Source organism: Cupressus sempervirens, chromosome 4 (genome assembly GCF_028749045.1).
Source record: "Cupressus sempervirens isolate cs-2001-9-10 chromosome 4, ASM2874904v1, whole genome shotgun sequence".
NCBI classification, from domain to species: domain Eukaryota; kingdom Viridiplantae; phylum Streptophyta; class Pinopsida; order Cupressales; family Cupressaceae; genus Cupressus; species Cupressus sempervirens.
The window spans coordinates 611,836,693-611,908,781 of NC_143121.1; the positions used below are offsets into that span (position 1 = coordinate 611,836,693).

Consider the following 72,089-nt stretch of genomic DNA (forward strand, 5'->3'; position numbering starts at 1 on the left):
TTGCATGGTGAGATCGGAATGCCTATGTAATGTGAAACCAAAAATTTAACGTTGCTTTCTGCGATGATGAGACAGATTGAAGAGGGGTCCAATGTCGGATTGATGTCTTCTCAATGTTCACAAAGGTCTCAGTGTTGAATGTCTGTAAGTCTTAAGCTGTGTAGTAGAATGGAGCAACTTGGCTCAATAGGCATTTAGAGATCATAGAGATAGTACAGATCATGAAGATAGTATACCGCAAATGTTTAAAGCCAAATCTTGAGAGTGGCAAAACATATTGAAAGCATTATAAAACAAGAGCTACAGAGCAGCCTAAGGGCAAGGGTTCAAAAGGAAAAGAAAAAAGAGAAAACTAGTCTAGCATGTGAGAAATATTTTGATCTGGCATATTGAGTTCAAGTCCAAGAAATATTATTCAAAGTAAATTTTGCAAACATAATTCTAATGAATACGTTAATAGAAGCCCAATAAGTATAAAAAAATTGATATTAATTTAAAATGGTTTTATCTATTTAGTTTTTGTGACAAACTCAAGATACTAGAACCACGGTTGGTCCTTGTAAATGAAGGGCACTACATATAACATGAATTCTACGGAGACAAGTGGATCATTTGACAATTTTCCAACCAAATGTCATTTCAGACATCTTAGGCAATACAACAACAAATATTTGTAAGCAAAGTGTGGTATATTTAAACATTGCAACCTACTATTGGACAAAATGTTGTAAATACATTTACTTTCACCTATGCTGGTAGGATACATACACACAGGCTGAATTTATTTAAAGCTGAAACATAAAAGTCTAAAACTAGTCCACAACTCTTACCTACAAGATCCATGTTTGTGCCAAGCTATGATTTTAGAGTAGGATATGCATAGCTATGAGAGCAATGGTGATTTCTATCAATGTTGTACTTAATAGAAAACCTTGTACACACATGCAAAATGTGAAACCCCATGAGTATATGGAATATTTAATAGAATGCCTTGAAGAAATGTATGTGAAATATTTGACACAATGACTCAACAAACGTCTTCATATTCTTTAATTCTAACTTATATTTGAGGCTAAATGATCCATGTGATAGTTTGTATCGTCATCCTGCAATGCCACATAGAATCAAAGTTCTTAACCACATAAATACTAGAGCAAAGGTGGAAAAAGAAAATAAACAACAATAGAGTAATAAAGCAATACTTTACAAATTTATTGGGATTCACTTGGATTCTTGGAGGAGAGTTTGTAATAGCACTTTCCAATTTACTGATTAGATTGTCAATAACTGCAATGTCATCAATTGTGTCAATAAATGCAATGTCATCAATTGAAAAAGCTTTTCGTGTTTGTGGCTTTTTTATCTGTCACCATTTTTTCACTCTAGCTTGGCTTGAATGTTGCCTGAAATCTACCTAATCTATTAGACAGGCTAGAACTTTTCGATTACAAGTTCAATGAGGAATTAGGATTTCAAAATATGTAGTATGTAAAACAAATGTTGCAGTAAGGAGTGTAGAAAAAATGAAATATATATTAGAAAAATCGAAGAGCTGCTACAATAGATTGAAAGAAGGGAGCATTTTGTTGACTTTTCTTGATTGAAATATGTTACAATTCTTCTCTATATATAGAGCTCTCAAGACTTCTAGATGTAGCTAATAATTATCCTAACTACCTTCCACAATGTGTCAAGTGGGAAGATAATAAGGAAATAGTCTACTCAAATACCATTGACAACACTGATTGTTTATTTAAATATTAGTAATAGAAATGTTACAAACTAATAGCCAAGTATTAGTTCAGTTGTAACAAATTGGTTACATGGACATTGACTTCTTCCAACACCCTCCCTTAATTTCTACCACTAAAGATATTGTGTGGGAGAAATTTTTACAAGAATAAAATTAAACATCAACTTCTTTTAGACATAACAAGGTTGGAAATTTGAGAAATTTGACTATAGATAATGATCTGGTAAAGATATCTACAACTTCATCTTCAATGCCATAGAAGTGTAACTCAATTACTTCACTCTCCATGAGGTCTCAAACAAAGTGATGGTGAACTTCAAATATGTTTGGATCTTGCATGGTAGACAAGATTCTTTGCAAGCTTGCTAGCACTTTGGTTGTCATAGAATATGGTAGTTGGATGAGCTTGTTGATGACATGCGTCTTCAAGTAGTCTTCTAATCCATATAGCTTCTTGAGATGCCTTTCATGCTGCAATATATTTAGCTTATGTTGATGATAGTGTCACTATTGATTGCTTCTTGCTACTCCAAGAGATTGTTCTAGATCCGAGGTGGAAGATATATCCTGAAGTTGATTTGCTTTCATCAATATCATCTAGATAATCAAAATCTATATAGCCTACTAAAGTAAGGTCTCCTCCATGTTGGTACTCAATGCCAAATTTTTAAGTACTTTTGATGTACTTCAAGATCCTCTTAGTAGCCTTCCAATGTTCAACGTGTGGGTTTTCCATGTACCTAGATACAACACCAACTGCATATGCAATGTTTGGTCTAGTTATTGTGAGGTACAAACTACTACCAACAAGTTGCCTATATAGTTTTTCATCCACTTTCTTTTGATCTGAATGAGCACTTAATTTTAAACCTATTTCACATGGCATATTAGATGGCTTACAATCACTCATATTAAGAAATTTCAATAAATCAATAGCATATTTGGATTGGGAAAGAAAGATCCTACTATCTTCTTGCCAAACATGCATGTCCAAGAAATAGCGCATCAATCCAAGATTAGTTATCTCAAAAAATTTCTTAAGTTGTGTCTTGGTGTCATCAATACATTCGCTAGAATCTCCTATAATGATTAGATCATCCACATATAAAATAATGATAACAATTTCATCTTCAATATGCTTGACGTATACATCTAGGTCAGCTTTACTCTTTTAAAACCCATTCATTACAAAGAATTTATTTATTTTTGAGTACCATGCCCTTGGAGCCTATTTAAGGCCATAAAGAGATTTCCTCATTCTATACACTAGATGTTCTTCACCATCTTTAACAAATCCTAGTGGTTGTTGCATATAAAATTCTTCTTCTAAGTAACCATATAAAAATGCACTTTTTAAATCCAATTGAAACATTTTTCATCCACAGTTTGCAGCTAAAGCTATAATAGTTTGAATGGAAGTCATTTTAGCAATAGGGGCAAATGTCTCAGTATAGTTAATACCTTCTTCTTGTGAGTAGCCATGGGCCACTAAGCTTTCCTTGCATCTTACAATTGCTCCATCTGATGTGAACTTTATTTTGTAGGTCCATTTGCAACTGACCACATTGTTTCCTTCTGGAAGTGTTGCTAATTTTCAAGTTCCATTCTTCATCCAGGAGATGTACTTCTCTTGCATAGCCTCTTCCCGTTCATCTTTTCCTTTTGCTTCCTTAAATGTGCCTAGTGTTTCAACCTACATCACCTTAGCCATAAAAGCATAGTTAGAAACAATCTTGGGGCCTTCTTGATAGACCTCTCAAAAGCTTTGAGTTTTTCTTTTATTCCTTGTGTCTTCATCATCACTGCTACTTGAATCTACATCCTGCACTTCTTTTCCTTTTTTAGGAGATATCATATTTATCTCTGAAACATTAGTATCAATATGCTCATATTTTTCAAGCAAAAAAGGAAACTAAGAAAATGTAGAGGAATTAGCATTCTCAAAGTCTTCATCAAACAAAAAATTTCTTTTGATTTGAATTTCCTTTGTATTAGGATTATATAGCCTATATCGTTTTGATTCTTCAATATATCCCACCATTATGTACTTTTTACTTTTCCTTTCTAATTTATGTCTCTTTTCATTAGGAATGTGAACTTAAGCAGTGTAATCAAAAATACAAAAATGAGACACAGTAGGCTTTCTTCCACTCCAAGCCTCTTCACAGGTTATGTTCATGACAACCTTTGTAGGAATTCCATTTAGAATATAAATTGTTGTATGAATTGCTTCAGCCTAAAGATGTACCTATATTTTTCTAGAAAGGAGTACACACCTAGCCATTTCCATTATAGTCCTATTTTTTCTTTCTGCTAGCCCATTTTGTTGTGCCTAGTAGGGAATAGTGGATTCTTTATTTATGCCATTTTGTTCACAAAATCCCAAAAATTCTTTATTCATGTATTTAGAACATCTATCTATTCTTATCATTCTTAGAAATTTCCCACTTTTCTTTTCAGTTAGAACTTTAAACTCCTTAAATTTATGAAACACTTCATCCTTTTGTATAAAGTATAACCAAATTCTTCTTGAATAGTCATCTGTAAATGTGAGAACATACCTTGCACCTCTAAGTGTGGGTTTTTTGAAAAGACCAATCACATCATTGTGGACTATGTGTAAAGGCATTTTGGCCCTCCAAGATTTTCCTTGTGGGAAACTTTCTATATGTTGCTTGCGCATTGCACATCCTTCACATACTACTTTTGTTGGAGAGATTCTTGGTAGACCATGCAACATCTTCAACTTCTTCATAAGTTTGAGACTTTGATAGTTTACATGCCCTATATGCTCATGCCACAACTTTCTCACATCATCATACTTTGCAATAGCACATACATCTTTATTTCAAATAAATTCTTGAAATTTATAAAGCCCATTTTCCATTCTACCAATTGCAATCATTTCTTAATTTTTATTCACATCCTTGAGTAAGCATTTATCATTGTAAAATTCAACTTTGTATCCTTGATTTGCAATTTTAAAGATAGAGAGAACATTTTTTGATAGTTGAGGGACAAGCTTCACATTTTTAAACATTCCATTATTTACTTGAACATTTCCACTTCCTTGAACTTCTAGAGAACTATTATGTCCAAGATATATATTTTCGCAATTTTTTTCACTTAATAACTCAAACTGCTACTTATTATGTGACATATGTTGTGTGCAACTAGAATCACTTATCCATTCATCCTTTAAAGAACTATTTTCTTTAGGTGCTACATAGAAGGCATTCCTCTTAGAATCAAATGATTTTTTAGACTTGTTCTTTTCTAAATCATTAATCATTTTGTAACATTCATTAGCTTTGTGTCCTTCCTTACTACAGTAATGACATTTCCACTTACTTCTATTTGGATTCCTATATAAATTATTATTATCTCCATACTTCCAATTCTTTCCATTAGATCTATTATCTTGTGTCCTTTGATGATATTGTTTTCCTTTCATTACAAATGCTTGAGATTCACAATCAACAATAGAAGATTTTCTTTCTTTCATTTGACATTTTTCTTCTTGAATTAACTTAGCACACAACTCAAGAGATTTAATGCCTTTTAATTTATTAGTAGTATCAAGTCCCCTTATAAGAGATCGATAAGATCTTGGAAGACTTTGTAAAATTATTTGCACAAAATCCTTATCATCTATGCTCTTTCCAAGAGAAGACAATTCATTTTTCTTTCCCTTTAATTTGCTTAAATGAGTCACTACTTCCTATGAGCCTTTTAATTTTAGATAATATAGCTCTATCATGAGAGATATAATCCATACATCACCTAAATTTTGATACAAACTTTTCAGGATCTTCCATACTTGCACTCAACTTCATCCATTTCAAAATTCTAGAAAAACTTCTTCTGTAAGTGTTAACTATATCAAATTTGTTGCCTTCTTGTCTCTCCTATCCCAACCATCAGGTTCTTTTCTAGAACTTTCTAGTCTCTACTCACTACCATTAGCAATATCATAACAATTTTGTAGAGTGAGAGACATTTCAATTTGTGAAACCTAATCATAGTAATTGTTTCCATTCAATTTAATTGAGCATAGAGGAGCACCAAGAGAATCTATTAATCAACTTCTCTTCTTTTTTAAAAAAATAGATCTTTCAGTACGTTAGAGTTAACAAGAACATGAAATTCTCACTAAATGTGTGTAGAGAATAGATTTAGTATTCCTGAACCAATTTTCAGCCTACAACAAAGAAGATTAGAGATTTGCTCCAAAAAAAAAAGCCTAAAAATTGGTTCAGCTCTGATACCATGTAGAAAAAATGAAATAAATATTAGAACAATCAAAAAGCTACTATAGCAGATTGAAAGAAGGAAGCATTTTATTGACTTTGCTTGATTGAAACATGTTACAATTCTTCTCTATATATAGAGCTCTCAAGACTTCTATATTGGCAGAGACTTCAAGATGCAGCTAATAATTATCCTAACTACCTTCCACAATGTGTCAAGTGGGAAGATGATAAGGAAATAGTCTACTCAATTACCATTGATAGCACTAATTATTTATTTAAACACTAGTAATGGAAAGTAACAAACTGACAGCCAAGTATGAGTTTCGTTGTAACAAATTGGTTACGTGGATATTGACTTCTTCCAACAAGTTGAACTATAGAGTTTTTGGAAACTACTTTTGAGAAGACCAAAATCATGCACCACTACATGTCATTGCATCCTTGAGAAAGATTGTGATCTTTTAAATAAATTGTTTCTTATGTTACAAATCTCATTTATCTCTCATTTATTTCTACTTACAATTTTATACAGATGTTAATTATATCATGTCCCTGGTCTTGACTATTTCGTGTTGGCTAATTAAATTAATTAATTTTTTTAAAAGAGGGGTAAATTCTTTGACCTAGAGTAATGAACCAGTGAGGCCACAAATGGAAAACTTCATCCCCATTATATTCGAACATTGATGGCAAGGTTAACAACACAACAAATTAACCATCACAACATGCCACTATTGGTAATTAAATTAATTAAATTAAGATTAAACATTAAAACCATTATTTTTCTTAAGCACCAAATTTTAGAAATGAAAATAAATAAACCCAAACCCCTGGTCCCAAATGGTCCCCCTTAGGATCACAGGTCCTAGAGCCCCTACCCCTCAGCCCTCTCCCAATGGGTCCCCAGTGAATCCTTCCCCTAAGGGGGCAAAAGGAAGACACAATAAAGGTAAGGAGAAAATGCATATAGAGTCAAAGGATGAGGGGAGAGGGGGAAGGAGAAGATCAAGGAGGTTGTCTAAGTCTAAGGCTAAGAGGAAGTTGAGGGAGTTAGCCTTGTATGAGGAGGACTTAGATTCCAAGGAATTGGGCTGCCCCAAAAGAAGAATATATGAAAAAAATATTAACTTTGGATTGGAAGGTATGAAGGAGGTCGAAGAGGAGATTTCTAACTCATCCAGGTCAAACTTGGGTAATGGAAAAGAGAATAAGGAGGTTTCATGTGTCTCAGTGACAGTTGTGCCTCGGTGTGTGGACCTAAAAAAATATCAATTCTCTAAAATGATGGATAGGATGCCTTCTCCAATTATGATCTCCTCCCTGGTTAAGGCAAGTTCCATAAATGCTACAAACCTCCTGGTTGTGCAGGATACTCACGTTGGTATGGATGGCCATCAGGGAAAGTCACATAAGGCTAGTAATGAGGTTCAGGAGAGAACCCAGGCATTGGAGGAGAGAATGAGACTATTAACCAAGTTAACTATTAAAGTAACTCATGCTATAGCGACCACTCTATTCCTATTGAAGGATGGTGAAGGAGACCTATCCAAGGAGGACTCCAAGTTTCTTTTTGACTTCTTGGTAGAAGACTGGGTGAATGTCCTTCTAGGGAAGAAGGAGGCCAAGAAATCATAAGGGCTCCCCTCTTCCTTTATTTATTGCATGTTGTTAATAGGAGGCCAAGGAGGATTGCAGCAAACAAGGGAATAGAAAGTCCTATAAATGCCTTTATTGTGAGGTTATTGAGATTCATAAGTATCTTGTTACCTTATTTAAGGTTTGGTAGATCTATGTATCTCTTTTTAAACTTATATCAAGAATGGCTTCCGGAAGTTTTCAACCTTCAATTCCAATGTTTTCTAGAAAGAATTATGAGAATTGGGCTTTCAAAATGTAGCTTATATTTGATTCTTATGAGATATTAGATGTAATTTTAAATGGTTATATTGAGCCTATAGATGAGTTTGCTTTAAATGGTAATCAAAAGAAAAAGCTAGATGAAAATAGGCAAAAGAATAAAAAGGTTTTGCAACTTATTGGACAAGCATTAGATGACTCAATTCTTGGAAAAATTAAGCCAACTATTACAACCAAGCAAGCTTGGGATATTCTTTTGACTGCATATCAGGGTATAAGTAAGGTAAAGATTTTGAAATTGCAAGCACTTAGAAGAGAATTTGAGAATTTACAAATGAAGGATTTTGATTTTGTAGAGAAGTTTTCAAATTGTGTTATGAATGTTGTTAATCAAGTAAATATGAATGGTGATGAACTTACTATTCAAAAGGTTATAGATAATATTTTAAGAAGTCTTCCTATTAAATTTGATAATGTTATGGTTGCAATTGAAGAATCTAAGGATTTAATAACATTATCTATAAATGAGCTATTTGGATCTTTATATAATCATGAAGAAAGGTTGAAAAAGCATAATAACTCATCACTGGAGAATGCATTTAAAATAGAAATGACATTTGGCAGAGGTAGAGGAAGAAGAAATGCTAGATTTAGAGGAAGAGGGAGAGGCAGAAATAATTTTCACAAAGAAGAAAGGAGTCTAGATTCAGGAGGAAGAAGAAATACATATTCCTTTTCAAGGGGAAGCTATAACAACCAAACATCACAAAGGTATGATAAATCAAATATTCAATGTTATTACTACAAGAAGTTTGGATATTTTACAAATGAGTGTTAGAAAAAAAAGCTGATATGAGTAAGCAAAATGTAAATTTTTCTGAGAGTAATTTTGAGATATTGTTTATTACTTGCAATGTAGCTCAAGAGGGCACAAATGATTTTTTGTTTTTAGATAGTGGTTGCTAAAATTACATGATAGGTGATAAAGAGTTTTTTGAAAGTTCGGATAGATCAATTAAATTACAAGTGAAGTTGGGAATAATGAGATAGCCGAAGTGAGTGGAAAAAGGCACAATCAATGTTATAATAAAGCATGGTAAGAAATTTATTTCTGATGTATACTGTGTGCCTTGTTTGAAACATAATCTTATGAGTGTGGGGCAGATTAGTCAAAAATGTTATAGAGTTATTTTTGAGAAAAAATTGTGCACTATATTTGATATGCCTCCTAGTAACATGGTGATTGCAAGGGTGGAAATGAAAAATAATAGGATGTTTCCACTTTGGATGAAGAGCAATATAACTGATGAAGTTACAACAAGTTTCAAAGCATTGGGTCAAGATCAAACATGGATATGACACTTGAGGTATGGTCATCTAAATCTCAAAGGATTATCTTTATTGCAAAGAAAGAAAATGGTAAGAGGTTTACCCCCAATTGAAGCATCATTAAGTCCATGTGAAAGTTCAATTTTGGCCAAACATTATAGAGAGTTTTTTCCAAAAGGGATGTCATCTAGAGCAAGGCTACCTTTATAAATTGTGCATTCAATTATATTTGGTCCAATGAAAATGCCATCATTATGGGGGAGCGCTTATTTATTAACATTTATGGATGACTTTAGTAGAAAGACATGGGTTTACTTTCTTAAAAACAATTCTGAAACTTTTGAAAAATTTAAAGAATTTAGGGTTTTTGTTGAGAAACAAAGTGGTTTACCTATCAAGGTATTGAGATGTAATAGAGGAGGAGAGTATAAGTCAAATAAGTTTTTAGACTATTGCAGGGATCATGGCATCAAAAAGAAATTTACTACTAGTTACACACCACAACAAAATGGTGTTGCAGAGAGAAAGAACAAGATAATAATGGAGATGGCAAGCAACATGTTGAAAGGTAAGAATCTTCCTAATGAGTTTTGGGCTGAGGCAGTTTCTTGTGTTGTTTATATTTTAAATAGGAGTCCAACAAAGATTGTGAGGGACATGGTTCAACAACAAGCATGGAGTGGTAAGATTCATAGTGTTTCTCATCTCAAAGTGTTTAGTTTTATTGCATATGCACATGTTCCTAAAGAAACTAGAAGTAAATTAGATGATAAGAGTGAGAAATGCATTTTTGTTGGCTATGATGGGCAATCTAAGGCATATAGGTTGTTTAACCCTATCACCAAAAAAGTCATTGTGAGTAGGGATGTTGTATTTAAAGAGGATGAATCTTGGGATGGAAATACAAATACAAATGTTATAGGTGCTGCAACAATACCATATGATGAGAAGGACAAAAAGGATCATGAAGATCAAGATGATCAACCAAGTGACCAAGAAAAGAGGATGAATCTTGGGATGGGAATATAGATACAAATGTTACATGTGCTACAACAATACCATATGATGAGAAGGATAAAAAGAATCACGGAGATCAAGATGATTAACCAAGTGACCAAGAAGGAACTCCATCACAAATTCCATAAGGAGATCACTTAGAAAATGAAGTTGAGCATGGAGAATCTTTGAATTCACAAGTAAGTAATAATTCAAACTCTATATTTCCACAATTGAGATCAAGGATTACGAGCAAGAAAATTACAAGTTTGAATGAGATTTATGATCAAGGAAGTAAAATGGATTTGCAATCAAATTTTTCTTTATTTTCTCAATATCCTATATATTTTGAAGATGAAATTAAGGAAGAACAATGGATTAATGCAATGAATTATGAAATAGAATCAATTGAGAGAAATGATACATGGGAATTAGTTGGTTTACCTAAGAACAAAAATGACATTGGTGTAAAATGGGTTTATAAGACTCAGTTTAAAGCTAACGGAGATGTAGGCAAATATAAGGCAAGGTAAGTTGCTAAGGGATTTCCACAAGAATATGGGGTTGACTATAATGAGACATTTGCACCTATAGCAAGACTTGATATTGTGAGAAGAGTTTTAGCTATTGCAGCTCAAAACAAATGGATGTCAAAGTAGCTTTTTAAATGGATATTTCAAAAAAGAAGTCTATGTACAACAACCACCAAGATATAAAATAAGAGGACATGAAGACAAATTTTATAAGTTGAAGAAGGCACTCTAGGGATTGAAGCTAGCTCCAAGAGCCTGGTATAGCATAATAGATTCATACATGATGGAGAATAGATTCAAGAGAAGCACCAACAAACCTACATTATATGCTAACATAAATGAACAAGGTTATATTTTGATTGTTTGTTTATATGTTGATGATTTGATCTTCATAGGTAATTTATATATTAACTTGTTTAAATCAGCAATGAAAAGAGAATTTGAAATGACAGATCTAGGATTGATGAAATATTTTCTTGGCATTGAAGTTACTCAAAATGATAAAGGAATTTTCATTTGCCAAAGTAAATATGCAAAAGATATTTTGAAAAGATTTAGATTGATAAATTGCAGTCCAGTTTCTACACTTGTGGTAGTAGACACCAAACTAAATAGAGAAGATAGTGAGAAAGGTTTTGACTCAACTATATTTAGAAGATTGGTTGGTAGTTTGATGTATCTCACTACTACTCAACTAGATATTATGTACAAAGTGAGCTTAATCTCTAGATTCATTGAATAACCTAAGAACTCACATTGGTAGGAAGGAAAAAGGATTACAGGAACTATGAATCATGGCATTTTGTATTCTACTTTAGATGATTTTCAATTAATAGGATATATAGATAGTGATTTTGTAGGGAATACTAAGGATAGAAGGAGCATATCTGGATATGCTTTTCGTTTAAGAACAGGTGTTGTAGCTTGGGCATCAAAGAAGCAACATGTAGTAACTCTCTCATCAGCTAAAGCAAAGTATATAGTAGGAACAACAACAACATGTCAAGCAATATGGATGTGAAGGATTTTGAGAGACTTAATACAAGCTCAAGATGGACCTACTAGAATCTATTGTGATAACAAATTTTCTATTGCACCATCAATGAACCATGTTTTTCACAAGAGGAAAAAACACACTGACATAAGCTATCACTTCATTAGAGAGCTGGTTAATAATAGAGAAATTAATCTACACCATTGTAGATCAGAAGAGCAACTTGTGGATATCTTCACCAAGGCTTTAGCATAGGAACAATTTTTGATCTTCAGGGAAGCATTGGGAATTGTAAATATTCACGATGTAGATAGTAGAAATTAGGGGGGTGTTAGAAATATTAATTTCTACTCCAATCATATCTATCATTAGATCATTCTAGAAGCTTAGGTTTAGGTTTAGGTTTAGATTGTGCCGGTTGTAGTAGTTTCCAAAACTCTATAGATAATTGTCTTGTCAAAAAATGTAAGGTATTTCTAGAATATTGTAAACTTGTCTATAAAAAAGAGTGTTATGTATCCATTTAGACGATCAAGAAAATTAATCAAACGCAATTAATGTTTATTGTCCTACATCACATTGTGTTTTGAATTTTATTTTTGTGTGCCTTTGCCCACCCATCAACTTCTAGTATAGTGTATATACTTGGGAAGGTACATTTAGAAACATAATGAAATGGAGAGGACATATAAAGTAAAAGAAAATTGCAACTGTCATGGTCTTTCATTGCATCCCCTTAATCTATTCATCTAGCTCAAGATCTCATGTTCATGAATGCCATGACTGTATGGATAAAATGGATTTTTTTCATAACAATGCATTTACATATCAAGATGTTAAAACCTTGCATTCTCACAAAATTGGTTTGGATAAATCTATCTTGTGCACATTTATGACTTTATTGAAATTAAATGGACATTTCCTTTCCCTTCATTTTCAAGGGTAAATGAGTGAGCACACACATTCTTAGAAGCAGATCATTTAGATAGATCAATAATCACATTTTCTTTACATTTTTTCTTGAAATTTATGTTGATTAAATCATGTATAAGTTGGGGTTATTGAGCCAATTCTCATTCAAGTTCAAGGGTGGCCAATGGCTCTATAGAAAAAAAATTTGATTGGGCTTCCTAAAATTAGTTAGACTAAACATGCCAATTTTTTTGTTAGGTAGTTAAAATAAGTATTTTAAAAAAATTGCATGTGAATTCTTATCTATACATTGGAGTATGAGTACATCTAAATTTAGAAATAAGTTTTATTTTTCTAAATTTCATACAATACTTTTATCATTAACTATATTGAATGTTGCTTTTGAATTCAATATACGACCTTAAAATCTCTAAATTATTAGAAACAAATGCTAATATTTTTTTCCAATAAATGTTGTAGCCCACAGAGTCTATCAACACTTTAATTTAGATGGTGTCATGCGAAAAAAATCTAGAAATAGATACCAAATTTAGGATGCCTAAGATCATAGAGCAGCAAGTTGGACTTTTTGGACAAATGATATAAGTGGAGAAAAATAGGATTTAGTGAAATTAGATTGTCACTCTCTAATGTCTCAATAAGAATATGCTTACGATAGTAAACAAGTTTTAGATTAACTTCTTATTTGAAATGTGAATTACATTGTCTAACAAACTAGCATTGATTCTCACCTTAGTGGGAAGACTAAGAATTTATTGAAGTACAAGAATATGAAAAGGATTACCTTTGTAAAGTAGTCAAGAAAAGAATAGTTGCCTTGTAGAATTACACAAAAAGCATATAGATTAATATATCTTACTAACACATAGAAAAGAACTTCAAAAATGCAAGATAATTGCAAGATAATAGAATATTTAAATTTTATAAAAGACTTAGATGTGTTGTAGAACATGCTTATAGGTTTTGGTAAGGAAGCAAAGGTGTGTAGAATCACTTCCTATGCTAATCTTTGACAGGACGATTATGCAAATTCAACTAACTATTACAGAGATCTCAATAGATGCATAATAACATAATCAAAATAATAATGAACACATAACATAGTAATTACTGTGGGGAAACCCTTTCGAGAGAAAAAACCCACCCTCCAAAACCTACACAATGTATTACCAAACCAAGATGATTACAATACACTTGCAATGCAAGTTCTTACAGGAGCGCATCACCACAACTCGAACTCAAAGAGACTTCTTCTAGCACCAACCTTGCAGATTGAACTCAATTGCACAAACACCTCCCCAAGCCCTCCTTTTATAGTGATTTTACAACCTAGAAGCTTCTTGTGGTTTTACAAAAGCATGGGCAAAACAACCATCCCACATGTTACCCATTTTTTATATCAACATTTCCAATACGGAAAAACAACCATAATAAAATAGTAATTCTGTCCACAATTTTATCTCTTAGCTTAGACCTCCATAAAAGTTACAAAATGAGTCATCAAGGCTCTAAAAATGACCTATCTATATTCTACTATGGACAAGACTCATTTTGGTATTTTTTACACTCTTTCCAAGGTATAAACTAGTGGAAAAATTCGACAAACAAATTTTAGAATTTTCTAGAAAAGATTGCAAGGTTGAGACACATGTTCTGAACATTCTCCCACTTGTTGAACACCTTGCAAGAGTCCGAGGATCCAAAATATCATGGACAAATTAAGTGGGCATGTCCCTATTGAATTGGGAAATTGCACTTGCCTTCTTTGTTTCAATCTCTCTAATAACTTCTTTAGTTGTGTCATCCCATCAATCTTGTAGAACTTGCAGCTTGCTTAATTTATTTTAGATTAGGTCAAATAATATCTATGGTCTCATTCTTATAGAGCTTGGGGAGCTACCAAATCGATATGAAAAATACATTCTAAGGGCTTTGAGTCAATTCTATATGTAATTTTAGGGTTTATTTTCCTTAAGGGTATGGTTTGAGGTCTAGAATCTTCCTCAATGGTGTAAAATTGCCTATATAAGAAAGGGTCATAGGTTGTCTAGGATAGTTTTGGGTGATAGTTCACAACTCTATCTTTTAGATTATTGTAAGGAAGGCACCCATGCACATTTGCACATTGTATTTCAAAATTTTATAATTTCTCATTTGAGGAGATAATAAGAAGTCCACATTTTGTTCTCACAAATTATTGTTGTCTCTATATTTTTTTCTTTGTTTGTGGTGTCAAGGGGAGCACCCTTCATTGTTTCTAAATCTAACAAAATTCCTTCCATCCATGTCAACTACCCATTGATTCCATGTGAGTTTGCATATGCAATATGAATTATGGGATAAATTCATCTAAATGCATTAATGGAAATTATAGAACAATGAAATTAAAAATTAATACATGGTAGATGAGAGTCTGACATAAGTATTAACACCCTCATTACCAAAATGGTGCCAAGAAATTATCTAGCCAGATCTCAGACTACAAGAAATATAGAGTGAAAGAGCTTTATTATGTATTGTTTTTAGAATGCAGAAGAATGTTTATAATATGGAAAATCTATCCTCATGACTTTTCAACAATTTTGATGCTTATTTTTTGTGCTTGACCAATGAACCTACCCCACCATTAATATATTTATTTATAATTTATCAATCCCTTTATGTATGAGATGTAACGTGTGTTTCCTCTATGCAACACAGTTTAAATTTATCACAAAATTACATTTCTAAATTAAGTTATACTCTAAATATAGTATAATCCTAAGGTATAATCTAGTGAAATAAAAAGACAAAAGAATTATTTGACTAATTATATTAATTTATGAATAATTGGTGGTAGACAGTTTGTGGGTATCTACTAAAATCTAAATTAAAACATAAAATAAAAGAATGAATTTGAAAAAAAAAAAACTAATTTCCCCCCTTACTATGATATGCACTTTAGTTCAGGGTTTAGATGTCACTACAGTTTATGATGGTATTATTATTAGCATATTAGATTCATCAAATTTTGTATTTTTTTATAATATAAATTATTATATATTGAGTTATCATTTTAACTTTTTTATATTTGTTAATTTTTTTTTTTCCAACTTCTTAAAACTATTTTCTTTCTGTGGTCTGATCCCCCTATTTATTTAACAACAAGAACCAAGGTGTAGACATGGGAGTCAAATTTTGAGAATATAAATTATTTTATATTTAGTTATATGTAATTAATCTTGATATTGTTAAATAAAAGAAAAGTTGAATATACAATATGAGCATAAATTGAGTTGTAGAAATGTATTCATTTGTTTATATAATCCATAGCAACATATGTTTAGTTATATATGTTGAGAATTGTGTCTCAACCTTGCAAGCTTTTTCTGGAAAACTCTAAAAAAATTTAGCCAGAAAACTCTAGAATTTTTTTTAGAAAATTCTAGAATTTGTTTGTGGTAGTTTTCCACTTGTTTATGAGTTTGAAAAAGGTGTACTAGTTGTTAAAAATGTGTCTAGTCTCTAGAACAATGTAGAAGGGCTATTTTTAGAGTATAAAAAACTAATTATATGACTTTTATGGGGGCCTAAACTAGAGGACAAAATTATGGACGAAAATGGTATTCTTGGAGTTACAAATTACAAGTGGGTAACATGTGGCATGGTTGTTTTTCCCATGGTTTTGGCTCATGGTTTTGTAAAAGCACAAATGGGTTTTGAGAGGCCAATCACTATAAAAGGAGGGCTTGGGGAGGTGTTTGAATCATTGAGTTTAGTTTGCAAGACTAGTGCTAGAAGGAGTTTCTTTGAGTCTGAGTCCAAGTTCAAGTTGTGGTGATGCACTCTTGTAAGAACTTGCATTGCAAGTATATTGTAATATTCTAGATTTTAGAATACATTGTGTGGGTTTTGGAGGGTGGGGTTTTTCTCTCAAAAGGGTTTCACCAGAATAATCATTGTATTATGAATTCATTTTTATTTTGATTAAGTTGTTATGCATTCCTTGAGATCTCTGCAATAGTTAGTCAAATTTGCATAATCATCCTCTCAAAGATTAGTGTAGGAAGTGATTCCATGCACCTTTTGCTTCCTTATAAGTGGTATCAAAGCCTAACCAATTTTGGGTCTATTTGTTGGGTACAAGGTTTTTTGATCTAATCAAGGTTTGAGTGGGAGCTTGTGCAAAGGTTTTTATTTATGTGTTGCAGGATTACAAAGATGGAAAGCACATCAGCAAGGATTGATGTAGATAATTTTTTTGGCACAAACTTTTCAATGTCGAAGCTCAAGATGGAAGATCAATTAATTGATTATGATCTATGGGATGTAGTCGATGAAAAGAAGATGAGGCCCACATATCCAACTTCAATCGCAGAGTATGATGTGAGAGATAAAAAGCTAAAAGTCTCATTAGATTGTATCTTGTAGACTCTATACTAATTACTGTCCATGAAGAACCTATCACAAAGAAGCTTTGGAAGAGGCTAAGTGAGATCTATCAAGTAAAATCACTTGCGAATAATATTTTCTTGAGGAAAAAGTTGTATTCCTTGATAATGGAAGAAGGTGGACATATTTCTTGGCATCTTGAAAGATTCAATATGTTGGTGACTTAGTTGACCTCAGTTGGGTTGTGGATGGATGAAGAAGAAAGGTGCCAAATATTGCTATGTTCATTGCTAGACTCATCAGATAGCCTTGTCATGGCCATAGGGAGCACTTTAGTCATCTTGAAGATGGAGGACATTGTTGGTTCTCTACTTTCTAAAGAGATGAGAAGGAAAGTCTCTGAATGCCAAAGAGGCTTTGAGTGTTCAAGGATGACCAAAGCAAAGAGGCAAGAATAAGAAGCAACATGGCCATTCTAAGTCCAAGAATAAGGGGAGATTAAAATCTTGTGGTAAGTCCAAGATGATCTATTGGAATTGTGGCAAACCTTGACACTTTTGAAAGGATTGCAAAGAGGAAAAAAAGAAGAAGAAGGAGGGAGATTTTGATTCTGAGTCTGAGAAGGAAGATGGAGATGCTTTCATCACATCCTTGGCCACTCATGCAGCTGATAATTCATGGTTGATAGACTTGGATGCATCTTTTTGCATGACTACTAATATAAATTTTTTTAGTAAATATGAAAAGTTTAATGGTGGTAAGGTGTATTTGGGTGATAACTCAGTTCTTTATATTTTTGGTCGTGGAAGTATTCATGTGAAATTTTTTGATGGAATAATTAGAATATTTGATGGTGTCTTGCATATCCTAGGGCTAACGAGTAATTTGTTATCTAGTAGCAAACTAATAGATATAGGTGTACATGTATAGTTTTCTGAAGAAGGTGTGAAATGGTGAGAGGCATTATGGTAATAGAAAGATGAAGAAGATTGGGTACATTGTACCAACCTAATGCATGCATGATTGAGTACAATAGTACTTCAAATAAGACTATGAAGAGGACTACTTTTTTGGAGAAGGAGAGGGTTTCTCTTTGAATAGATGGTCGTGGCTTTTGGGCACCTAAGGGTGCTCTATCTATTTAGTCAAAGTTACCTACAAAGAAAACTATTTTATGGCACCATAGACTCAACCAAATAGGTGAGAAAGGTCTACAAATATTAAAGAATAAAAACCTTATTGATGGGTTGAATGACTACAATCTTGATTTTCATTTTTGTGAGCATTGTATCTATGGCAAACAAAACTGCATTTAGTTTTACTCAAGTTCTCATAAGTCCTCTTGTATTTTGGATCTAATCCATTTAGACATATTTGGTCTAGATGATGTTCCTTCTATTGGCAGATCAATTTATTATTTTTCTTTAATTGATGATTTTAGTAGAAAAACATGGGTTTATTTAATAGGAAGTAAAGCTGAATTTTTTATTCATTTCAAAGAATTTAAAGCAATGGTTGAGTTGTAGATTAGAAAGAAGAAAAAAAATTTGAGAACTGATAATGGTAGTGAGTATTGCTCCAATGATTTTGACACATTTTTTAAAGATTGTGGTATTAAAAGAGAGAAGACAACTTTGTATTCTCCATAGCAGAATGGAGTTGCAAAAGGAATGAATAGGACCTTGATGGAGAAGGCTAGGAGTATACTACATGCTACATGATAAATAGGTCTCCTACATCAGCTCTTATTGATAAAACACTAATGGAAGCATGGTCGACTCACAAGCCTTCACTTAGACATCTAAGAGCTTTTGGTTGTGAGGCATATGCTCATGTGCCAAAGGAGAAGTGGAAAAAGTTGGACAAAAAAGCTATCAAATGTATCTTCATTAGATATACTTATGGTGTGAAAGGATACAAGCTTTGGGATCTTGTTGCACAAAAGGTATTTTACTCCAGAACTGTTATTTTTAAATGAAGCCTTCATCTATTATAGTGTAGCCAAAATAGATAAAAGAAAAGAAAGATGTGATTCAACTTCTTGCTACACCTAAGAAGGCTGAACCAAGGTCCTTAGAAAGACAACTTGTTAAAGAGAGCTCTGTGAGTTCTGAATCATCAAAGGAAGAGGGAGAACCTAATCATGAACTTGAACTAGATCTTGTTTAAAGGTCTAGTAGACAAAGGAAAGCACTAGAGATGTATGGATATTCTCTTGATGATTAGAGGTGTATATTTTCTTGGAATACAAATATTGATGAACTGAAATCTATAGAAGAGGCTCTTGGTATGAATGATTCAAAGTCCTTGAAGATAGCCCTAGAAGAAGAGATGGCATCCTCTAAGAGGAATGACACATGGGACCTTGTAACATTTCCTAAAGGATAGAATCTTGTTGGTTGTACATGTGTGTTCAAAAGGAAGTTGGGTTCAGATGGAAGCATTGAGAAGTATAAAGAATAATTGGTTGCAAAAGAGTACTCCCAAGTTGGAGGAATTGATTATGGTAAAAAAAATTCTCTTATAGAAAAAGATGACATCCATTCAATTTATACTTTCTATTGTAGCAGCTTATCATCTAGAAGTGGAGTAGATGGATGTGAAGATAATTTTCCTTCATGGATATTTGGAGGAAGAAATTAATATGACACAACTAGAGCACTTTTTGGTGAAAGGTAAAAGTCATTTGGTCTATAAATTGAAGAAATCCTTGTATGGGTTAAAACAAAGTCCTAGGATGTGGTACTAGAAGTTTGATAGATATGTATAGAGTTTGGAATTTATGCGATACAAATCTAATCACTGTATACATTACAAGTCTGATGGTGATTTTTTTTTAGTTATTGTCTATGTTGATGACATGTTATTTATTGGAAAAGGAAAAGATTTCATTGCAGAATTAAAATCTTAGCTCTTAGCAAAGTTTGAAATGAAAGATCTTGGTACAACAAGGTACATTTTAGGAATGGAGATTATAAGAGATAGAAAAAAAAAATCTTTGGCTAGGATAGATTAAATATGTTGTTAATATTCTAAGAAGATTCAATATATATGATTCTACACCATTGAGTGTTCCTGTTACTATGGGAACAAAGCTTTCTAGCTCACAGTGTCCTTCATCCTCATTGGATATGAAAGAGATGACTCGACTACCATATGAGAGTGTTGTTGGAAGTTTGATGTATGCTATGGTCTATACAAGATTAGACATTGCCCAAGTAGTGGGAGTAATTTCCTATTATATGTCTAATCTAGGAAGAGATCACTGGGAGGTAGTAAAAAGTGTTTTTAGATACTTGTGCGGTACCTCAAAGTACTCTATATGTTTTTATGGAACATGATATGAGCATTCCTTGGATATTCAAGGCTATGTAGATTTAGACTGGGCTAGCAATGTTGATAGAAGAAGATCCACCAATGCATATGTGTTTACATTATTCAGTGGTGCAATTAGTTGGATGAGAAAGAAAAAAGATGTGGTCACTTTGTTCATTATAGAGATAGAGTATATGGAAGCTACTCATGCCTACAAGGAAGCCATCTACCTTAAGAGACTCTATTCAAATATAGAATTCAAATAGGGCGCAATGACAATTTATAGTGACAGTCAAAGTGTAATCTACCTAGCAAAGAACTCGACATTTCATGCCAGAACAAAGCACATTGATGTACAATATCATTTTGTGAGACATATTGTGGAGGATGGCAAGTTGAAGTTGGAGAAGGTAAAGACTTTGGTAATGTTGTTGATACATTAACTAAGCACATAAGAATAGAGAAGTTAAAATGGTATTCAGAGTCTTTAGGCCTCTCAACCCCTAGAAATTAAGTCCATGAAAATGTGGATCTCCTAACTCTTGCAAGGTGTTTGACAAGTGGGAGAATGTAACTCAGTTTCCGGATTAGATTGTGTGGAGATTTTTACCATCAATATTTTGAATCACACTACATGATCCATCATCAAGATGAGAGAGCAAGAGATGTCAAACAAAGTAAGTAGCAGGTTTAGCAAAGACTCACCAAATAAAGGAGAATAGGAAAAAAGGGTTGTACAAACCCTGAAGCTAAACAAAATAATAATAAATATTAAAAAAAAAACAAAAAAAACAATTGGGTTGAATGACTAAACAAAAAGACATCACACAAGAATAAGGTAAACAAGAATATAAATTACCTATATAAGTAATATATATAAACTTATCTACCAAACATCACATATGTTTGGAGAATACGCAAATCATTTCCAATGAGGATAACTATTTCAAAAGAAAGTGTAAAGAAGCCATCAAAATCAACAACCACCCCATCAACCTTAATCATGATGATGGTTGGATCCTCAACCCCTCTTGGCTTCCCATGTTGTTCTCTAGGGACAGACACCCTCATTGTATGGGTTAGTTCCCCTTTCCCTCCTTCCCTCCTACTTGGCTACTCTCCCTTGCCTTGTTTCTTGTCCTCTTTCCTCATTTCCTTCCTTCTTGGTTTCTCTCTCCCTTGCCTTATTTCTGGTCTTCTCTCCCCTCCTTCTCTTGTCAAGTGTGTTGCACCCTCCGCCTCTCTCTTTCACCTTCTTTGTTGCTCTTTTGCCCTAGGTTCTCCTTTTAGTGTTCTTCCTTTCCTTTTCTATCTTTTCACTTTTGTTTCCTTCCTATATTTTTATTGTTTTCCTAATTATATGCATAAACATGCACACACACTTACGCACTTTTGTGTGTGTGTGTGTGTGTATATATATATAGGTACTTATATTTTGTTGCTGTCACTTACTCTTTTATTTTTCTTTAGAGGTTTGTATCTCTTATATAGACATGCTCGTGTATGTTTAATCTTTTTGTTTCTCTTATTTTCTTTTTCGTCTATGTGCAATGTTGGGTGCATATATTCTTATAGGTGTAGGTATGTATGTATATATATCTATAGGTATACATATCCATATATGCATACACAGTTATATCATACATACCTATATATTTGTATTATATATTCACTTGTTTCAAATGATTATTTTCTTTCAATATATATATGTATATGTATGTATATATATATATATATATATATATATATGTATGTATGTATGTATGTATGTATGTATGTATGTATGTATGTATGTATGTATGTATAGACACACACACACATATATATGTATATGTACATACATATATATATGTATCTATATGTACATATATACATACATATATATACATATATATACATATATATACATATATTTATATGTATGTATATATATATGTATATGTATGTATGTATAGATACATATGTATATATATATGTATGTATGTATGTACATACATACATACATACATACATACATACATATATATATATGTCATATACATTGTTTGACTTCTATGAAAAATATTCAAGCATATTTTTAAATATATATTTAATATTTTCTTACTTATATATATCATTCATATTCAAGTATATATTATACATACTATATATATGTTTAATATATAATTATATATGCTTAATACATATCAGTATATATCATAAACATATTATTTATTTGTATTATAGATAAGTAGATTAGTAGATAAGCATATATATATATATTGCGTTAAAATATATGTCTATACTACATATATATAATAATTTCTTATATATATGTAATATAGACATGTGTGTGTGTGTGTGTGTGTGTGTGTGTGTGTGTGTGTGTATTACATATATATATATATATATATATATATAAAGTATATATTATAAATATAATATATGCTTATTTATATGTACTAGGTGTATTACAGATATAAGTATATATCATAAACATATCATTATTTATTTGTAATATAGATAAGTAGATTAGTAGATAAGTATATGTATGTATGTATGTATGTATGTATGTATGTTGAATTAACATATATGTCTATACTACATATATATAATACATTCTTATATATATACACTTATAAATATAATATCTGCTTATTCATATGTAATATGTGTATGACATATATATATTAAGTATATATTATAAATATAATATATGCTTATTTATATGTATTATATGTATTAGGTGTATTACATATATGCTTGGATAAGTTTATATATATATATATATATATATATAACTTATATAGGTAATTTATATTCTTGGTTATCGTATTTTTATATTCTTGTTTACATTATTCTTGTGTGATGTCTTTTTGTTTAGTCATTCACCCCAATTGTTTTGTTTTGTTTTTATTTTTATATTTATTATTATTATTTTTAGCTTTGGGATTTGTGCAATCCTTTTTTCCTATTCTTCTTAATTTGGTGAGTCTTTTCTAAATCTGCTACTTACTTTTTTTGACATCTCTTGCTTTCTCATCCTGATGATGGATCACATAGTGTGATTCGAAACATTGATGGTAAAAATCTCCACATAATCTAATCCAGAAACTGAGTTACATAACTATGATGGATTGTGGAAATCTGATCACATTAGGTGGGAGAATGTTGAGAATTGTGTCTCAACCTTGCAAGCTCTTTTCAAAAATCTTTAGATTTTTTTTTGAAAATTCTAGAATTTGTTTGTGGTAGTTTTCCACATAAAGGTAAAACTAGGGTGGGGATGGCACCAACAAATCTTCACTACTATTGTAATAAAGTGAGGGAATGACACCCATAAATCCAATGAATGTAACAATGTTTGATCAGGAAACATGACCTACCCTGTTAAACGATTATAAGATTGTTAGATCTTACCCTATTAAATGATTTAAACACCCTACTAAAAGTTTGTCTATAAAGAGGACTTTAACTTATAGTGAAGTAAGCACCTTGTTGAAAGATTTACAATAGCCTGTCAAGACTACTCTATTAAGATATTTAACTAATTCACTTGTTAGAATGTCTTAGCAATGATCCTTCGGTTAGCACTCTGTTGCTTAATGTCATATCACCTTTATCCTAATGATGAGTTGGAAGAAGGTGTATAAGTTGTTAAAAATGTGTCTAGTCTCTAGAATAATTTAGAAGGGCTATTTTTAGAGTGTAAACAACTCATTGTATGACTTTTATGGGAATCCAAACTAGAGGACAAAATTATGAATGAAAATGGTATTCTTGTAGTTACAAATTACAAGTTGGTAACATGTGGCATGGCTATTTAACCATGGTTTGGGCTCATGATTTTGTAAAAACACAAATGGTTTTCAAGTGGAAAATCACTATAAAAGGAGGGCTTGGGGATATGTTTGAATCATCGAGTTTAGTTTACAAGATTGGTGCTAGAAGGAATCTCTCTAAGTTTGAGTCTAGGTTTGAGTTGTGGTGATGCACTCCTATAAGAGCTTGCATTGCAAGTGTATTGTAATCACCCAGATTTGAGAATACATTATGCAAGCTTTGGAGGGTGTTCTTTTTTCCTAGAAGGGTTTCCTCATGGTAATCATTGTGTTATGTGTTCATTTTGATTTTGATTAAGTTATTATGCATTTCTTGAGATCTCTACAATAGTTAGTTGAATTTGCATAATTGTCCTCTCAAAGATTAGTGTAGGAAGTGATTTCACACACCTTTTTCTTCTTACAGTATAGTATAATGTCTTACACATGTTGTATATATATATATATATATATAAAGCATCTTGATTCATGTCTATATTTTATTTATAGTATTTAGTAGTTACCTTCAATTTTCTTCTTCTTTTTAAATAGTCTTAGTTTGATTTCATCAGATCATTTTATATTTTACATTTACTTTAGTTTAAATATCATATTCATATTTTATTTCAATCTTTTGTACTTATTTTTCCTCTATACTTTTTAATTTAAAGATTTTTTTACTAAAAGTACATTTTTTCTGGTCAAGAAGTAAGAGATATCTTCTACAAGTCAAATTTTGATATTCTTATCAAGATATAACTCTATCTAGTCTTTGAGTTAAACTCACTAGCCTATACTTCATGAGTAGTGCTCTGCATTAACCCATACCTCATAAGAATGACTAGAACATCTAGCATATATTTTTTCTAGCTTATTTTCATATAGGTGAAAAACTAGAATTTTCCAAGAGGTCACCCATCCTAGTACCAATCCGTATTGATGACACTTAACCATGGTCCATCTTGAAGTTTAACCCCAGTTTCCTTGCTAAACTATTTGCAAAAGATTCAAAAAAATTTGTACCTTATGAACCATTAATTATTAATATCCATAGCTAAGTTTCACATCCATTCTCATGAGAGATGCGTTCTTGTAAACCAATAATAGTGAAATATGGGTCAATATGTTTGATCATAAACTACACAATTGAATCATAATAGCAATATCAAAAACTATGTAATGCTCAACAAAACAAAGATAAAATCTATGAACAAACATAAAGAACCAATGAATATTTTTTTATATTTAATCATCATATTACAAGAACAAGTACATCGATTGAATCATTCTCAATTCATAGACCTCAAAATATAAGAATATATCATCTAAATAAATTTCCATAATGAAGTTAATACATAATGAGTTCAGTACAATAATGAAGAACAGTATCATTCAAAGACACCTAAGTCCAACATATGGACTTTACAAATATCAAATTCAATTTTAAGAAGTAACTTCAACAGTCTTCCTTAGCACTAGTTATTCAACTTGAAAACCTAAAACATACACAAAATGCAATGCAACACAAAGAGGGCTCAGTACACACTGAGTTGAAAAGCGTAGTCCACCTGCATACATGTCAGAATAAACATATATAAAACCATAATGTAGATATCTAAACCACATAACATAGTGCAATTCTAAAATTTCTATGCAAAAAGTAACATCTTCTTAACAATGCAAAATTAAACTCGCACTAAGAATTACCAGTTAATGAACCATATATATACTGAGGTGTCATCACTATGGTGCTAAGATACTACATCCATATATGGTAAGCCCATAGACAACACATAGTGGGATTCTCTATAGTACTCATGAAATGATGCAATAGAGACTTTCCTTGTTCTCCGTACTTAACCTTACTGGTTTAAATCATAGGTAAGGCCAATTATCTTTTGTATGTAATTAACCCACCCAATTCATCTTTAAAATTATCACTGAATTAATTAACTGAATAGGATAAGTCGATATTCAGCCACCTCGATATACATTCATTATAGCTATCCTTAACATTCACATCAATTAGATATTCTAAGAATGCACATGCAATGAATAACAGTTAGATTTCACATGACATTACATTCTTCATCTTTTAAAATCTCATCTTCTACTACCAAACTTTGAAAGTAAACTCAGGTTATTATAACAACAGAAATAAATACTATAATATTACAATCTCGTAAATATAATTAAACTGTTACATCAGTTTAATGATATTTACCAGTCATAGTACTATACTACTTATCTCTACTATTATAACAAACTAATCTTATCCTTCGAATTGGCCAAGATAATTAAACAATACACATATGATATTCTTACTTTAATTGACAAATCATCAAACATATATCATAAATCTGCTTCACAAATGAAACAACTTCCATTTCAATCATAAACTGAAGTATATCTGTATAAAAAGGATTCTATTTCAAACAAATTATCTCAAAACAATCCCTAAATGCTATTAAGATACTTCATAGCCTAAACTAAACATAATTGAATCCAAATGCAGCCAAAGCTTTAACAAAAGATCCTTTGCAATGTCTTTGAATATTCAAATGTTTGTAGAAGTTTTACCTCTGTTTGATAATAAGCCACCACCCAGCTATAACCATAATAGCATATAAAAATATAATATCTAAGATCCATTCAACATGCACTTCACAAGAATGCAAAGTAACTTACATCTTGCCAATAACCAAAAGTAATTAGGATGCAAATCCCTAAGCTATAAGAAGCAGACAAACTATTCACATAATGACACTATTGATATTACAAAAACAAGATCTATCCTCAACTTTTTTTATAAAAATAATGTCTTATTTAGTTACGAACAGTTTCACAAAAAAACTACAATGACTTATGACTCAATTCCATCATATATCATGGGTTAATTTATGCTGTCACAGGGAGTTTCTTGTTTGAATCGAGCTTTCTTTTTAACTATTTGACAAAATGTCATTTCCAAAACTGTCACATACTGTTTGCTAAGTTACTATTTTTAATATATAAATTAACCAAGCTACAGGATTCAACATACTATTTTCTTTTAAAACAATGGCATAACCCTTGTTTTAATCATTTATATCATAAAACAAAGTAACTATTCCCTAATCAGTCATGAGTTTGCAACCAAATTTAAGCTTGTGACTATGGCCGAACCTCTCATATCTAAATATTTTAAGATATGAGTTCCACAAAGCTCGGCCCTATCAAAGCCAACTACCCATAAGCAAATCTTAAACACTTTGCATACATACAGTCGCAAATATGAAACCCAACCAAGTTCAACTCAGGGAAAGAATGTATGGTTAGGGCAAAGCCCAATCAAATATATACATAAAGCAACACCCGACTTAATTTCTCCATAAATCCACATTCAAAGATGGGTATATGTAGGTCTAAGCATTATACACAGTGCCATGCTCTGCACATATCCATCCTTGAGTGTCAATACACAATATGTAAAACTCATAACCATTTACAACATGCCAATTGAAATAACATTACAATTGCAAATAGAGAGAGAGAGAGAGTAGGGTAAGAAATTGCCCCTATGTGAAAACTGAAGATAGAAAATGCTCTGCAATCCAACTCGATGCCAAAGCCCCAAATGCCGAATCAAATTGATAACAATCTCCACATAGTTGACACAATAATAATTCACAAATGACTTCACAATGGGATGTAGTAGAAGAATCCCAACAATAACCAACACTAAGCTGATACCTTAGCAACATGATTACATATGTGAAGCCAAGCAGAGAAATGCAGCCCAGTCTCCGGCCCATATTCTGCAAAAAACTCAACTCACAACAAGAAATGGCTAACCAAACTCTTAGTGCCATCAATCCTCATTAACAAGCATTCAAGTCAACTGTGACACTTCACAAGGCTATGCGCAAGATAGTTACAAAGCCACTGCCATGTTTGGCTCCCAACAAAATGATTATGTTTTTCCTCCTTCATTGCAATCGATACCCATTTAGGGTTACCTTAATGCTTAAGATGTAATTAAACCTTTTAAAAAAAGAAATCTTTATGCCAATCACAACTTAGGGTATTTAGACTCTTTTAAACAAGTATATATATTTGCAATGCAAATTGCGATTTCTCAAACCCTTTTAAAACAAAATGAATACAAGTTATGTAATGAAAACCATCTCAAGGTTATATGAAATATAAGGTATTTAATTCCCTTTACAGCATATGCCTATATGCTAAACTGGAAAAAAAAATCCAAAGAAATAATTCAATCCCTTCTCAGTCACATGTACGTAAATACAAAGACAAATTCTAAATATATATATCCAGCAAATTAACATTCAAATTAAACATACAATATATTTACTTTCTTTCCAAAGCATTCAAACACAGAATGCAGTTTACAATGAGTTAAAAACATAATGAACATAATTGATACCCCATCAACATGCAAATATCAATATGCTAGTTCAAATCACAAAATCCTAAATCACATTCATTGCTAATAACATAGTTTTAAATAGAAAATACGTTCAACATCAATCTCATAATTCAAATATAGTAATATAACCAAGCACTTTAGAATTACAAACATAACAATTGAAGGGAATCTTATAACAGCAAGGTCCCAACTTGTAGAAAAACCCAAAGTAGTGGTCAGGCATGAAAAACTAGCTTGTTGTGAAATCTTTATAGTAATACAACAATTGATGAGCTTATGGATTTTTTTAATGAAAGTTTCATAATGCATAACACATGATGAAGGTTTTTCAAATGGGTTGCAAGAAAGGTGGGCTTAGCCTTAAAGGAAACTCAACATTTTTCTCACTTGAGATAGTGTTTGACCTCTATAAGAATGAACTAAATGTTTTTCATTCTCATGAGCGATGGGTTCTTGTGACTTGATAATGAAAAAATTGAATAAATGAGCTTGAATCAAAAAATACATAGTTGAATCCTAATAGCTATATCAAAATCCTCTTTTTATTGATTGACTAATTCTCTTCCCTAGCATCTTACATTTTTCATAAATGAATCTAATGATAGATAAGTTGTAGACTCACTATCTAATGTCAATTCTCTCTAAATTTATCTTTGCCCCTTTTGATCAAGTTTAGCATAAGATTGATGATTTTTTTATTGATTCTTTTACTGTTATTTTTGTTGAATAAACAAGTTACTCTTAGTAATGTTATTTTTTATAACTATGGTTATTTTTTTCATAATTCTTCAATAATTGTACATCAGATTTATGCCCTTAGTTAGGATTTGAAAGGATTTTATTCTTTGCATACACTCATGTCTCCATGTTTAGAATATAGCTCTAGTGGGAAATTAGCACAATATAAATAAATAAAAATGTCAATTTTCTTAGGTTTGATTCAAATGTTGAAAAATCCTAACATTTCTTAGATGTTTGATAACTTTGTAGTTCTTATCTTGTAATAGGATTTGGTTCATATTAAAACTCATTTATATCATTCAAAATAATCTTATCCTTTACCATTAAATATTAATCCTCTTATTGGATAGAAGACATTATCGTATGTCTATTAAAATTAAGTGATCAATTTTTAGATATTTTATTGATCAATGAATTCTATAGTTGCATTTATCGTATGCATATATAAAGACATAAATTTTAATAATTTAAAGGTTACCTTATTGTATCTAATATTATTCAATTTATCTTGAACTATAAAACTTTTAGTTTATATAGGTGAAACTTTTACAAGGAAAAATGTTTATTGTATCTAGAATAAATATTTATTGTTCACATACATTACATATAATCCAACATGAAAATTATAATCATGAAAATGATCAATTTTGTGTAGACATTTAATTAGTGTATACCTTTTTTTCTCTTATTTTTCATTAATCATAAAGTATAATTAATATAAATATAAAAAAAAAAAATATTACAATTTTTTTACACATATATAAATGTACCATTATGTGTGTAACTATTCTAATTTAGAATAATATAAAATAAAATAGATTATTAATCTTTAATTGTTTAAAAATAACACACAATCTTATTTGATTCCAAACCTTTTTTTAAAGTATATAAAAATACTAATTAAAAACAATTAAATATTTTAAAATTTTATACTTAAAATAATTTTATATAGATATAACAATTTTACATAATTTCTAACATTTAAAAAATTTAATTTAATTTAATTATTTAACAATTTATAGTTTGCATCATACATTTTAAATCTAAATTAAAACAATCCAAAAAATAAAGTCAAACTACAAAATGAATAATTTCACTTCCAACATAAGAAACACTATTCTATTAATCATGTACAACAAAATCATCAAATGAAGATCTCCAACTTAGAAAAATTTAAGTGATATAGCTTTACATTTTGAGATTTTGTAAAAAAAAGTTAAAGGAAATGAAACATTAAATCTATATCAAAAAGGGTAGCATGGTAATGAAATCTACTATTCATCTAAAATATATGCAAGAGAGGGCTCTGCAACTTACAACTAGTAGAGTCCCCAATAATTCCCATGTACCACTATTGATGGCTTTGGCCTCACATGGGAAAAGGAGGAGCACTCATTTAGAGACCCTCATTCTAACTAAATTCAATGGAAAAGACACATCTACCTCACCTTTGGAAGAAAATTGACCACCTCCACTTCACTCAACCTCAGGTTGACATGGATAGCAAAAGGCCCACACATGAAGAGAATACTAGCCAAGATACTAGGACTTCATTCAAACAAGCCCTACAAAGACTTCTCACCATCCGAGTTGAAGACAAGTTCCTCATAGAAACCACATCTAATGCTAGGAAAACCACCTTCTTAGGAGATGGAGATAAGGACATATCTACTTCTTGCGTCATTATTAAGCCTAGTGACTAGATGGGTCTAGAAATAGATAAAGAAGTTAATAGATTAAGGAACACTATTGTTTCCTTTTCTGCCATGAACCTCCTTAACCTATAATCGAGGAATTATCTTAATGATTGGTTAAAAGGGTTTGGGGAAATAAACTTGGTCATCATTTTTCTTTTTGTTGAATGATCCAAAAAGGGCTCTTTTTTATTATTTTCTACAACCTTGACGCCCAAAAAGCCATTTTGAAAAAGCAATTCTAGAAAGTGGGAAAGGCATAATTTAGTGCCCTTTTGTGATCATTGGATTATCTTAATGATGAGTTTCTAGCTCTTTCAAGGCCTAGATGGATTACTTTCATTAATCTCTCTCCACCATGTCTAGAATTTCATTCCCCGGGTTCTTGAACCCTTTGGTAAAGTTCTTGAAATCAATAGGTTGAATACCCTTATCCCTAATTTTGACATTAGAATCATTTTCTCCATTTTGTCAGGTGTGGAAGCCCCTGAAAGATTAGACTAGATTTGGGCCATTTGTTAGTAATTTTTTCTATCACATACATGGGATGGTTGAATTCTTACTATTTGTATAAAAAAGAGGGGCATAAAAGGAAGGATTTCCCTATGTTGGCTGGTAAGCTCTTACAAGAGCAGAAACTCAGCTCTACGCCTCCACCTCCACAACCTCCCAAGGTTAAATATGTTATTACCACCCCTCAAGATAATTCTGCCCAAATTTTTCTTGACCCATAGGCCTCCGTTTGGCTTAAAGACTTTGAAACTATCCTTGTCATCCTTGATAATTTGAAATACTAATTCATGCATCCCTTACTTTATTCTCATGCTCCTCTTCCTCGGACATCCCTAGATGTTCTTTGTGGTCCTCTTTTGGCCCTTGATTTGAATCTTGGTCTTGAGCATGATTCCTTAGATAGTTGTGCTAGACCTTTCAATGCTTAGCAGTGAGCATTGTGTTCATTGAAGGAGAAAGTAAGAAAGGCTCCTATATCATCCTCCCTTATTGTCAAGCTCTCCCCCCTTTAGACTTTGACTAGTAAGGAGGTTGGCTCTTCCTTTATAGCTCCCTCCTTCAAGTTGTCTAATTTTGATATCCCAAATTCTCATCCCAGGGATGACCAAGTTTCCCAAGAGTTAAACTGTATGGCAGTGGAAGAAATACTCCACAAGTTTTCTTTGGTAGTTATTCCAACTAACTCCAAGATTCCTTGTAACACAAGAGAGGTGCCTTGGACTAATAGTCTGGAGAGTATAAGGTCAGACTCCCATATTAGCCACCCTAAGAAGGAGTGCTCTTTTTAGGGGAGTCATCTTGCTCCTATTTTAGAGTATGGAGATAGGGATTTTATCAAGAGGGACAGAGTGGAAGAGGAGGATCCTTTTGTGTTCTATGTAGATAGCATCATAGATTAAGGGAATAGGCTTCATGCCCCATTAGCCAATGAAGAAGTTACCAAAAAGAAAAAAAAGGGGGAGACCTCCCATTACTAGTGGAAATCCCAAGGAATCTCAAAAAGAAAGAACCAGAATGCCTAAATGCTTCAAGGGGTTTTAATCCCCAATGGACACTAATTAATAAATTTTGATATGGATAAATTGAAAATTTCTTCCTAGAATGTTAGCAATTTTGAATTCTCAGATAGAAAATACATTGTTAAGTGATTTCTTATGATGGCTAAAAAATTTGATATTTTGTTAATCCAAGAAGTCAAAGCAGTTGGCTTTTCTCTTGATATTGAATTAAAGTGTATCTAGAAAGATGTGGTTAACCTAGCTACCAAGCATCCTAAAGGGAAGGGAGGAACTACAATCCTAATTCATCATAACTAGAAGAGAAATATTAATAAATGGAGTAATTATCCAATAATAGGCCCTATTGGGTCTAATTTAAAGTTGATGACTTTGAGTTTGGCATTTTCTCTATATATGGACCTAATGAAGCTCAAGAAAGTGTTAAAATTTGGTAGTGGCTATCAGAGCTTCCTAGCATTGCCTAAATTGTTGCAAGAGACTTTAATATGGTAGAGAGACCTCAAGATAAGACAAGGGGCCTCAAATTTTAATATAAAGGTAATGAATTTCCCTACCAATCAAACATGCTGAAAAATTAAATCTAATTGATCCCCTAGTGGGGCTAAAGCACCAATCTCTAGGAATATAGTTCACATTTTCGAATCTTCAAAAAGATGCAAAAACGATTTATTCAAGACTTAACCAGTTCTACTACAATAAGGAATCCTTTAGTTGCCTCCAGTCATGTTATAACAATCTTGTTCAAGTCCTCCCCTATTGTCTTTCAGATCACCACCCTATCCTCACTGAAGTTATTAAAATTGGGTCTCCTCTTTCTAGAATTGGTCTTCCCCACTCCTTTTCCCTCGACTCCACTCTCCTCCAAGATCAAAATATCTTTGTTTCTTCTAGAAATGTACACTAGCATAACTCCTCCATTTTCAAGCATGAGAACCCTAATATTAGATGGAACCAGACCATTAAATCCTAGCATAACCTATTCAAAACTATGAGTAAGAAAAAATGCAAAGATGCTAGAGCCCAAGAGCTCTCCTTAGTCAATTCCCTACAATTTTTTGTAGCCTCTTTTCAAGATCAACCTTCCAACCCTAATCTTGTTGAAAATGTTTCTATGACCAAGCATGAGCTGAGGAAGCTACAATATAAGAAAATTGAGGGAGCTAGAATAAGATCAACAACTAGATGGATGACTTTGGGGGATAGAGGTGCTAGGTTTTTCTTTAAATCTTTGAAGGTTAAGGAATCTAGAGATAAAATTGGTAGTCTGTGTGAAGATGGAAAGTACTATACTAATTTTGAAGGTATATTGGATGTGTTTATCCATTTTTATTAAAAAAAATTTCTCCATGGAGGATAAAGGGGAAGCTATGAAGAAGGCTAGGGATAAGATCAGAGGTATTATCCCAAAAAAATTGGAGGATGTAGACTCTTCTATGTTTGAAGCTTCCCTTTCTATTAGTGAAATCAAAGAGGCCATTTCATCAATGAGTAAGGAAAAAGCACCTAGTCCAGATGTGATGAGATTTTTTCAAAATTAATTTGGATTGGATTAGCCCAATGTTGTTGGATCTTTACTAGTATTCATTGGAGAGTGGTTCCTTGGGCTCGAATGCTAATTCTAGCCTTGTCAAATTGATGTACAAAGGAAGTGATAAAACCTTATTAAATAATTGGAGGCCAATTACTTGAATGTTTCTTACAAAATTATAGCTAAGCTGTTGGCTTCCAGGATTACTCCTATTCTCCCTAAGATCATTAGTCCCATGCAGACATGATTTGTTAAGGGGAGCTACATTCTAGAAAACCTTCTTACTTGTTAGGAAACCATGGATTGGGAAAACCATTCAGGACAAAAGATTGAGATGTTTTTGATAGACTATGAGAAGTCTTATGATAGGATTGAATGGGGATTTATTTTCATGATGTTAAAAGCCTTAAGTTTTATAGATGCTTATTCTCATATGGTCAAAAATCTTCTTAGGGATGCCAATATAGTTGTAGAGATGAATTGGGGAAGATCACAATGCTTTGAGCTCTCAAGATCCATTAGGAAAGGATGCTTCCTTGCTCATACACTCTTTGTATTAGTAGTTTCTCATACACTCTTTGTATTAGTCTTTGTATTAGGATAGGATGCTTCCTATGTTGCCAGATGGGCAAGATGTCTTGAATATTCAATTTGCAAATGACATTGTGTTAGTGTGTTTTTAGAACCTACATTTCAAACTTCCAAATCAACCCCATCAAGTAAATCTTATGTTGGCTTTTTTTACTAATTATGATGTTATAGGATTTGACTTGCAAGAAGATGGTGTTTGGAGAAAGCATGAAACCTTAATTCTAATCCTCAAGATTAGAAGGTCAAGTGAAAATGTTAAAAGCTTGAGATACAATTCAGATATACATGGAACTTGGTCTGGAATCAAATTTAAAGTTCTAATTCTGACTTGCTATTTCAAAGGCCACACTCTAAGCCCAACTTCATGAGCATGAGTTGTCAGTTTAAATAATGGGATCATCAGTTTGGGAGATCAGATGCATAGTTCAAAATTGCTAGCTTTTCTAAAGTTCAAATGTGAGTTCATGCTTCAAAGTTCATAATGCAGATCCAAGTCCAATTCATTCTCAAGGACATGACTACCATTGCAATTTAAAATTTGAGTTTTTCTAGTCCAAGAGTATAGGCTACAAAACAAGTTTAAATATATAGTTAAAGATGAAGTGATGTTTTTGAAGTGAAAAGTATCTCTCAACGAATTAGTCCTCGAGATGATATGGTCTCTCTCCTCAATGTCAATTATTTAGATAAGTCACACTATACTCAATCATGAGAATGTTCATATGAATTATAATCAAAGGCATTGGGCACATGTGGAACACGAATCACTGGACACATGATACATTGTGAAAATTCCAAGCACTACATGTAGACTCGTAATGTATGAATTGAAATGTATCTCAGAATAGAATTGATCCTAACATTAATAGTCACAATATTATTGAGAAAGTGCATTGACAAGTTGAGAATTGGGAAACATGGTCACAATTTAAAGGTGGAGGTTGTCGCGATAGGTGGTTAGTTCCACAAGTAGAGCAATATTCTCTTGGCATGAAGGAGAGAACATCAATTCATAATACAACTTGAAGAAGCTTTCGCTTCCACTTACATGTGAAAGTTTAATGCCCAAGCCTAAGCTTCATATTAGCCTGATATAAAGGAGAATACCAATAATGAGATGAGGTAAATATTTCTATATAGATTATATTCTTTGTCTTATGCTCATGTCTAAAAGGATAAACCCATGGCCAACGAAGCCATAGAAGTGATAGAAAATTATTAATTGAATTCTGTTTTGATTTGAAGATGAATCATGTAAGAGAAACATGCTGAATTTTGTCAAAGTGTTTGATTGAATACCAGTAGTCTCCATTGATTGATTAGGTCAAATCATATGGAAGCCTCAAAATAGTTTATAGCGGAATGGCATGACTTTCTTTCTCACACTAGGCACCTATACCAATTCAAAATGCCATAGAAAAATCACTTGAACATAAAAATGAGTTTGTGCATGCAATGTTTGATATATTGTGCAATACAATCTATGGATAACATGCGGAAAAGTCTATACATATGGGAGTTGTGGGGAACTTGAGCACCGAACATCATGGAGAATGTGATCAAAGATCATAGAAGACCCATGACCATGTGAAGAAGAATAGTATATTCTCTACTTGATGTTCAATATGGATAAATGGCATAGCTTTGCATCAAATGAGAAGAACCCAAGCCCAAAATTTTATCACCCAATGATTACACCAATGGAGTTATATATTTGGGTGCTAATGGTAGAAAATGGGAGCATACCATATGAGAAAATGTCTATGAAATAAAAGGAACACACATAGAGGATTCATGTCATAGTTGCTAAGTGTCAAGATGTTAGCTCACCATCAAATAAAAATAAGTCAGATATAAGACAACCACCAAATGTCTTCTAGTGTGCCAATGTATTCAGTTTATCAATGCATCCCTGATCAAGGAATGACAAATAAAATGCACAATCACATGGGGGAGGATGCTAAGTTTTAAGAATCTACTGAAAAAAATGTCTCTACAAACAAAAAATCAAGTAGGAAGCTTGATTTCAAATTATCAAGTGACTCAAACTCTACAACTATGGACATTTAACTCAGAATATCATTCTGATGGTATTTATATGGAAGTGTAGAAATTTTTGTTTATGTGCACCTAAATAGCTTCCACAAAGTGATTGATATAATTTCAGCTATCAAACCCAAAATTATAAAGGTTGCGGTAATCGGTGTGTTATACTCCATAATAGATTGGATTTAACATTACACCATATGTAATAAAGTAGAACCCAATAACTATAGAGAGAAAAGTAGAACACATATCAAGAATACAAGTTGTCTATGAGTTAAAGTGAGTTTGTGACGAGTCATCCCCAAAGTTCTAAATTAACATTAGGAAATTGTTGTAAGTTAACTTAAAAGACTTAACATAAGTCGATGTCATCAAGAAATAATTATTTTGCCACATGTTAGCAATATCTGGGACAAAAGAAGTGGAACATTATGTTCATAATGGAAATCTAAAATAAGAAGATGTAATCTCTAAGAATCACTTATATTGGCAACTAGAAAGTCACCGCCGGGAAGGGAGATGTTAAATAGGAATATGAATGAAGTAAATAAGGTTCTTCTTTTTTTGCAAGAGATAGAGGGCTAGAGTAGGGGGAAGGAAATTAGTTTAGTTTTTCTACATTGTCATTATGCATGTTAAGAGTCTATGTTTTTTGTAATAGATTTAGCATAAGTTGTGAGCAAATAAAATCTAAGAATTTTTATTTTTAATGTTCAAGGCAACAAAGGTTTTATTCTAAATTGCAACATTTAGTTATTTCTCCTTTGATTATAATCAATCAAAGTATTGTTGTATTCAGTTTTGGGCATCATCTTGCATCTTGTGTTGAATAATGAATGGGTTGTAGACAAGAGTATTTGTAGACATTCCTATTATAGGAATTGGGTTTATTTAGCTTTCTTTTTCTTTTCATTTTGTACTGCATTTGCATAGGTAGCATTCACATTGCATTACCAATGTCAGGGAGTCATATGAAATGTGAATTCCTAGGGTTTGCTAGGTTTAGAACTGAATTCACTACCTTAGTTAATTCTGTCTAGGGTTGTCTAGGCTTTTCCTCTTTCTATCTCAAGTTAAGAACTTACCCAATTAGTTTAGGAATAAAACAAGATTCATTAAGTATAATTCATAAGGGAGTTGTACCTTTCAAGTTAGAGGAAATATATCAACATAATGGTAGATTATCCAACTATTGGTATCAAATTATTTCTCACGAATTTGGGTATTTAAGAGTTAATTGAAAAGAACGATTTGTTTATCAATAGATTTTTGGTGACTCTACTGGGGAGGTAGAAAAGAAGATTAGTGTTGAAATTTTTTTCCTTAGTTCTTATTTTTATCTACACTTGCAAGAGATTGGCAACTCTAATTTATAAAGACCATGCCTTTTAAAGTTGTGAAAGGGAGGAGGTTAAGCTCTTCCTTTATTGAAATTTATCATACTCACCATCCAATTTTGCATAATCTTTTTGACACTTTTAGAGAAAGTGTTACCTATGCAAGAAAAATGAACTTGAGCATCAAAGAAGATTATGTACCAATTTTTGTATGGAGAGGTGTCTATTCCAGGTATAACAAATTGAAAGAGATGAAGGTGAAAATGAATTTATTATAGCATTGTGAAGAAAGAGTGTTCCAACTTAGTAAACAATTAAAGGTGGGTAATGCTGAAGTTTCAGAAGTCCAATTGATTATGTCTCTCATAATGTTTCAGTTTTGAATGAACATGACTTTTAACAAAAGAAACAAACTAGAAAATTACCCACCAACAAATAAATAGATGCCGAAAGTGATCCAAATCTGCAATTCTTTTGGGTTGCTTTTAAAGAAAGTATTGTGGAAGGTGAGAAGAAGGGATTGAGTTTCTCCAAAGATCATAAATCTGCCCTAATGCTGAATCGCATGATCCAAAGGTATTTTAATGTCCAAGATCAAAGATAAAGAAAATATGTCTCAGCAAATTTTTTTGGAGAGAAACTAGTAAAAAAAGAATGTCTATTTGCAAATTGCTTGGTTCTTGGAGAGAAAGAAACATCCCAGTTTCCAGATGCGCCCAATTTGATGAGAAAGGAGATTCTTAAAGATGGTACTGAAATGATAAGTGAAGTTGAAAAAGAAGATTTGTCTATGCTCCCTTCTTCTCCTATTTTTAAAATTTTCATATTTGAAGAGAATAATGAAGATTCTATTCTATATAATATACTTTACAAAAGTCAACCTTTGGTTTACACACATGTAGAATATGAAACTTATAAATTTGAAGAAGATAATACAAAGGATGATGTTAAATTTGAAGTTTTAGAATCATTTTCTTTTGAAGAAAATGTCAAGTTGAGTATTCATGATGAACTATGTATTGATGAAAAGACTGAATTGTGTTTTGAAGAATATCATTTGAAGTCTAAAGATGTGGTTGAAGAAGTGGTTGCAAGGATAGATTTTAAAGAAAGACCTTTGATGGTTAATAAAGTGGGGTGAAGAGCCCAATTATATATTTCTTTGCCACAAAATGGAAATTTATCAAGTCTTGGTGTCTACCCAAGGTGAGCCTTCCTCTACAGTTGATTCAGGTATTGGAACTTTGAATTTAGATAGAGAGTTTTCAGACTTGATAGCCATTAGAAATGATGAAGTTGCTTTAGTCTAAATTGACCCTATGTGTGATGAAGAATCATTTTATTTCAGCCTTGATTTGAAATCTGAAAGTTCTATTAAAAATGACTGTTATAAATAAGCATATAATGGAATATCATCTTCAGAACCATTTGATTATCTTGACTTTATCAATCTTGTTTTAGATGCTGAAATATCTACTAAAAGTCATGTTTTAGAAAGAAATGAATGTACATATGTTCTTGTACCAAATTTAGAATCTTTATACTTTTCTTCCTCACAAGAAATGATTGATTGTGCAAGAAGTAATGTGTAGGAAGGTGGAAGAATTAGAGATTTATGACGAAGCATGGTATTTTGGAAGAGATTTATGGGCCACATATTTTCAGCATGTCTTTGGATTCACTTTTAATTATAACAAAGTTGTCTAGAGGGAATGGTTTTGGTTTAACCTATTGGAGCACAATTTTCTTTTCTAGAAGGGCTCATACTTCTCCCTTTTAGTTAATGTTCATGTATAAGTCCATCTCTTTTCTCCTTTCCTTTGGTGAGGTCTCCTCACTTGTGTTTGTAATTATTTAGCTTCTATAAATTTTGGTGTTCTTAGCATAGATTTTCCTAGCTTTAGGTTTCTAATTATTTTCAGTTTTGGTTTTAGGCCTTGCTGCCCTCCGCCATCCTGGAAAGTATCTCTTTGATTATATTGTTTATTCCTAGACTTTGTAGCCTAATGGATAAGAAACATTTTTTAATCAGAGACACTTGATTCTTTATGTCCCTGGTGGTCCATAGCCCCGGTCAAAGCCATCTATTAGCATGCTTCTAGCACCTGCATTTTAAACTTCCAAAATAGCCCCATCAAGTAAATCTTTTGTTGGTTTGTTTTGCTAATTATGATGTTGTAGGATTGGACTTGTAAGAAGATAGTGTTTGGATAAAGCTTTGAACCTTAACCCTAATCCTCAATTTTAGAAGGTCAAGTTGAAATGTTCAAAACTGGAGATACAATTCAAATATACATGACACTTGGTCTGGAACCAAATTTAAAGTTCAAATTCTAACTTACAATTTCAAAGGCCATCCTCCAAGCCTAACTTTATGACTATGAGTTGTCAGTTCAGATAGTGAGATCATTAGTTTGGGAGGTCAGATACATAGTTCAGAATTGCCATCCTTTCTAGAGTTCAAATGTGACTTCAGGCTTTAAAGTTTAGAATGTAGATTCAAGTTCAATTCCTTCTCAAAGACACGATTACCATTCTAGTTCAAAATTCAAGTTTTTCCAGACCAAGAGTATAGATTCCAAAATGGTTTGAATATATAGTTAAAGTGGTAGTGATGTTTTTGAAGTGAAAAGTATCTCATTAATCAGTCCTCAAGATGATATGGTCTCTCCTCAATGTCAATTATTCAAATAAGTCAAACTATAATCATTCATGAGAATTTTTATATTCATTATAATTAAGGGTATTGGGAACATGTGGAACACAAATCACTAGACACATGAGACATTGTCAAAATGCCAAGCACTATAGGTAGACCCATATATAGTTTATGAATTGAAATGTATCTCGGTATGGAATTGATCCCAATATTAATAGTCACGACATTATTGAGAAAGTTCATTGACAAGTGGAGAATTGAGAAACATGGTCACAATTTAAAGGTGGAGGTTAACTTGATAAGTGGTTAATTCCACAAGTAGAGAAATATTATGTCGGCATGAAGGAGAAAACATCAATTCACAATACAACTTGAAGAAGCTCTAGCTTCTACTCACATGCGAAAGTTCAATGCCCAAGCCTGAGCTTCATAGTAACTTATATAAAGGAGAATCCTAATAATGAGATGAGGTAAACATTTCTATATGGAGTCTATGCTTTGTGTTATGCTCATGTCTAAAAGGATAAACTTACAGCTAGCAAAGGCAGAGAAGCCATAAAAGAACATTCATCAAATTCTCTTTGGAGGTGAAGATGAATAATGTAAGATTGACATGTAGCATTTGGTCAAATTGTTTGACCAAATGTAGAGAGTCTCCATCAAGTGATTAGGTTAACGCATATGGGAGCCTCAAAATAGTTTATAGTAGGATGGCAGGACTGTCTTCCTCACACCAACCACCTGCACCAATTCAAAAGGCCATAGAAAAATCACTTGAACAAAAAAATGAGTTTATGCATGCAATGTTTGATATTTTGTGCAATACAATCTATGGATAACATGCTACAAAGTCTATACATATTAGAGTTGTGGGGAACTATGGCACTGAGCATCATGGAGAATGCAACCAAAGACCACAAAAGACCCGCAACCATATGAAGATGAATAGGATATTCTCTACTTGATGTTCAATATAAATAAAGTGGTAGTGATGTTTTTGAAGTGAAAAGTATCTCATGAATTAGTCCTCAAGATGATATGGTCTGTCCTCAATGTCAATTATTCAAATAAGTCAAACTATAATCATTCATGAGAATTTTTATATTCATTATAATTAAGGGTATTGGGAACATGTGGAACACAAATCACTAGACACATGAGACATTGTCAAAATGCCAAGCACTATAGGTAGACCCATATATAGTTTATGAATTGAAATGTATCTCGGTATGGAATTGATCCCAATATTAATAGTCACGACATTATTGAGAAAGTTCATTGACAAGTGGATAATTGGGAAACATGGTCACAATTTAAAGGTGGAGGTTAACTTGATAAGTGGTTAATTCTACAAGTAGAGAAATATTATGTCGGCATGAAGGAGAAAACATCAATTCACAATACAACTCGAAGAAGCTCTAGCTTCTACTCACATGCGAAAGTTCAATGCCCAAGCCTGAGCTTCATAGTAACTTATATAAAGGAGAATCCTAATAATGAGATGAGGTAAACATTTCTATATGGAGTCTATGCTTTGTGTTATGCTCATGTATAAAAGGATAAACTTGCAGCTAGCAAAGGCAGAGAAGCCATAAAAGAACATTCATCAAATTCTCTTTGGAGGTGAAGATGAATAATGTAAGATTGACATGTAGCATTTGGTAAAATTGTTTGACCAAATGTAGAGAGTCTCCATCAAGTGATTAGGTTAACGCATATGGGAGCCTCAAAATAGTTTATAGTAGGATGGTAGGACTGTCTTCCTCACACCAACCACCTGCACCAATTCAAAAGGCCATAGAAAAATCACTTGAACAAAAAAATGAGTTTATGCATGCAATGTTTGATATTTTGTGCAATACAATCTATGGATAACATGCTACAAATTCTATACATATTAGAGTTGTGGGGAACTATGGCACTGAGCATCATGGAGAATGCAACCAAAGACCACAAAAGACCCGCAACCATATGAAGATGAATAGGATATTCTCTACTTGATGTTCAATATAAATAAAGTGGTAGTGATGTTTTTAAAGTGAAAAGTATCTCATGAATCAGTCCTCAAGATGATATGGTCTCTCCTCAATGTCAATTATTCAAATAAGTCAAACTATAATCATTCATGAGAATTTTTATATTCATTATAATTAAGGGTATTGGGAACATGTGGAACACGAATCACTAGACACATGAGACATTGTCAAAATGCCAAGCACTATAGGTAGACCCATATATAGTTTATGAATTGAAATGTATCTCGGTATGGAATTGATCCCAATATTAATAGTCACGGCATTATTGAGAAAGTTCATTGACAAGTGGAGAATTGGGAAACATGGTCACAATTTAAAGGTGGAGGTTAACTTGATAAGTGGTTAATTCCACAAGTAGAGAAATATTATGTTGGCATGAAGGAGAAAACATCAATTCACAATACAACTTGAAGAAGCTCTAGCTTCTACTCACATGCGAAAGTTCAATGCCCAAGCCTGAGCTTCATAGTAACTTATATAAAGGAGAATCCTAATAATGAGATGAGGTAAACATTTCTATATGGAGTCTATGCTTTGTGTTATGCTCATGTCTAAAAGGATAAACTTGCAGCTAGCAAAGGCAGAGAAGCCATAAAAGAACATTCATCAAATTCTCTTTGGAGGTGAAGATGAATAATGTAAGATTGACATGTAGCATTTGGTCAAATTGTTTGACCAAATGTAGAGAGTCTCCATCAAGTTATTAGGTTAATGCATATGGGAGCCTCAAAATAGTTTATAGTAGGATGGCAAGACTGTCTTCCTCACACCAACCACCTGCACCAATTCAAAAGGCCATAGAAAAATCACTTGAACAAAAAAATGAGTTTATGCATGCAATGTTTCATATTTTGTGCAATACAATCTATGGATAACATGCTAAAAAGTCTATACATATTAGAGTTGTTGGGAACTATGGCACTGAGCATCATGGAGAATGCAACCAAAGACCACAAAAGACCCGCAACCATATGAAGATGAATAGTATATTCTCTACTTGATGTTCAATATAAATAAATGGCATAGCTTTACATTAGATGTAAAGAACCCTAGCCTGAAGTTGTATTGCCTGATCATTACACCAATGGAGTTATGTATTTGGGTGTTGATGGAAAAAAATGGGAGAAAACCACATGAAAAAATGTCCACATAGTCAAAGGAACAAACATAGAGGATTCATGTCATAGTTGCTAAGTGTCAAGATGTTAGCTCACCATCGAATGCAAATGAGTGATATATAAGCTAACCACCAAATGTGTTTGGGTGTGCCATTGTATTCGATTCATCAAAGCATCCATGCTTAATGAATGACTAAGAAAGCATGCACTCACATGGGAGAGAATGTTGAAGTTTAAAAATATACTAAAACCAATATCTTTGCCAATAAAAAATCAAGTAGGAAGCTTGATTTCAAATTATCAAGCGGGTCGATCTGTGCAACTTTGGAAATTGGACTCAGAATATCATTCTGATTGTATTTATGATGAAAGTGTAGAAAGCTCTATTTATGTGCACCTGAAGAGCTTCCACAAAGTGATTGATATGATTTCAATTGTAAAACCTAGAAGTATAAAGGTTGCAGTAATGGGTGTGTTATACTCCAAATAAATTTGATTTAACATTACATCATTTGTAAGAAAAAAGAACCCAATAACTATAGAGAGAAAAGTAGAACACATGTCAAGGATATGAGTAATTAGCTAGTTAAAGTGAGTTGTGATGAGTCATCCCCAAAGTTCTGAATTGGCATGAAAAAATTGATGTGGGTTCACTTAAAATACTTAACATAAGTCGATGCCATCAAGAAACAATTCTTCTATCACATGTTAGAGGTCTTTGGGATAAAAGAAGTGCAACATTATGTTCACAGTGAAAATCTAAAAGAAGAAGATGTAATCTCCAAGAATCACTTATATTGGCAACTAAAAAGTCACTGCCAAGAAGGGAGATGTTAAATAGGAATTTGAATGAAGTAAACGGGGTTCTTCTTTTCTGTGAGAGATAGATGGCTAGAGTAGGGGGAAGGAAATTAGTTTTGATTTTCTACATTTCATTATGCATGTTAAGAGTTTGAATTTTTATAATAGATTTAGCATAAGTTGTGAGCAAATAAAATCTAAGAATTCTTATTTGTGATGTTCAAGGGAGTAAGGTTTTTATTCTAAATCAGAGCATTTAGTTATTTCTCCTTTGATTATAATCAATCAAAGTATTATTGTATTCAGTATTTGGCATCATCTGGCATCTTGTGTTGAATAATGAATGGGAGGTCAGTGTATTTGTAGACATTCCTATTACAGGAATTTGGATTATTTAGCTTTCTTTTTCATTTCATTTTGTACTGCATTTACATGAGTAGCATTCACATTGCATTAAAAATGTCAGGGAGTCATATGAAATGTGAATTCCTAGAGTTTGCTAGGTTTGCAACTAAATTCACTACCTGAGCTAGTTTTGTTTAAGGTTGGCTTGGTTTTTCCTCTTTTGTTCTTAGGTTAAGAACGTCCCTAGTTAGTTTAGAAATAAAACAAGATTTATTGAGTATCATTCATAAGGGAGTTGTACCTTTCAATTCAACGGAAATCTATCACCTCAATAATAGATTATTTAACTGTTGGCATCATATTGTTTATCATAGATTCAAGCATTTAAGAGTTAAATTGAAAAGAACGATCTATTTATCAATAGATTTTTGGTGACTCTATTAGGGAGGCAAAAAAGAAGATTAGTGTTGAAATTTGTTTCCTTAGTTCTTATTTTTATCTCCACTTACAGGAGATTGGTGACTCTAATTTGAAAAGACTATGCCTTTTAAAGTTGTGAAAGGGAGGAGGCCAGTCCCTTCCTGTATTAAACTTTATCATACACACAATCTAGTTTTGCGTAATCTTTTTTATACTCTTAGACAAAGTGTTACCTATGGAAGAAAAATGAACCTGATCATCAAAGAAGATCATGTACCAATTTTTTTATGGAGAGGTGTCTATGCCATGTATCACAAATTCAAAGACCTGGAGGTGAAAATGAAGTTATTGTAGCATTGTGAAGAAAGAGTGTTCTAGCTTACTGAAGAATTAAAGGTGGGTAATGATGAAGTTTTAGAAGTTCCACCTAATTATGTCTCTCATAATTTTTCACTTTTGAATGAACATGACTTTTGGCCAAAGAAAAAAACCAAAAAATTACCTACCAGCAAAGAAATAGATGCCAAAAATGATCCAAATCTACATTTCCTTTGGGTTGCTTTTAAAGAAAGTATTGAGGAAGGTGAGAAGAAGGGATTGAGTTTCTCCAAAGATCAGAAATCTGCCCTAATGCTGAATTATGTGATCCAAAGGTATTTTAATGTCCAAGATCAAAGAGAAGGAAAATATGTCTCACTAAATTTGTCTAGAGAAAAACTAGTAAAAAAAGAATGTCTATTTTTAAATTGCTTGGTTCTTGGAGAGCAAGAAATATCTTGGTTTCCAGATGCTCCCATTTCAGTGAACAAGAAGATTCTTGAAGACAGTACTAAAATGGTAAGTGAGGTTGAAAAAGAAGATTTTTCCATGCTCCCTTCTTCTCCTATTTTTGAACATTTCAGATTTGAAGAGAATAATGAAGATTCTATTATGCATAACATTCTTTATGAAAGTCATCCTTTAGTTTACACATGAGTAGAATATGAAACTTATAAGTTTGAAGAAGATAATACAAAGGATGGTGTTCAATCTACAGTGCTAGAATCATTTTCTTTTCAAGAAAATGTTAAGTTGAGTATTCTTGATGAAATGGTTGAATCATGTTTTTGACGAATATCATTTTAAGTCTAAAGATGTGGTTGAAGAGTGGTTGCAAGGACATATTTTAAACAAAGATCTTTGATAGCTAATGAAGTGGTGCATGAGGATGAAGAGCTTGATTACATTTTTCATTGCCATGAAATAGAAGTTTATCAAGTCTTGGTGTCTAACCACGGTGAGCCTTCCTCTACAGTGTATTCAGGTATTGGAGTTTTGAATTTGGATAGAGATTTTCCAAACTTGATAGCCATTAGAAATGATGAAGTTACTTTAGTCTAGATTGCACCTATGTGTGATGAAGAATCATTTTAGTTCAGCCTTGATTTGAAATCTGAACGTTCTATTAAAAATGACTATGATAAATGTGCATATGATGGAATATCATCTTTAAAACCATTTGAGTATCTTGACTTTGTCAATCTTGTTTCGGATGCTAAATTATCTACTAAAACTGATTGATATGATTTCAGTTGTAAAACCTAGAAGTATAAAGGTTGCAGTAATGGGTGTGTTATACTCCAAATTAATTGGATTTAACATTACATCATATGTGAAAAAGGAGAACCTGATAACTATAGAGAGAAAAGTAGAACACATGTCAAGGATATTCATTGTCAACTAGTTAAATTGAGTTGTAATGAGTCATCCCCAAAATTCTAAATTGACATTAAGAAATTGTTGTAGATTAACTTAGAATACTTAATATAAGTCGATGCCATCAAGAAAAATTCTTCTACCACATGTCAACAATCTTTGGGACAAAAGAAGTGGAACATTATGTTCACAATGGAAATCTAAAAGAAGAAGATGTAATCTCCAAGAATCACCTATATTGGCAACTGAAAAGTGACCACCAGGAACAAAGATGTTAAATAGGAATTTGAATGAATTTAATGGGGTTCTTCTTTTCTATGAGAGAAAGAGGGCTAGAGTAGGGGGAAGAAAATTAGTTTTTTTCTGCATTTTCATTATGCATGCTAAGAGTTCACGTTTTTGTACTAGATTTAGCATAAGCTATGAGAAAATAAAATTTGAGCATTCTTATTTGTGATGTTAGAGGGAACATGGGTTTTATTCTCAATCGGAGCATTTAGTTATTTCTCCTCTGATTATAATCAATCAAAGTATTGTTTTATTCAATCGTTGGTATCATCTTTCATTTTGTGTTGAATAATGAATGGGTTGTAGATTAGAGTATTTACAAACATTCCTATGATAGGAATTGGGATTATTTAGCTTTCTTTTTCTTTTCATTTGTACTACATTTGCATTAGTAGCATTCACATTGCATTACCAATGTTAGGGAGTCATATGAGATGTAAATTCTTGGGGTTGGCTAGGTTTGAAAGTGAATTCACTTTTTGAGTTAGTTCTATCTAGGGCTGGCTTGATTTTTCCTCTTTCATTCTCAGGTTAAGAATGTACCCAATTAGTTTAGGAATAAAACAAGATTCATTGAGTAGCATTCATAAGGGATGTGTACCTTTCAATTCAGAGGAAATCTATCAACTTCATGATAGATTATCTAACTATTTGTATCAAAATGTTTCTTATGGATTTGGGAATTTAAGTGTTAAATTGAAACGAATTATTTGTTTACCACTATCATTCTATTTAGACTAGATGAGGAGAATATGAAGTATTTAATGAGGAAACTTGATTTTTCTTGCATAGCATCATGCAATAATATCTCAGTGGCCAAGTCAATTCTTCTTGGTTGGGATTTCAACCCCCCATTATGGTGTCGTAAGTATGGTATCTTCTAGGGTGGTCCTAGTCAAATTGTGTATCACTTAGGCATCCCTTTTGTCATCAATCCCAATATTAATGACATGTGGGTTTGGCTAAAAGAAAAGATTCATGGAAAACTTCTCAAGTGGAATAACATTTGCTTGTCTTTGGTTTGAAGGATTCAAGTGTGCTAGAAGATCCTCTCCTCTTACACTACATACTTCTCCTTATCTTGGTTTTTTAACATTAATCAAACTCCCTCTATTTAGAAAACTATCTAGGACTTTCTCTGGTCTGATGGTAAAGGAAATTCCAAACTCATGTAGTCAAATGGAAATAGTGTACGATGGGAAAAGCATGGGGGACCTTAGCCTAAAGGATCTGAGACTCCAAGGTATTGCTTTAGATGTTAAATGGCTAGCTAAAGCTTTAGTGGGTGAAGAACCTTCAAAGATTTTAATTAGGTATAACCTAAGAAAAGGACATCTATGTGCAGCAAAGCTCTAGAATAAATGGAATGTAGTGGACTTTCTATCTTTGGATTGTAAAATTGCAGTAGGGAGATCTTTTGTCTTTAAGGAAATTTGAAAAAGCTAGAAGTATGTGAGACCCTTTTTGGGAGAAATTCAGAGAACTGAACAAGGCAATATCTGGTGTGGTAGCTATTCTATTTGGTGGAACTTGAAAACCAATAACAAACCCTTAACTTTGCTACAGGGATGGTCTGCCAAGAAATCGACAAGTGCTAGTATTAGAGAATTTAATGAAATTTTTGTTGATGAGAAGCTCATGGATTAGGAAGAATTGAAAACCAAGTGTTCCTTGAAGGATTGTGAAAAGAAGACTTTCTCTATTATTTCTAAGGCATTGGAAAATTCTAGGGTTAGAAAAGCCTGTTGTTCTAAAAACTCTTGCTCATTTAAGCTTAACTAGCTTGACTCCTCTCCTCTGCACATGGTTAAATTCAAGAAAGTATATTCCATGCTTACATCTAATACTGCTATCATTGACCATCTCAATGCTTGTTGGAATCTTTCCCTCCCTCTTAAAGTCTAGAAATTTTTTCTCGTTGACCTATGGTCTAGACCTGTGGAACCCAAAATCCTCTATTTTTAATGGAGGCTTTTGATACATAGACTCCCTTTTGCTAAGCTTGGTGGAGACCCCAATAGATGTTCCATTTGTGCCTAACTAGAATCTATCGAGAATGCCTTCTTTGATTGCCCTTTTTCCCTTAATATTTGGCACATGTTTGGGTTTGTGTTGGGAAGTAACTTTTCTATTGAAAATATCTTATCTAATAAAATCTGTTATAACAACAGCAAGTTAAATGTATTCTAGTCTATTTTCTCTTCTTCTATTCTCTGGTATCTTTGGAAACTAAGGAATAATAACATTTTTTAGGGAGTAGATAGAATCCTTATTGAATCCCTCAAAAGACTCATTCAGTTGAAAATGTATGTGCAAGTTACTGCTATCTTCAAGCTCAAAGAGGAATAGTTCCAAAGGTTTATTGAAGATGGACAAGGGATACTCTCAAAGGATGTACACTATGGCTTTACTAGGATCCAGAGGCAGGGTAGGTGGCCCCCTCAAAATGAAGGGCATTACTTTGATTCTATGCCTTATCCTATGAAGTTTACTACCTTAGAGTCTAGCAAGGATGAAGATAATTAAGTTGTTGGAGTTTATTAGTTGTTGAATTTTTTTGTATAACTGTATGCTGTTTTGGTTTATTATACTATACTTTAAAAAAATTTCATGATAGCCTTAATGGATGACAGTTTTTTGATGGTGATCATCTTGTGCTGATCTCTAAGCATGTTACTATGTTCCTTATGGCTTCTTGATATGCAATATTTAAAAAAAATAAAAATCTACAATTCAGAAGTTGGTGAAAGCCAATGACAAGCTATAATTTGTTAAGGATGTTGTCAATGAAATAGATTTCAAATATCTCACTATGGTTGGTCACTGGACAAAAATTGAGTCTAACTTTTTCTCTGTGTTTCTTCTAAATCAATTTGTAGATGAGACAAAATGACTTTCGACTTTTGTTTCATGCAAGGAAAACATGACCTGGAAGAAAGAAAAATGTTGAATGCCCAAATAGTATTGAACGACCTCATCTTTGTAGCCCAAAAACCACACACTCCTGAATGAGAGAATACTTTGTGGTAGAGCTGTGGAACATTCATTGATGAAGGACCTTGTTCTATTTTTTCGAATATTAAATGCAAGAGTCCATTTGCCCTTAGAACCAAACGCCCACCTACCCCTGACGAACTCCAGAATAGACATAAAACATAAATACGATGGGTGAGTTTTGAAATCAAGTAAAGAGGGGGAAAAAATATGACAAAAGGAATGTTTTCATTTCATTCATTTAGTGTGTGTTCACCAGAGTAGATCAGAGTGTCAGTTCAGACTAGAGAAGGAAGAAGAAGAAAGTTATCAGCAGATCTAATCTCTCCAGTTGCACGTGTTTCCCATGTTCACTTTGTAAGTTCCTTGTTGTTGGATTTGTCCTGTTGAAGCATTGATTGCTCCAGGCACCATTGTATGTAGCCATTAGAGCTACAAGTTTTAAGTTTATTTAAGTTTGAAGTTTTTATTAGTTTTAGGGTTATTTTAGGATTTTCTAGTTGAAGCCAAATGCTCCCAGATTTTATAATGGTTTAATCAAAGTTGAATAGAAAGAAAGCAAGCATACTTGAATCCATTGTCATTCTTTTCTATTCATTGTATTTGAGAAGTTTGTTTAGAAGTTTCAAGCTTTGGCTCTCTAGTTTTAATGGTGAAACCATTCATGTTGAAATTTCTTTAAGTTATAATTTTCTCAGTTTTAGCCAAGCTCACTTAGCATCCATTGTTGCTGAGCATTTCCCTTTGAGTGCCAAGCTTACTCAGCTTGCTCTTCTTGTGTCGAGCTAACTCAACACCTACTGCCTGTCACTCGACACCTTCACATGTGGAGCAACCTGTCACTTGGTACCTTTATGTGCCAAGCAAATTGCCACTCGACTCCTTAAGGTGCTGAGCAAAACTAGCACTCGACACCCTCTTGTGCCGAGCAAAACTTTAGGCTTGTGATTTGTATTTCTCACATGGTATCAAAGCTTTGAGGCTCCACATCCACAGTGAGTTAGGGCATTTTTTTTCTTGAGATATTTGACATGGCAGTAGATACAGGAAAGATATGGTAGCAACCACCACCATTTAGTGGACAAGATTATGATATATGGGAAAAGAAGATGAAGACCATTACGGTTGCAAATGATTTATGGAAGCTTTTGATTAATGGGTGCAATGATATAACAGACCCAACTTAGTATGTTACTCTCACAAATGTACAAAAAACTCATTTGAAAGAGTCAAGGAGGAAGGATGCTAAGGCATTAAGTTTGATTGAAGCAGCAATGACAAAGCCAGTATTCCCCAAGATTGCAGCAGTAAATTATGCAAAGGAAGCATGGAATATCCTTGAGATGAACTTCAAAGGGACTGATAAAGTCCACATAGTAAAGCTACAGAATATAAAGAGGGAGTTTGAGAACTTTCAAATGAAGGAAAATGAATCAATTGCAGATTTCAATTCAAGGACCTCCAATGTGATTAACCAACTGAAGTCAAATGGAGAAGACTATCAAGAGCAGAGGATAGTGGAAAAGATATTGAGGAGTATACATCATAAATATAACAATTTGGTCATGACCATAGAAGAGGCAAAAGACCTCACTATTTTGACAATGGATGAGTTGATGGGTACTCTTCAAACCCATGAACATAGGATCAATAAATCTGCATCTTCTTCTTCCCAAGAGCAAGCTTTCAAGGCTCAATCAAATCCAAGAGGAAGGGGGAGAGGAAGAAATAGCTTAGGCAAAAACTCTAGAGGCAGAGGCCAAGGTAATGGAGGACAAAGAAATGTTGCAGTAGAAAGCTCAAGAAGAGTAGATGGAGCAAGTAGCTCATAAAATACTTCAAGAGGAGGTAAGAAAAATTACAACTCAAATAGGAGTAATGTAGAATGCTGCTACTATCATAAATATGAGCATTATGCAAGTGAATGCTAGAAGAAGCAAAATGATCAGTCAAGACAAGAAAATGTGGCTGATGTGAACATGGAAAGTGGAAACAATGCCACTACCTTCATCATATGTAATGTTGGTGAAGAAGGAAGCCCTGAGGTTTGGTACCTTGATAGTGGATGTAGCAACCACATGAGTGGTAATGAAACTTTGTTTTCATTCATTGATAAGAGTTTCAAATCTGAGATTAAAATGGGTAACAATGGAACCCTACCAGTAGTGGGAAAAGAATCTATTATGGTCTGCACCAAGCAAGGTGAGAAAAAAAAAATACAAAATGTGTATTTTGCCCTTGGTATGAAGCACAATTTGATGAGCATTGATCAACTCATTCAAAATGGATACAAAGTGCTAATGGAGAATGACAGGTGTATCATTCAAGAAAAAGGTGGGAGCAAAAATTTACTTGCAGCAGTTCAAATGACAAAGAAAAGAATGTTTCCCTTGAGGATTGAGACATGTTTCTCATCTCAAGTTAGTGTTGCACCTCCCACACAATTAGCTCTAAGGAGTGTGATTGAAGACCCCTCACGACTATGGCACCTTAGGCATGGTCATCTTGGTTATGCTGGTTTAAATTTGTTGTCAAATAAAAGAATGGTAGAAGGTTTGCCATACATAGGAAATTCCTGTGACAAGTGTGAGGCTTATATTTTGGGTAAGCATTATAGTCTTCGCTTTAATTCTAGAAATTCTAGGAGGGCTAGATATCCATTAAAGTTAGTGTATACTGACCTAGTCGGTCCTATGCAAATTACTTCCATTGGGGGGAGTACTTATTTCATGACATTTATTGATGATTTCAGTCGTAGGACATGGGTTTATTTTTTGAAATCTAAATCTAAAGCATTTGAAAAATATCTTGAGTTCAAAGTCCAAGCTGAAAGAGAATGTGGACACTATATCAAGGTTCTAAGATCAGATAGAGGAGGGGAGTATACCTCCAATTATTTTGTAAATTTTTGTAGGAAACATGGCATAAAGAAAGAGTTCACAACCAGCTATACACCACAGTAGAATGGAGTGGCTGAAAGAAAAAATAGGACCATTGTTGAAATGGCAAGGAACATGATGAAAAAGAAAAGTCTTCCAACTAAATTTTGGGGAAAGGTTGTGGCAATAGCAGTTTTCCTAATTAATAGGTGTCCTACAAAGGTAGTTCATGATAGAATATCAATGGAAGCATGTTTACAAGGATGATGGACAGTTGAACACCTAAGGGTGTTTAGATGTGTTGCATATGCACATGTGCCTAAAGAGAAAAGACAAAAATTGGATGACAAAGGTGTGAAGTGCATCTTCACAAGGTGCAGCTTAGAATCAAAGGCATACAAATTATATAACCCATTGAATAACAAGATGATTCTTTCAAGAGATGTGGAATTTCTTGAAAATCAGTCTTGGTATTATCCAACTGATGAGTTATCGAGCACTTCAAGTAAAGTGACAATTATGAGTGAAGAAGATGTTGATGAATAGCAAGAAGAAGGAACAAATAGAAGAAAAGGCAAGGAACCTCTGACATTTTTGAGCTCCTCTAGGCATGACCGAGTGTCAGTGCCGAGTACCAGTGAAGATCAAACTAGTCAACAAAGTAGTAGCAATAAAGATTCTAATCCCACACTCTCCTCCTTGTTACCAAGAAAGACCAAGAGTCTTAGGGAGATATACCAAGATGAAAGGTATGAAGATTATGACAAGTGTGTTAATTTTGCATTATTTTCTCATAGTGATCCAATATATTTTGAGTAAGCTATTAAGGAGAAGAAATAGTGTAAGGCCATGAATGAGAAAATAGATGCTATAGAAAGAAATGAGACATGGGAGCTAACTGAATTGCCTCCCAAGAAGTAAGTGATTGGAGTGAAATGGGTCTACAAGACCAAATGCAATGCTGAAAGAAATATTGATAGGCATAAGGCAAGGCTGGTAGTCAAGGGCTACAAATAGTAGTATGGCAGAGATTATGATGAGACATATGCCCCAGTTGCAAGAATGGAAATCATGCATGCTGTCATAGCAATTGCAGCTCAGCACAAATGAAAGGCATATTAAATCGATGTGAAGTCTACCTTCTTAAATGGTATATTGAGGGAAGAAGTATATGTGGAGCAGCCACCTAATTATGAAGCTGCAGGTAAAGAGAATAAAGTATATAGATTGAAGAAATCTCTTTATGGGCTCAAGCAAGCTCTAAGGGCATGGTATAGTAGGATTGACTCATATTTGATGAGCAATGGCTTTAGCAAAAGCAATGGTGAGCCTACACTCTACATCAACGTAGCAAAGGGAAATGTGTTGATTGTTGTCTTGTATGTAGATGATTTAATTTTTACTAGTAATGACAATGCTCTAATTGGTGAGTTCAAAGAGACCATGAAAAATGAATTTGAGATGACAAACCTAGGTCTCTTGAAGTACTTTCTAGGCATAGAAGTAAAACAAATGCATGATGGAATATTCATCTCTCAAAAAAAGTATGCAGGGTAGATCTTGGAGAGATTTAAAATCCAGAATAGTAAGGCAGCCCCCACACCAACATCAATAAGTCTAAAGTTGAGCAAGGAAGACTCTAGCAAGAGAGTGAATCCAACACTATACAAGAGTATGGTTGAAAGTTTGATGTATTTGACTACAACTCAACTAGACCTAATGCATGTCGTAAGTCTAATTTTTAGATTTATGGAAACACCAAAGGATTCCCATTGGCAAGCGGGAAAGAGGATCCTAAGGTATGTGAAAGGTACCAAGGGATTTGGAATTTTGTATATTGCAAATAATGATTTCAAGTTGGTGGGTTATACTGATAGTGATTGGGCTGGAAGTATAGATGATAGGAAGAGCACTTCTAGATACATGTTCCATATGGGATCAGGTGCAATTTCATGGGCATCCAAGAAGCAACCTATTGTTGCTCAATCTACAGTAGAGTCTGAATACATAGCAGCAAATGCAACAACATGTCAAGCAATTTGGCTAAGGAGAATCTTGACAGATTTGAATAAAAGGCATGAGGATGGTACCACAATTTATTGTGACAATATCTCATCAATTGCATTGTCCAAGAATCTAGTTTTCCATGGGAGAAGCAAACATATTGAGATTAGATATCAGTTCATCAAAGAGTTGGTGGAGAATGGGAATATCAAGATGGAATTTTGCAGGTCTGAGCAACAGCTAGCAGACATATTTACAAAGCCATTAGGAATTGGAAGTTTTGTACACCTAAGAGAGGGTCTTGGTGTAGTTGATATGGATCAGCAGTGATCCTTGTTTTTTTGGCTCGGGACAAAGGGGGAGTGTTGGAGTATTAAATGCAAGAGGTTGTTTGCCCCTAGAGCCAAATGCCCACCTACCCCTGACGGACTCCAGAAAAGACATAAAACATATATGCAGTGGGTGAGTTTTGAAATCAGGTAAAGAGGGGGAAAAATATGACAAAAGGAATGTTTTTATTTCATTCATTCAATGTGTGTTCAACAGAGAAAATCAGAGAATCAGTTCAGAGCAGAGTAGAGTAGAGAAGGAAGAAGAAGAAAGTGATCAACGGATCCAATCTCTCCAGTTGCACGTGTTTCCCCTGTTCACTCTGTAAGTTCATTGTTGTTTGATTTGTCCTATTGAAGCAATGATTGCTCCAAGCACCATTGTATATAGCCATTAGAGCTGCAAGTTTAAAGTTTATTGAAGTTTGAAGTTTTTACCAGTTTTAGGGTTATTTTAGGGTTTTCTAGTTGAAGCTGAATGCTCCCAAATTTTGTAATGGTTTAATCAAAGTTGAATAGAAAGCAAGGAGGTATACTTGAAGCCATTGTCATTCTTTTCTATTCATTGCATTTGAGAAGTTTGTTTAGAAGTTTCAAGCTTTGGCTCTCTAATTTTAATGGTGAAAGCATTCACATTGAAATTTCTCTAAGTTATAATTTTCTTAGTTTGAGCCAAGCTCACTTGGCATCCATTGTTACCAAGCATTTCCCTTTGAGTGCCAAGCTTACTCGGCTTTCTCTTCTTGTGTTGAGCTAACTCGGCACCTACTGCCTATCACTCGGCACCTTCACATGCCGAGCAAACTGCCGCTCGACTCCTTAAGGTGTCGAGCAAAACTGGCACTCGACACCCTCTTGTGCCGAGCAAAATATTAGGTTTGTGATTTGTATTTCTCACACTATCGAGGTAGCAGAATAGCATGACTCACACTCATTCCCTTCCGCTAGTCTTTCTACATCGATCAAATGCCCTCTATCCATGCCGAGTCCATATGAAGTCTAGCTAGTACTCCAAAACATATCATCTTCAATGTCAATGACTTTTTTCACCGTTAGTAGTTTTGGCTCTAGTTATAGTTGAAAACCCTTTAGTAGCGGTCAACTCATTGCTGATAACATAGACTAAAGCATTGTCCTAATAAAAATGGCAGGTCACATTTTTTTTAGTTACCATAGAAACAATGTTGCTATCAGCAAATTTCATCTCGCGACGTAAGCGTTTTGCGACAAAAATTCTCTTATAGGTAATAAAGAGCTCCTAAAGTAGTTTTAGGGGTCAAATATATTCGTTAAAAATTTGCCAAGCATATCCAGTGAGTGCCAAAAACACGTGTGGGCCTATAGGTTTACTCTATTCTTGTAAATGTATTTATTCACATGTTGGTCGTACAGTGGCTTCGTGGTGGTCTCTATGTGTTTGATCTGTTGCGAATGATGACCTGGGTCTACCGATTACCGTGCCACATGGAATGATTAGTGTTGGTCTGCGTCTACTGATTACCGTGTCATATGGAATTATTAGCACAAAATAGACGCTGCATTGGCCTTTTTGCTTACGAAATACAAATTATATAAATTCAATATGTCTACTTAAATCTAACATAGGACGTTAGATGATTATTCTCCTTGCTAAAATGTTGTTGAATCTTTCAGCCGCCCCATCTTCTAGTCAAAGAGTAACTTTGATCGGGTCTACGAAAGCTCTTTGTTTGTGTTTGTGTTTGTATGGAATGACATTGCTATTGAGAACTACCTACGGCCTCTCTGAAAAATGTGAAGTTCTTCTAAAGATAAAGGGGTCACTACAAGGAGATGGAGCCACTGATTTTCTGCCAGACTAGTCCAACTCCTCCTCTTCTTTCGGTACGTGGCAGGACGTCAAATGAGCATCTACATCATCGTCGTCATCGTCGCACAACGTCATCTCCCTCTCTCTTCCCAGCCAAAACTTCACTGATCTCATTGTTCCTCATAATTACTTGACTGAAGTTATTCCTCCTCAAATTGGGGACCCCAGATATCTGGGGAGGCTCAATTTGAGCATCACCAGACTCAGCGGAAATATTCCTTTTGAATTGGAAAATATCTTGAATTTAGAAGATCTAGATCTTAGTCAGAACTCATTTGAACATGCTACTCCTCGACATCTCTCGGAAGCAAGCAATTATTCTAGCCTCCTAATCTTAATGTTAAGCTTCAACAAATTGACCGTAACTATTCCCAGGAAAATAGGAAAGTTACAGCAGCTATCCTAATTCTAATCTCTAGAAACTGACTTGAGGGATCGATTCCCAGGGAAATAGGAAAGTTACAGCAGCTATCAACTGGCTTGGATTTCAGTTGGAACGGGCTCTCTGGTTCTCTTCCACCAGAGATTGGAAACCTTATGCTTCTTGAATCATTGGAAGTTTTGGAAAAAAATATTTCTAGTCAGATTCCACCAGCTTTGGTAGGGCTAAAGCTTCTTTTCAAATTAAACTTTTCATTCAATCGATTCACAGGCCAAATTCCTGCTCTAAAATCTCTCTCTATGAGCGAAGCAAGCGCCTTCAGTGGTAACGATGCTCTCTACAGGCCACCCACTTTGAATTCGTGCTTGGAAAGTGGTAATGATAGTACTAGTAATAACAAGAGTTTGGGGTCAAGCACTATGATAATAATTCTTATTACCAGATTGGCTGCTGTTGAGATTGTAGTAATAGGCTTTGTCTATTACCGAAGCAAGAGAAAAGTAACTGCACAACATGAAGAATTAGAGAAAGAGGAGAGTATATTAAATAGACAATTCAACATAGTGAAGTTTGATGTTGGCATAGGGCGTGAACGCTGGATTACATATGAAGAAATTTTGAAGGCCACAGAGAAATTCAGCGATAATTATTTTTTCAGCTGTGGTAGTTCTGGCAGAGTGTAGAAGGTTCTTCTGAGGAAAGCTGAGAATAGCTTGGTTGTGACTGCAAAAGTCTTCAGACTAACCAAAGGTAGGAAAAGTAGATTGATACGCCAGATAGATGCTCTCAACTTAGTCCGCCACAGAAACGTTATACTTTTTTATGGGATCCTGTATGGGGGCAGCATCAACATGGACATTCTGCTATTCGAATACATGCCAAAGGGTTCCTTGGGGGAGTGCTGAAATCACAGGGCTTTGGGTGGAAGATTCGACTAAATATTGCATTGGGAGTAGCACAGGTTCTCAAGTATTTGCATCACGACTACTTACCTCCGATTGTGCACCGCGACATTAAATCGGCCAACATTTTGCTGGACGATGAGTACGTAGCACATGTCACTAACTTTGACCTTGCAAACTTGATGTATTCAGAAGGAAAAATCAGTAGCTCTTCCGTTTATGTTGGCATTCATGGCTATATGGCTCCAGGTTCAGATTTTTAAATAAATATTGATTTTAGCTTCAAGTGTTATGGTGGGTTTCTTCATTTATAAATTTTTATGTCTTTAATGTTAGAATGTAAATTAATGGATTTTATTTTTTGTAGAATGTGAGTATAGAGTTGGGTCTTCCCCGAAGCAAGATGTGTTCAGCTTTGGAGTTGTGCTATTGGAGCTTCTCACTAGCATAGAAGCCGTCGACGATGAGGAAGAGGGAGTAGGAGAAAGCAGAGGTTTAGCTGAATGGGCTACAATCATGAGAGAGAATGAGGGAAAAGCTATTAAGGACTTGTTAGATCTAGAGCTTCAACGTGATTTCAAAAAATGGGGAAATGAGATTGAAAACGTTTTTGAAATTTCCCTTCTCTGTACTCGACCATCGCCAAGAGAGAGGCCATCGATAAAAATGGTACTAGACTTGCTTTCCCCTCCAGCTCCAATCGTGCTTCAATATGGGAATATTCAATAACTAATAAAAATGTATGCCCAAGAGGGTGGACTGCTCAGACCGTTGGCACACATAAAATCAGATACTCCAACCTCGGCTTTTCACAGTTATTACAATATCAATAATTATATTGATATTTACATTATGTAGATATGTTTTAGCTTTCTTCATTAATAATAAATGACATGTTTTGTATTGACAAAACCCTTATTTTAATTTTTAATTTCATATTTTTATATATGACAATAGCAGTATTAAATAATTGATATATTATATTTTAAATTATTTATGTTTTTAAATATGGAGGTTTTTTTGGGGTGGGTAGGGGGTTTGTGGAGGGTAGAGAAATAAATAACCTTAATTTATGTTTTTAAACATGAAGATTTTTTGGTGGGTGGGGGGGTTTTTGGAGGGTAGAGAAATAAGTAACCTTTTCTAGATTTAACTCAATTATTTATTTTTTATTAATTTTAATTTATTTAATATTTCTACTAGATAGTGAAATTGAATTTTATTTTTTATATTTGAAAAAACAGTTTTATTAAGTATTATACTTATGATTATATTTGATACTTGTTAGATGTTGCAAACATCATTTATGGCAAAACAATTTGGAAATAGTAGAAATTGTTAAGTATTGATAGTTTCTCCAAATTATCATATAGAGAAACCAAAAACGTAATTAAGAAAGCACCCTCCTTTAGACCTTGGATGAGTTAAGCTAAACTTTGATGGGTCTTCTACAAGTGGGAGAGGATATCCTTTTGAGAAATTCAAAAGAGGAAATGTTTGCGGCTTATGCTATAAACCTTGGTAGCCAAGCAACTTGCATGGTAGAATTATTGGCCCTTTGATCATAGGGTGGTTTTGTTGTCTAGGAAGAACATTTAAAAGGTGGTAATAGAGAGGGAAACCCTTAATATTATCAATATTTTAAAAAAAGGTGGCAAGAGTTAGCTAGAATTGAAGTGATGCTACCTATACCTTTGGAAACCATTCTGTGGATGAGGTGTCCTTCCTTCACACATACTAGGAGGGAAATCATGCCATAGACAGGCTACTGAAGATGAGAAGTTTTATGAAAGGTTTCAAAACTTGGGAAGGTATCTTTCCTATCCCTATAGAAGCATGTGATTTGATCATGACCATGGTGAATTTTAGCATTTATGATGTTGAAATCATTTCTTGTTGAGGCTTGTATTTTTTAAAGTAATTGATAGCAGCCAAAAAGATAAGGGGCTGACCCCAATGTTGGAAATGATTGAAAAGCTCATGAATGAAGAGTAATGGAACTGGTAAAGAATGTTCTCAATCATTGTTTTGACATTGATGTCAAACTTGCTACTTGCAGGAATGACAATTGCTTTAGTGATCCAAATACTATAAGTTGGTTGATTGACAAGGAGGTGGCAATCAATAAGATGTAACTAGAGTACCTAGACAAAGGTTGAAGTTATGATGTTGTAATGAAGTATAAGGATTAGCTAAGCCATTGATGAAATAGTGTATTGATGACATACTCTAAGACAAAGAGGATGGACACACCAAGACATATCAAAGATGTAAGGTTTAGCTAAGTTATTTGTAAAGCCTAACTAAGTTCATTAGAAAGAGCCAAGCAAGCTAGTTAGTGCCGAATAGATTCTCATTTGAAGTCGAGAAAAGTTCAACTTAGTGTGTGCCGAGTGATGTTCAGGTGTCGAGCAGTCTTCAGGTGCTGAGTGAAGATCAGGTGTCGAGTAGCAGAAAAGAAATAGGTGCCAAGTAAGTTTTCAAGTGCCAAGCAAGATATAAATGCCGAGTGATATTGAAGTACCGAGTGAATTTCATGAGCCGAGTTTCACAAAAAAATTTCAGGTGCTGAGCATCAATAAATCAATAATGCTAAGTTGTTGCATTATTTTGAAAACTGAAGATTCGTCAGATCTAAGCTGACATGGCAGTTATCTAGAATTTTGTGAATCAGATAGAAGATAAGAATGATGAGCTGGTGGCACAGAACACCATGTAAATCATTCTTGATAAATACAATTGGATTCTAGATGAAGTTTCTAGATAAGAGCAAGATATGAGATAGATACATTATATCTTACCTAATCTATTGAAACTCTAAAGTTGGAGAGGGAGAATCGAGCGGGAAAGATATTCCAGATTTCTATTTAAGGAGTCATAAGGTCACGAAGCAAAGTGGTGGTCGAGCATGAAAGCAAGAAGCATTGAAGAAGGTGCTAAGGTGGAAGAGAGTACATATACTCTGCCTCGATAGGTGACCATAGATATGATTTTATTGGTATGATGAGTAAGAAGACTGAACATGACGAAGCTTGAGATGACAAGCTTTTAGAGCTACAGCGATTAAAGCCAAGCAGAGGATTGAACTGAAGTGTGATCTGTAATCTGCAAGATATGTTGTAAGTTGTATCAGATCAAAAGTCATTATTGTTACTCTCTAGCAATTGTAACAGTTAAGATAAATCATATGGACTTAGATTGGTTTAACAACCATGTTATAAATCCTTTAACAGGGTGACATTCCAAGTGAATGTTCCAAAGTCCTTTAAACTAGGCCCATTCCTAATAGTATGGTGAAATCCTCTAATAAGGTCACATTTAACAATCTATTGTAGCCTTTAACAGGGGAGGCCTTTAATAGGGTAGACCATCAAAAGTGGTTGAAATCAATTGCACAGTTATTTTTGTGGGTATCATCCCCACTCCAGTTTTACCTTCTTATTCGTGGAGGGTTTCTGGGTTATCAAATCCTTAGTGTTATGGTGTGATGCATGTTTACTTTTCATAGTTGTTTAAATGTTCAAATTGCATGCACGATAGTTTCAATTATGTTCTATTAAGGATTTGGAGAAAAAGTGGCATTTGGACCTTGAATAACTGATTCACCCCCCCTCTCATTTATTCTAAAGAATTATAACACCCAAGTACAAAAAGGCTGAAAAAATCAGCCAAAGGTAACCTGTAGGAGTTGATAAAATCCAACTCCAAAGTCACCAAGATCACCTGCAGTGCAAATAGCTTTCTTAAGAGAAACCTAGAGAGCAAAAAGCTTGAAGCAAATACTGCACAAGAGAATATTTCACAATATAAAATTAGAACTGCTATGTGAATGGATGATTTACAATGAGAAAGAAACCAAATATGAAGGCCTCATGGAAGCTTGTAGAACAAGCTGAAAGATGTAAGAAGATAAGGTTGACAACTAAGCATATGTCCACAAAAGGTGGGAAATTGCTAGAAGGGAACAAACTCTCGTATTGTCAACAAGTAACCACTACAACTATTAAATATATGCATTTACCTAAGTAAGCTTAAGTAATAGAATAAATAAATAATTTTTAATTATTTACTCTAACACCCTCCCTTAAGTGAAACTTAAGGGAATGCCTTAAGCTCACAAAACAAAGAGAAAATGTAGAATGGATCCCAACAACGAGGCTATGTTAGGTACCCATGTACAAATGCATAAGAAATGAAACCTCTGAAAAATGGAGAAAGATGGAAAACCACATGGGAAAAACCCTCCTCCAAAAAGATGTAAAAACAACATGCTGAAAAAAACATGAAGTGAAGGAAGGAAGGCCTCAACCAATCCCCCCAAGGAAAACTTCCACTAGAAAAGAGTCAAGAGACCCACTCAAAACTATAAGTACAACTAGCCCTCCCATCAGATATACTAAAGCCTCCCCAGAATAAAGGAGCTCCTAAAGGAGGGATCGAACTAATGCAACTCCAATGTGGAAGAAACAAGGGAGCATAACAAGGGAATCATTGAATGATAGGTGAAACGAGAAAGCCTAGTTGATGCCCAGAAGAGAATGTATGAGGATTTAGAAAAGGAATGCCTAAGGAATGTGTATCCACAAATAGTACACCTGGAGGCTCAATGAATGAAGCTGGAGGATCAGGCAAAGTAAAAGAAGAATCATGCAGAAGAGACAAGCCCTCAACTAGATGTCATGTGGTAGTCAAAACAAGGATCTTAGGAACAATACCAAGGTTCAAGTATCCTGACTACACCACATGATGCTCCTACAAACGAGAAGAGCCATGCTCCAAAAATGGAGATGGTTGGCAAAAGTGTGAGAAGTTGTAGAGATGGGTGGAAGAATCAACTATCCCTATAGCACTAAGACCTCCTATGACATGATCTTGAATGAAGACTGAATTAGCAGTGAACTCAACTATCTTCCTTGATCTGTTGCATGTAATCTGAGAAATTGAGAGAAGGTTAGCAGATAGAGATGTAACATACAATGCATCATTGAATATACCATCTTGGATGTGAACTAAACCTTTCCCATAGACTTGTAGAGTATCATTATTCCCCATGAGAATATGAGGAATAGGAGAAGCCTCAGGAGTAGAGAAGACACCTTGAGAAGATGTCATATGGTGAGAAGCACCAAAATCTAGTATCTAAGGGACCTATGAAGGAGATGCTAAGGATGCCTGTAATGCATGACCCTATCCAAGATCATGTGCAGATGTCAAATCTGCAATCTATTTCTCATAACCATCAAATTTCTTCTGAAAAAAACATGACTCATAATGAGGTCCCTTCTTACAATAGGGATAGATAGGAGTCTCAATCTTCTTTTTCTCCTTCTTCTTAGAAGATGATGATGAACTAGAGGAATCTGATGTCTACTTCATCTTCTGCTCCTATTTATCCTTGGTAAGCAATGCGTGTGACTATGAACATGAAATGAGTCCATCTGATTGATCTTGGACTATTCATGAGTTAATCGGTCACAAAAGAACTCAAATGAAGGCATCCTATATCTATCACCCAAGGCATCCATACCAGAGTAGAAGGTGGAAGAGAAAATATGATATTGGCCTTGCAACTTGGAAAGTATCAAAAAGATACATTCATCATCGGTTTTATTTTTTCCACATCCCTACAAAAGTGTACACAAAGATTTGAACTTCATCAGGAAGTCCTCAATGGTAGGAAAATCGGTAGGTTTCAAAGATCTCAATTTTACATCTAACTGAAGTGCCCAGAACTCATTCATTATGCAAAACAAAGTCTAAAATTTGAGCCAATAAGCCCATGGAGTAGTCAAACCATCCAAGTGAAATAGTAGACTGTCTGAAAAAAGACCTACATATGCTCAAGTTATAGCCAAAAAACTAACTGCAACTCCAAAAAACACCCTTGCTAGAAAAGTGTAGTCATTAGATTAAATTTGATGGCTATATGTCATCAACTGCCTGTCACTAGAAGAAAAAAAAGAGTACTAGAAAGTGTATAGTAGTGACTAGAAAGTGATGTCGATCTAAGCAATGGTGGCCGGGTGGGTCCTACTCTGTGGTGATGATGGCTAAACAGGGTGGCGCTACTAGTGTCGTAGACCAAAAATAGGTTACAAAGGTGTGGTAATGGGTGCAAAATATGGTATGATAGAAATGATTACTAATGGACAGGCCATAGAGAGTTGCTGACATCGATATGGTGCTCCTTGCAAAAATTTGAAACAAAAATTTGGGGCCAAAATCTGTACCACCTCGGAAAATAGGCAGGGAATTTTACACTTTTTTGGAAATTTTTTTTGTTAAATATATATATATATATATATATATATATATATATATATATATTGACAATATTTTCACAAAAAAAGTGTAACTACAAAACTTTTTTTCTTTTTTTGAAAAAAAATTCCCAAAAAAATGCACTTCCTCCTGATTGAAGAAAAAATCACAAACAAACTAGGGTTTGTGTCTCTGAATTGTGTCTTCAAAAAATCCTTAGAACAAGAAGTAGCAGGGAGGCTCTGATACCATGTAGGAGTTGATAAAATCCAACTCCAAAGTCGCCAAGATCACATATAGTGCAAATAACTTGCTGAAGAGAAACCTAGGGAGCAAAAAGCTTGAAGCAAATACGGCACAAGAGAATATTTCACAATAGAATATTAGAATTTCTATGTGAATGGATGATTTATAATGACAATGAGACCGAATATAAAGTCCTCATAGAAGCTTTTAGAACAAGCTAGAAGATGCAAGAAGATAAGGTTGACAACTAAGCATACATCCACAAAAGGTGGGAAGATGCTAAAAGGGAACAAACTCCTGTGTTGTCAACAACTAACCACTACAACTATTAAATATATGCATTTACCTAAGTAAGCTTAAGTAATAGAATAAATAATTAATAATTAATTATTTACTCTAGCATAACCTCCCTATCAACTAACTAATACCAAGTTTAACCTTCAAAAACTAATATATGTCCATATTTAGTCTAAACTTATTATCAGTCTTTAAACTAATATGCATAACATACTCTCAAATGAAATAAAAACCCTTATAAAAATTGCTACTATAAGTCCCCTTAATTGACTTAAACATGAAAACCCTGTGGAGTACCAAGTTCATAGATGTAACCCTAAACATAACAACAAAAAGATCAAAAGACATAGGGCTAGCTACCCTCTTCTAGCCCATGGCTATCCTCCTTCTCAAGCACATCCTTCTTAGGAACACTCTTCTTAGGCTCATTCTTATCCACATCCTCCCCCTCCACTTTAATTAGTTTGTCCAAGATGGTCTTTAACCAATCCTCACCTAGGTACCCATAGATGGATTGAGTGGTCTCAATGATTTTTCCCAAGTCCTCTTCCTCTTTGTTCACCTACAAAAAATAGAAGGTGGTAGCCACAGAGTGCATGATTTTGGTGGAAAACTCCACCAAGGTTTTGAACCTCTAGTAGATTTCCCATACTATTGTGAAGGATACCTCCCGCTAAGGTGCTACCCATCATAGTCAAACCATCAAAGTTTAGCTTGATCCAAGAGTCATGGGGATGCCACATCGTCTTTTTTCTAGCCAAAACTTTGGAATTATTGAAGTGAGTTACTATTGGGCCAAAATTCCAAGCCAAAGCCCATTTCATATCAAGCTCACCCAAGGGTTGGGGGGGGGGGGGGGGGGGGGGTGGTGGTCGCTTCCAACGCCAGATTTTGTTGCATTCTTTTAAGCTTGATAGTTAGGTTGGCCACTCCCCAACTAGTAGTGGCTTGGTCCCTAAAAATCTTGTTGTTCCTCTCCTTATAGATATTCCATGAAACATGAGAGGAGAATAGACCAAAAGTTTTTGAGATATGTGTGGTCAGCCGAGTAGTCCCACTAGATGAATTATTTTAGATCCCTATCCATACAAAATTGCACCTCCCATAAAGTAAGAACCTTCCTCCAACCTTTCATAGCAAAGGCCTAGTGAATAAGAAGATGTATAGATTTAGCTTCTTGCAGACATAAAATACAGCAATTAGTTAGTTGGCATCCTCTACATTGGAGGTTGCCAATAGTGAGAATAAACCCATGTAAGGTCACCCACCAAAAGAAATTTATGTTTGGTATGATCCAAAGGTGCAAGGATTTTCATGAATGAGCTTGAGTGGCATGTTCCCCTAGATCATAGAGGTAAGCATACTTAATAGTGAACTCCCCTGAAGCTATGAGTTCTCAAACTAAGGAGTCCTCCATAGGGGCAAGAGGAATCCTATAGTTGTGTAGTAGGTCTTGCAGCTCACGAGAAAGACCCAACTCCCTGGGCTCAAGGTTTTGGAAGGTAATCCATTTTTTGTCAAGGGTGATCTAAAGTTTTGATTCTGGGGGCCATACAATCTAGTACACCCCTTCCACAGAGGTAAGAACTTAGTTTGTATGAGAGGATTGATTTTCCTAGAAGTCGATAGAATTACCATTCTCTAAAAGTTAGTGACACCCTTTTCTTAGGATCTTTTAGATATTTACAACATTGTCCCATATCTTAGAACCCTAGGGGAGATTTTGTGCCCAAGGGAATTGGTGAGAAGAAAAACCTCTGAGATATTTAGCCATTATGATGTTACACCAACTACCCTGAGAGTTCACCAAATTCAAGCCAATTTTGGTTAAGAGGTACCTATTCAAGTGGCCAATTCTTCTTTAGTTCAAACCTTCAAGAGCTTTTGGATGATAGACTTTCTCCCATCTCACCAAGCTCATTTTGGTCTTCTCTTTAGTATCAAACCATAAAATGTTCCACTAGATTTTCTCAAGAATGTCTCTGAATCTACTCGAGATTATGAAGATGTAGAGAAAATGCACCAAGATACCTTGTAGAGAGGATGAGAGAAGCTAGAGTTTCCTAGCATTACTCAAAATTATTCCCTTCCATCCTGCTAGCTTCCATTGAATGCATTCAACTAGACCATTCCAATATTGATTAGGGGACTTCCTTAGTGGTAAGAACTAGGCCAAGATAAGGGTTAGGGAGGGACAACTCCTTGCAACCAAGAATATTTTTCACCTTTTCTCTTAGATAAGCTACAGTGTTGAGGAAATAAACTTTTCTTTTCTAATAATTAATGCATTGACCAGAGAACTATGCATACTGATTTAGAATGTCTTTCCATTCTTTGGCTTCATGTATGGATGAGATGGTGGATAAGAAAGTGTGATCTATAAAATATTGGATAATATTCGAGGGGCACCAGGAGGCATGTTTAATGCATTTAATTCTACCCGAGTTTGTCAAAGAGAATAAATTTCTACTTAACACTTCAGCCACAATAATGAAAAGGAAGGGAGATAGGATGTCATCTTGATGTAATCCTTGAGACAAAGAAAAGAAGTCGGTAGGGTTTCCATTATCAACCACCTAGAAAGTAACAAAGGTAATAGCATTTTTAATAATTCTTTTAACCTTCTCATTAAAGCCAAGGCTAGAAAGTATCGAAAAGAGGAAATCACACCTAACCTTATCATAAGCTTTGGAAATATCTAGTTTAAATGCCATACTTGGGGTCTTTGAATTTTCCATAAAATGAATCATCTCATGGGTGCTTATAACCACATTGAAAACTTTCCTCCCAGACATAAAGCCATTTTGGAATGGGCCAATGAATTTTTCCAAGAGGCACTTGATGCAATTCACTATAATGTTGGCTAAAACCTTATAAATATTGCTAGAAAGGCTAATGGGTCCAAAGTCTCCCAGTCTTTGAGGGTCCTTAGTCTTTGGGATGAGAACAATGAAAGTTTTGATTAGTTCCTTCACCAACTTTCCCATTCTTTTGAAGTCTCTGGTAGCATGGATGATGTCTACTTCACAATCTCCCATAATTCTTGAAAGAAGGTAGGAGGGAAACCATTAGGCTCAGGAGTTTTAGACTAATTCATACTAAAAAAATTATCCTAACTTCCTCCTCCTTGACCTTTCTTGTCATCTCCTCATTCATTTGGATATTAATCACAGGTTGAATTGACATCATAATACCATTTTGTAAAAGAAGTTGTCAGCCTAGGCAACAAGAGGATTGTACATTTCCTAGAAGTAGGAGTTGATTTTGTCTTCTATATGTTCCACTTCAGTGATTTCCTAATCATTATCATCTAGCAACATGTTGATAATGTTTCTCTTTTACCTTTTTGGGTTTGGTCTGTGGAAGAACACCTTGTTTTTGTCTCCTTCCTCTAACCATTATACCCTAGATCTATGTTTGTAAAAGAATTCCTCCCTACTCATGAGAGATTTATATTTGACTCTACACATCTCGTCCTATTGCTACTCAATTGGTGTATCACTTTTTTTAACTTGAATTTGGAGAGCTTCAAACTTTTTTTTTAGTAGCCTTCTTTTCTATAGATAGACTTCTAAAAGAGGATTTACTCCATTCTCTCACCTCTTTTCAGATTCTATCAAATTTTCTAGAAATATGCAACATAGCCATGCCTTGTACTAGATCTCTCCACTAGCATGCAATTCAGTCCCTGAACTCATTATGCAAATGCCACATGATCTCATATCTAAAATGCCTTCTTCTAGTGGGATTTTTTGCCGAGGAGAGAAACATCATAGAGTGATCTAAAATGGTCCTTGGACATGTGTTTAGGGAGGTGTGCTAGAGAATGTCCCATCCAATAGAGATGAAGGCCCTATATAACCTAACCTAGATCAAGTTTTTCCCAAGTCTATTGTTCGACCAAGTGAAAGTAGAACCTTGGAGGTCAATATCTTCCAGGTCATTTCTTCTCAAGAAATCCTCCAAGTCCTGTATACTATTTGAAAATTCCTCCAATCCTCAAAATTTTTTTGAGGGGTACAATGGGGTTTTAAAGTCTCCCATACAAAAAATATTTTCTTATCACTTGGAACCAATCATAGTGGTTGCCTCATTCCATACAGAAAACCTACCACTATGAGTGTTGGGGCCATAACAAATAAAAATAGTCTAGCTATTAGTTTTTATGGTGAAATTTGTTGCAATGAAATAGGTACTGACAAAGATATCTACTCCCACAGCCTTGTCTGGATTCCACATTATAGAAATTCCACCAAAAGCACCATTAGCATTAATATAGGTATATCTAGCACCTAGCCAAACATACTTAGCCACTCTAGAGAAAACTTTCTCACTCATTTTTAGTTCCTAAAAAATAATCATATTAGATATGAGTTCAGTGATCTTTTTGTTGGAAATATTAGGACTAACAAGGTTACTGAGAGGGGAGGGGTGAATCAGTAAACTTTAAAATTTAAACCAATTCAGCATAATAACAAATTCACCATTCATTCATCTACTTTATTGTATGCACGAAAAGATTAACACACTGATTTGGTGACCTAGAAACTTTTCAATTTGAAAGTAAAACTGGGGTAGGGATGATGCCCACGAAACTTCAATATTGCAGTATAAAGTTGGTCGGTTAAGGCTTACAATGATCACTTATGGTGATCTACCCTGTTAGGAGCAAGTAGGACTACTAGATCCACCTTGTTAGAGGATTTACAAACATACAATGAAGTATGCACTCTGTTAGGAGATTTACAAAAGACTATTAAGTCTATCTTGTTAAAGGATTTACAAAATTGATTCACCTATTAGGATGAAGCAGTGGATCTTCTTGCAACTGGTTTGCTGATTAGATCTTATGTACTGATCACTTGATGTGATGGATATATCTTTGCTGCTCCTTGATAACCTTGTTGAATACTCCGCTGCTGATTCTCTTTCAATTCGCTCTTACTTCATTGTTACTTCTCTTCATTATTTCTATATTGTAAATGGCACAATACATTACATATATACCATTCCAATATTTACAGCAACAAGGTCAGCCAAACACAAGTGGACAAAAAATTACTGAGTCGGCCAGATAGTAGAAAACTCAGGTTCCTCAAACTCACTCAGTGACCTTCTGACACTCGGCATCCACTACATTACACGGCATCGTCATGCACTCGGTAGAGGTAGGGGCTCGGTCCATACTAATCACTCTAAGTAGCTTGGAACTTGGTAACCACTGGTGACTCGGTAAACATTGTGTCACTCGGTAGAAACTAACTCCTTCGATTCACTTGGTAAGCACTAAATACTTCTTTTATCTTTCTGTCTTGGTAATTACTAAAACCTTCATTTACCTTCCTAACTCGGTAAATACTAAATCCTTCGTTTACCTTCCTGACTCGGTAAACACTAAATCCTTCATTTACCTTTCTGACTCGGTAAACATTAAAACCTTCATTTACCTTTCTGACTCGGTAAACACTAAAACCTTCGTTTACCTTTTTGACTCGGTAAACACTAAAACCTTCATTTACCTTTCTGACTCGGTAAACACTAAAACCTTCATTTACCTTTCTGACTCGGTAAACACTAAAACCTTCGTTTACCTTCCTGACTCGGTAAACACTGCTGAACATACTTGGTAACCAATGAATGCTCAGTATGAACTGTAAATTGAGTGATGAACTCAGTAAGCATTCAGAATCAAATAAGTGTTGTAACTAATGAAAAATGTATCATTATTCCAACAATCTCCCCCTTTGGCATTAGTGACAAAAACACTTATGAGCCAAAATTTATATACAAGATCTGACAAAATTGATTTGATTCTGCTGTGTTGAATATACATGGGCTACCTTACATATAACTCCCCCATACAATATACAAGGTTTTTACATGAGTTATATGACTTTATTCTTTATTACTTTATTACCTTCGCCCCTTTTGTGTCTGATTTTCCTCTATATATTACTTTCTCCCCCTTTTTGACAATAATGCCAAAGAATAAAGAGTGTATTTACATGGAGACACCAAAATGTGTGATAAACTCATAATGTACCCGAAGAATTAGTTGCAGAGTTTTATCCCAATTGTCTTGTAGGATTTTACATGTGGAGAGAGCTACTTGAACTTCTACAGAAAGTTCAATCACATGGTCTACAATAGAGAAGTTATTGTCATGGATCAATGTTTTTGAATATGCAATGTGCTTCTGCATTGTGTTCATGACAGGAAGGATCATATTCTGGATGTCAATCAGAGTAGACCTGATCCTTGCTTCCTCTCTCAGCAATTTTCCCTGTTTCTCTGACAAAAATTTGATTCTCAGATGATGGGATGAACTTGCACTGTGGTTAGATTGCAGCATTTGGGCACTGACCTTTATATCCTTATCAATTTTATTCAACTTTTCTTTTATTTCCTTTGTATACTCGGTAACATCACAAAGTTTTGCAAAAAGTGAGGTTACATTATTAAAAGAATTTTCAATGTCAGACAACATTGAGGTTAATTCAACCTATTTTATTGCTAAGTGCTGAGAAATGTGTCGAAGCACCTTATTTTCAA

At 33.9% G+C, this 72,089-nt stretch overlaps 1 pseudogene; it reads left to right on the forward strand.

The window, feature by feature from the left end:
* Nucleotides 1–7,290: 7,290 nt before the first annotated feature.
* LOC149562721 (leucine-rich repeat receptor-like protein kinase PEPR1) lies at nt 7,291–59,462 on the forward strand (annotated as a pseudogene).
* The last annotated feature ends 12,627 nt before the right edge of the window (nt 59,463–72,089 follow it).